This window comes from Lynx canadensis, chromosome A2, assembly GCF_007474595.2.
Source record: "Lynx canadensis isolate LIC74 chromosome A2, mLynCan4.pri.v2, whole genome shotgun sequence".
In the NCBI taxonomy this organism is placed as follows: domain Eukaryota; kingdom Metazoa; phylum Chordata; class Mammalia; order Carnivora; family Felidae; genus Lynx; species Lynx canadensis.
In genome coordinates, this window is record NC_044304.2 from 117,128,311 (window position 1) to 117,200,399 (window position 72,089).

Below are 72,089 nucleotides of genomic sequence, written 5' to 3' on the forward strand. Positions count from 1 at the left end.
GCGTCTGCAAGCCAAACTCTCTCCCAGCTGCGGTCTTTGTTGCTGTGACCGGCTGCATCCCCCTCCATGTAGTCAGCAAAGCCAGAAACCTAGAAATCATCCTCGTTGCCTTCCCGTGCCTTCTTCCCCATATCCAGGCTGCCCTGTTGATTCGCTGTCCTAGATGTCATTCATTCCACCCACCTCTTTCCATCCTCACCACCAGTGCCTCGGGCTGTCCTTCCATGATCTGTCACCCAGGTTACGCTAAGAGTCCTAACAGTCTCTCTGCTCCCAGCCCCTTTCAACTCCAATCCACCCCCAACCTTACTCCAGGAAACATCTTTCCAAACCATAAATCATGTCACTCTACTTAAAATCCTAACAGCAAGCCATTGCCTCTAGCACGGAACATGAAATGCAAAGCCCCTCGAGGACCTAGCCCCGACCTACTTCTCCAAGCTGAGCTAGTACTCCCCATGCATCTGTACCTTGCATTTCCCTCAACGCACCACACTCGCTCAAGCCTCTGAGCCTTCTCACATGCTGTTCCTCTGCCTACAACACTATTTCCAGCCTCTTCGGTTGCCTGATTCCAACTTTCCTTAAAGACTCAGTTGAAGCATCACTTCCTCTAGAAAAGACTTCTCGAATTCTCCCCAGAGGGCTGCACTCAGGGCTTTCCCGTCCACTTCCACTGCCCTTTGTGCACATTCTTCTCATCCCATCTTCTAATCCTGGGTTCTTTTATCTGATTCTTCCACTAGACCATCAGCTCCTTGAGATCAGCTGCTGTAACCATTTCTACTTACCAGCACCCGCTACACTGCCTTGCACATAGTAGATGGTCAGTAAATGTTAATAGGATAAAGAACTATTGGGACTATGATCAAAATACGATTGATCAATTAATTGAATGAATGAATCGATGTGGATGTCCTCACTATGCTAAGGTATCTGCTTTCCTCCTTCCTTGGTTCATTTATCAAGCAACTACTATGTGCCAATCACTATACAAGTCTCTGGGAATTTGGAGATAAATAAGACTTAGTTTTTTCCTTGCAAAGCTTGTGGTCTGGCTGAGGACACAGATCCACTAATTAATCCCCACCTGTCCCCCACCCTCAATAAACAGCCCCACACTTCACCTTGTTGCTCTAATTAAAAACATGGAATTCTTTCTTCATTCATCTCTTCACTTGCCCATCTCATCCAACCCAACAGAAAGTCCCACTGAGTTTATGCCTAAACCATATCCTCCATCTTTTATCCTTCATCTTGATCCCCATTGCTACCAGTATAATCCAAGCCAGCATCTTTCTCCTTGACTCATTGGTCTCCCTCCTTCCACCCTTGCCCTTTATAATCCATTCTTCCTGTTAAATGAAAGAATGTCACTCCTATTCTTTTTTGTATTTTATTTTTAGAGAGAGGGGGTGGGTAGAGGGGCAGAGAGGGAAAGAATCTCAAGCAGACTCCACGCTCAGCATGGAGCCCAATGTGAGACTTGATCCCATGAACCCAGAGTCGTGACCTGAGCCAAAATCAAGAGTCAGACGCTCAACTGGCTGAACCTCCAGGTGCCCTGTGCCACCCATATTCTTAAAACCAGTTTCTTCTCGTCACATTCACTATGATGACCAGGATCCTTGCTCTCAGTACTCACTCTTTCCCTTAATAGAATTTTGTAGCCATACCCTTGCCATGGCATCTTGGTGGGAAGAATGTATTTCCCCACCTTTTAGCCTTGAAAGTGGTCGTGTAACTCCTTCGGCCAATGGGATTTTAGTAGACACTGTGCAAGCGGAGGCTCCAAACACGTTGTGCAGTTTGGCATGCCCCTGTCTTCCCACAGCCCACGGGAGACACCATGCCCCACGAGTGCCTCGTCCAAGGAAAATGTGTATGGAGACATGTGGAGCCGACACGAACCCAGTCTGAAGCCGGGACCACAGTCCTACCTACCCACACCCCTGCAAACAGAGCTGGTTCCACGGGAGCTACATTACTACTGTAGCCAATTGGCAGTTTCCGTGTTTTCACAAATCCTTTTTCTACTGTGAAAATATTTCTTCCAGGTTTGATTTCTGTATCAGGATAACCCTGAAAATACACATTTTTCTGCTTGAATATTTGTGGCTTCCTGCGGAAATCCATGTATTTATAAATGGAATTTCAAGTATTTTTAAAATTTTTTTTAATGTTTATTTATTTCTGAGAGACAGAACGTAAGTGGGGGAGGGACAGAGAGAGAGAGGGAGACACAGAATCCAAAGCAGGCTCCAGGCTCTGAGCTGTCAGCACAGAGCCCGATGCAGGGCTCGAACTCACAAGCCGTGAGATCATGACCTGAGCCTAAGTCTGACGCTTAACCGACTGAGCCACCCAGGGACCTCAGAATTTCAAGTATTCTTATAGCTTTGCCTTAAATACCTGGAGTAAGAAAACCTCTGCTTGCATACTGATTTACTTAATACTAAGCATGGTAATGGTTATGAACTTGAATATTATCAAACCTGACTGAATTCAAATCTATTAATAAATTGTTACAATAGCTTGTTTAGTCATATACAGGGCTCCTTGTGAAAAGGGCCCCATGCTTTGTCTAATTCCCCTCTCCTGTTACTATTTTGAAATTATTTTTAATTTTTTTTCAAAAGGGCTCCACGTTTTCATTTTGTACCAGGGCCCCAAATTATGTAGCTGGTACTCCCCCCAAATGAATGCTTGTTATTGTAAACTACTGAGTTTTGCATGGTTTCACTTATAATTTCTTCCTAGTAGCTATCAACTTCTGAAATTATGTGGCTCACCTGTTTTCTTGTTCCCACTGTCTCCTTCAAACAGTATAAATTTCACAGCAGAAAGCACCTTGTTTGTCTTGTGTGTCTCCGTAGGTCCAGGGCCTGGTGCATCATGGGCTTTCAATAAACACTTGGTGAATAAACGAGCAAACAACCTCTATAGCTTCTGGAATCAGGCAAAGATCTGTGAGAGCTTCGTGGACAAAAACTTCTCCCAAAGGAAGAAGGTTTACAGCAGAAGCAGTGTTCACGCTTGTTCATTTCCCATCTTTTGCCTATTCAGAATGCCCGGCACCTCTGTGAACTCTACTAGAAGTCATCTTATAGAAATCTACTTGAAGGGAAAGATGAGAAAGGCTTCTTTTCGGGGGCCATTCCAAGGACAATTTCATTGGCTCAAGGCGTGATGGAGCAGAGACTGTTCACTGTCCCTCTGATTCTTTTTTTCTTTTTCTTTTAATAATGCCCAGAATTTCAGCTGGGTGCTGGCCACTCAGCTTGGGTCTCCCCTGCAGCTGTTGGTGCCATGTGACTCATTCCAGTCAGTAAGATAGAAGCAGAAAGGAACTGTGAAGTGACATCCACTTCACAGTCGCTCTAAGAATGCAATGAGCTGGCGTTGCACGGAGAGGACTTAGAACAGTGTCTGACTCAGTGAGCACTCAGTGTCAGTCACAGTCATTATGACTATCGGAATTTCCAATTTTGTACTCAGTCCGGGATTAATTATGAACCTTCCACTGTTCTTATAACCATGTATTGTCACGAGTTTCTTGTTATCATTTCAGAGGTTGTTTCTTTATCATTGTTCAGCAGAGTTCGTTACCTTTGAGGAGACATCGCAATGGGCTGAATAGCTCAACAGGTGTGTCCCCTACCACATTCCAGTTCCCATTGGCAAAGGTATCCTTGGGGCCTTGGGAAAAAGCATCCAGCTCAGATCTTATGTTAATGCCCAACGTGAGGTTTTACTGAGCACAGGCATTTCCCAGAGCATTTAGAGGCTTATTAGAAGTTGTCTGAAGCACGCACTACTTTTTAGTAATAACTAGATCCCTATTTTTAATATTTCCAAAACACTCTGCTGTAGTGAGGGAAAAGAGAGAGAGACTGAACAAAATCAACTATTTCCCCTTGAAAGCAACTGATGTGAGGGTTGTGTTGTGTCCTCACGACCCTTTCTTGCATCTTTTATGCATGACCAAATGGTACAGAATTAGTAGTGGGAGCACATGACTTTGAAGGTAGACAAGCTGGATGTAAGTCCCTGCTCGGTCTCTCCAACTTGGTGACCTTGGGCAAGTCATAGCGTCGCCAAGTGTTTAAGCATGGAATAGTAATGCCCACCTCATGCAATTGTGGTTGACTTAAGTAGTAAATGAGATGATGAATGCGGAGTATTTACAGCAGCGTCTGGAACACAGTGAGCTGCCACGGTCATTACTGCAGCATAGTCCAGAACTAATTGGGCCCAAGTCATTCCTGCCACATAACTTTCAACAGAGCTTCCTGATGACAGATCTGGTTTCACAAGTCACCCACAATCAGCAGACCCAGTGGGCAAACAAGTCCCATTCTCCCAGAGGGACTTCAATTTCCTATCGTCCTGCTCAATTAAAGAATTCATAACTGCCTCCCTCCTGTAGCGTTCAGCATTTTAAACCATGCTCCATAAATAGAACACATTCCATCTTCTTATAGATGAGCCCCTCCCAGCCAAGGCCATCTTTCATAAAACGTTCCCATCCATTTCATTGCATTTTCCAATTTAGAGTCTGGTTCAGAGCCTTGGGAATCACATCCTCCATTGGTTTCTCACCATAGGTGACTCTCTGGGAACAGGCCTCACAGAGGGGCTCTGACTTATACCTCCTGGGCTGAGATGAGGGGGGATCAGCACACTTGAAACAGGGAGGAGTTCCTTTTGAGCTGCACAGCCAATGGCAAAGGTTCATGAGAAAGTGCCTGAATATGGGCACACTCGGGATTGCTCAACTCAGGAGGGGCAGGAGCAGAGCTCGTGAGAATGTGGGGTAAGTTCAAGGCTCAGGCCCTGCCACGCTTTCAGACATTCACACCCTTCCCTGCATTTTCTCCCAGAGAGCAGCAAAGAGCCGCATGAACCACAACATGCATCAATCCCAGGCTGGACCAAGAAAAGCAAACAAAACAACTCTCTCATGGCCCCATGCTACAGAGCTCACCGCTTGGCCAGCATAAAATATCTGTAATAATAGAATTCGGGAATAAGTCATCTCGTTGTCTACTGGTCTTTACTATTGAATCAATAAAAGTTTTCCATTTCAAATATATACACCACTTTCCTGAAAATAATGCTTAGGGTGTTTTAAAAATAACTTAAGAATGTTCCTCGTCGCACATAACCCGCCATGCAAAGAAAGGGAGAAGAATCGGGCTATCGCTTGGACAGAATGTCGTTGCTAAGACAGGGGTCTCGGTGGGTCTCAGTGTTCTTCGAGAGCAATAATGAAGGCATTAAATTACCAGGTCAGAGGCCCCAATTCACAAAGAAATAATATCAGTTTATTATTTCTAATCTTATTAAGTTAGAAAATAGTCTTGAGATGTAATGTCATCCCAGAATGGCTAAAGTATTGATTATGTGAAGCTGCATTCATGGATAATTCAAGGAGCCTGATTTCATTTAATTTCAGTAATTTTTAAACCATTCCAATGAATTTTCTATAAAGCAAATAATCCTAAATTATTCCCATAAATAATGTAGATATATGGTCAGATTTGCTTAGTAGTTACCAGTTACACACTTTGCATTATGAGTTAGAAAAAAAAAGATTATTTTTAATCCTGTTTTCCCAATCCCCAGTGTCTTCCTCAAGGCAAATGGGCCTTAGGGGGGGAAAAAAAAAACATATTGCAGTTTTAAAAGATAAATATGGACATTATCAACATAGGACTTATGACAATCCACTGATGCTTGTCATTTTCTTGTCATTCTATTATGTCTAAAGCTGAAGCCTCAATACTCTGTGATTTGAGATTATGGCAGCAAAGAGAAGCATACAGCCATGCCCTGTGGCAGCCGGACTTGCAGAGAGCACTTGACTCCCAGAGTCTCATTCTTCCCTGCCCGGTGGCAAAGCTCTCACTAGAGGTGGGACCAAAAAGAAGCTTATCTCCTCAGCCGCACACCACATTGTTCCCACATTGTCCCCACATGCCCCAGGAAAGTGGCCCCAGGGTCCCAGTCTCCTCTGGGTAGGAAAGCCCAGCTACTGGTGCCTATAGCTTAAGCTAGCATTTAACGAACACCTACTATGTGCCAAGACCCAGGCTAGGCTCTGAGGGATAAAGATTAGCCAAGATCCTATTTCCTTGTTGAAGAAGTTTCCAATGTGATGTATGTGTGGGTAAGAGAGGCTCAGGAAAGCGATGTCTAGGGTGGGCTAAGGGTCTCTTCTCCCTGAGCGGAGATTATCAGGGAGAGAGAGTACCACCCTCCACCATCAGCACCACACAGAGGCATTGTTTCCAGCGTCCTTTTTCTCCTGATTATAGGCATTTATTTTTTCATTCGCCCAGCAGCTAGTTAACACCTGCTATGCCCCAGGTGCTGCCCTAGGTGTTAGCAGTACAGCCATCAGTGACATCCAGATTGGGCTCTTGGGGGGGCTTACAGTCTGGAAGAGAACACAGATAAGGCAAAGAGAATGGTTCTACATGATACTCTGTGTAGGAGGAAATACTTGCAGAAGACCATCTGGGGAAGACGACATTTGAGTCTCCAAACATGACAATACCACGTAAAAGGGGAGGCAAAGTGGGGCAGGGCGTTCTAGAGAGAGAGGAAAAGCACATGCAGAGGTCCAGAGGTGAGAGGGGGCAGCATGATGGAACTTCTCGTGTCAGGAATACATGATGCAGAGAGGAAAGAGAACACGGTCCAGCTCCTAAAGGCCTCACATCTTGGATGCTGTGCTATGAGACCCACATCCCAGGTGACTTGCCTGGGGTCAGCCTCAGCTCTGTCCCCTCCACCAGTATCCCCTTCTTGGCCTGTGTCCCACAGGTCAAAGAATCCAGTGGACGGTTTCCCCTTTGTCTCTCATTCACATCCCTCCAGGCTGATAATTAGACTTTTCCTATCTCTCTTCCCAAGATCCTGTGAGCAATAGGCAGAGGGCCTTCATGCAATTAACGAGCCCGGAGTTACCGATCCAAACCTGAGACTCACGTCCTCAAGAATGTTTCCTCTCAGGATATTTATTAGCTCAGAAGACATGTGTGGGCAGAGCATGTTATTTAGTGACCTGTAATGCCTGAATAATGATCACAATAAATCAGACCTCATTATTATGTGCGGGAGAGCCGGACGGCCCAACTGGCTAGGTAATGAGGTCTAATTTAATGCCCTTGTATTATTCTCCACATGTTTGCTGGGAAGTCAGGGGTGGGGGCTAGTCCTCATGGGTCCAGATGCCCTGGATGTGCGGCAGTTACACAGGGAGACTTGTGGCCCCAGCATATGTTAGGAGTCAGGAAAAGAGTGATCAACAACGATCTGTCCCTCTGAGTGGGTTACAACCAAGGTCTGGTCCCCTCACACCCACTTAAACAGGAAGAGCTAATGGCCAGAGCTAATTATAACAAACAGCAGCACCCTGGGATCTATTTCTTAGGAGTGAAAGGCAAGGTACATGGTCAGGAAATGCCAGCACAGAGAAATCAGAATCTCCGTGAAAAGAAATATAACTGTCAGAGGGCTAACTTCATGAGCCAGGCTTCTAAGACTGGTCTATAATAGACTCTGCTCAGAGCGTCAGAGAGGGGAGGAGGTGGCTTTGGGTCCAGCCTTCTTTGAACGTGACCAGCCCTCACTTATTTTTGCTGTGAGGGGCCTTTTGCAACAGCAATCCATTATTGCGCTTTTTAATTCTTCATGCACAGCCTTTTCTCATTGATTACCTAACATCATTAGTTTGGGCTCAGCCCATACAAAAGTCAATGGAGTGATCAATTTTAACCATATGATGTACAAAAATTTGTGCTTAAAGCATCCAGACACCAAAATCGTTTATCTCTTGCCCACCAAACTGTAAATCTTTTCCTGCTATTGGCTTCTTGTTGGGCAGCAGACATAAAGAAGGAGCCAGCCAGAGACTTCTGTGTAGGTGGCCTTCTCGAGATCCCCGAGGAGCTGTCATCTGCGAGGGCCCCGACATCCGATGGCGGTTACCAAGTGTAATCTCTGTGTGCGGCCACGGGTGCCAGACAGCCTGTCGGGCTCAATGCTTCGTGTGCTGGAGCTCTGTGCCTGCTGTCTTCGTCCCTTTCTTGTCCTCTCGTTTTTAGAGGTGGAACCTCATCAAACGCAGCAAAGCAGCCTGCACCCCCCACGTCTGGAGATCAGGGCGGTTGGCGTGGCACCCACATAAAAAGCAATGTTTAGTCACGCCCTCCTTGTCCTCCAGGGCAGCAAAATAACTGCATTCTCTCTGAGCCACAGCCTGAGCACTTATCTCTACGAGGCCCAGAGGAAAGGTGTTCTCCGTGTCACCTTTGCACTTGAATAGAATTCTTAGATCCGCCTTTATCCTGGGATCTCCCGGCTCATAAGCCTACTGGAAGCCTTTTGATAATACAAACTCGGATCCAGGATGATCATCTGAGTATAGGAGAGCAATTGCTGAGGGAGACTTCTTTATGTTTTAGGTACCTAGAATAATTGGTTTTTGATTTCAACATTTATTCATTTTTTGAGAGACAGAGAAGGACAGAGCACGAGCAGGGGAGGGGCAGAGAGAGGGGGACACAGAATCCAAAGCAGGTTCCAGGCTCCGAGCTGTCAGCACAGAGCCCGATGCGGGGCTCGACCCCACAGACCGTGAGATCATGACCTGAGCCATAGTCGGATGCTTAACCGACTGAGCCACCTGGGAGCCCCTAGAATAATGTGAAAAGAATATTTATCCCTTTCAAATTCTGCTGTGTTACAGGTCATCAAGCCGAATATGGCAGGTACGTGGAACATTAAATAAATCTCCGGAAAGGGGCTAAGTGTGCGCTGGGCTAGCAAGGCAGAGTCTTGCTTGATTAGAAGGCAAAACAATGAGATGGAGGGTGGGGTTTAGTAGAAGAGGGCCTACCTGGGCTTCATGGTCACAACGAGGTGAAAAGTGACCATAATAAAATTACCCCTGAATCACTCAGCATGGTGCCCGCTGGAGATCCCAAACTGCCTCTCGGGGAAGTTAACCCAGCTAGATTTTCTCTGGCATTAAAATAGATGACTGCGTCTTCACTCGAGCTTGTTTCTGGGACTAGTTGGCATGAAAAATGTGTTTCCATAAACACTTAGAATGCCACAGAGTATAAAAAGAGGCTGATGCCAAGAGAAGACAGGAAGACTGAGGTCATCCGCAAAGACTGCAAAGTCACACTTCCCGCTCTAGTGCACTGTGGCATGGCAGTTCTCAAACTTTAGCCGTCATCAGAATGGCCAGAGGCTGGTCAGAAGAGAGACTGACTGATGGGCCTGCTTCCAGAGTTTCTGATTCAGGAGGTCTGAGGTGGGCCTGAGAAATTGGCAAGTCCTAGTGACGCTGCTGCTGATTCAGCAAACACGCTTGGAGGACCATCGCTTCAGGGTGGACCTTGTTTTATGCACTGGTGGGGAGAACCTTCCGGACCAACCACCTCCGTGTGCAGCCACAATGCATTCCTGGTACAATTACAACTACACGTTTTCTCCAATTCCAAAGCAGTCGACTGTCTCTGGCCAGAGTCTCTGCAAGCTCCACTTCATTCTGTTCTTGATCCATTTTCAGGGGGTGAGGATGAATGTATGATGTCCTTCCCAATGTCAAAAGACCTCAGTGTTTAATTCCTTGCTGACATTAGCTTGTAGTTTTCTTTAGCATTTCACCAACAGTGCCTAGATTTGCCAGAACACTCAATATTTTCATATGTAGGGCAATAGTCTTCCTTTGTTTCTCTGATCTGAGTCAGGTATGCTCACATGCACGCATTGCGTTGGCCATTACCAGTTAAAAGCTACCCCCAGAGGGGCGCCTGGGTGGCTCGGGGTCTGTTAAGCCTCCAACTTCGGCTCAGGTCATGACCTTGCAGTTGGGGAGTTTGAGCCCTGTGTCAGGCTCTGTGCTGACAGCTCAGAGCCTGGTGCCTGCTTCGGATTCTGTGTCTCCCTCTCTCTCTGCTCCTCCCCTGCTCACTGTCTCTCAAGAAATAAATAAACATTAAAAAAAATTTAAAACTACCCCCAGAAAAAGAAGCCACACCGGAGTAAATAATACATGTAGCAGAATGTACTCAAGACAGAGAGAGCATTTTTAATATGGCACCCTAGCTATGCACTGACTTATGGCAGGATTCAGAACATGCAGGAGACGTGCATATTAATCCTGTGTGTGTGTGTGAGTGTGTGTGTGTATTTCAGAGACAAATAGTGTTAAAGCACATCAGTCCTTGACAGGTTAGACTTCAATTCACACTAAGTACACAGTTGAAATCACATAAATTGTGTTCCACTGAATCTGTTTTTACTGTCAATAAGGGAAATAGAGATCACCCGGTTTACAGAAAGAAGAAAGGCAGCTGTCCACCTCGCGTCTATTCCCTGGCTTCAGAAAGTGACATAGATAAAGTTCTCTCCCAGGTGACATGCGCCAATTTACACCGTGGAAAGAAAAAGAGACTGAACACACTTCCCTAACCTATGGCCTCATTGGCACCAGAAGATCCTTTTTCCCGGAGTCCAGAACTTCCAACTAGGAAAAATTCAGAGTCGATTTTCATCTTTTACCCAGAATCATTTTGGCTGAGAATAGTTTTGTGCTTAGCTGTTCAAATTTTTTAAATTATATATATATATATATATATATATATATATACATATATATGTATACACACACACATACGCTTCTTATATATCTCTAATCTTATTGAATTTAACCAACATTTATAGTGTTTTTTAAATGAAAGATTGTTTTCTTGCTATTACCATGTAGAAATATTGTGTGTATGTCTTTGAGTTTTCCGGGTCTACAGATCTACGGCCGGGAAGAGTGAAGGGTTCAGGCCATCCCAAACAGATGCCACCACATGTATAGCAAGTCCTTCACAGAAACTGTCTCCCAGGAACAGCGTAACCTCTGGAAAAGCATTCTTGTTAACTCAATCCCATCTTCGAGTTGCAAAGTGATACACCTACTAGACTCTCCAATTATTCAAGAAGGATTTGGAGAATGTTCTACACCAATAATGTCAGAGTAACTCAAGCGATCACCTCTTCCATACTCGTAGCCACCTCCCTTTGAATTCAGGAAACGGGTGAAGGCATTGTGAAAGCAGAACTTCCTTTCTACTTCTCTAAGAATATGGTAGCTGATGTTCTGCAACATCTCTTTTCTCTGTGTATTTGTCTCCCTCCTACTCTGTAATAAAAAATGTCCAGCACATAAATACTTTCTGTCGTTTCCAGTTTTGCATGGGTAAAGGTTGTAATGCCGGGATAGACCTAATTACTTAGTCCATGAAGCACTCCGTGCCAGTTATAAGCTTTTCCATGAATTTCATTGTCTTAAGTTCTGATATTTCCCAAGGGCCCATCCACAAGCATGGTTGGCTCCCGATTGCCTGGAGAGATGTCAATATCTCCAAGTGGCAAGGATTTCACGTTTGGGGGATATGAGATGGACTCTGATTGACCCACACTAGATATTATTCTGCTCCTCTTGTGTTGATCTACACTAATGATAAGCACCATTCTCGACTTCCTACAGACTTCTCCTAGGCCTTATTTCCTTATCAGCTTCATTCAGAAGAATTCCGAATGTCTGTTTTTGTTTTTTTTTTTTTAAAGTAATGCTAACTGGTACGTTAGAAGAACCCAGAAATCTCAATGGTGCGACAAATATATTTCTCACTCATGTCACAGCCCAATGAAATTGTTCCTCACCAGAAGTGTCCCCTCCATAAGAGGATTCAGGGACTCGGACTCTTTCCATCGTGGGGCTCAGCATCGTCGTTAGGGAACTGCCAACATTGTCCTAAAAGTAATTTCCGCCCCAAAGGGCCGAAGGGGCAGTGAGCATGGGTAACCTCCCATGAGAGGTTTCATAGGCTCAGCCTGGAGGTGGAACAAATCACTGCCACTCACGTTATTCTGGCCTGAGCCCGGGTACGCAGCTACCCATTTGCAAAGGAGGCTAGAAATGCAGTTGTCCGTGTAAGTCCAGGAGGAAGAGGAAGGAGGGTTGGCGGATTCCCCAGCCGCCCCTGCCACCCTGGCTTTTACAGCCTGTGGACATTCTCTCACGGATGGAAGATGGAGATAGGAAGGAGTCATGGCTGACCTGCTGTCTGTAGCCTCTCTCATTCCTGATTTTCAGATATCTTCATAAGGAGAATCCTGGGCCTGCCCTTGGGGAGAGTCTTCTAAGAGAGGAAAGGAAAGAGATCACACGGCTCCTTTGTTACTATTGATACGTGTGCATAAATTTGAAACAATTAAGCAGACATGACAGGAAGTTAGGTGTTGGCTGTGAGAAGCTCAGAGAAGTAACTGGTAGCCCACAATGTTTTATCACCTCCTTCGTACACAGCTGGGGCTGGCCTTTTGCTACGAACCTACGAAATCACTTGCTCATTATTCTTTCTTTCCCTGGTCTCCAGTGTCAAAGGGAGGCTTATCTGAGGAGCTTGATTTTGCTGTGCTAGACAAAGCAATTTTTTGTGTCATCTCATTTGTCAGCAACTGCGAGATGTCAGCAGCATTTATACGGTGGGTCCAGGTGGCACCTTCCCGGATGCACAGGGAGCACAGACAACAAAACTTCTGAAGAACTGTAAGAAAGACTCTTTAGTAGCAATGGCTCTGTGCGATGCAAGGAGCCCGGGAGTTAATAGTCACTGAGGTCCTGGGAGTCATTTGATTTTTATGGTAAATGCTGGAAGGGCTTTTTCTCTACTGTTCCTATTTTTAGTGTAACTTTATCTTGTTTGCTTTTATGGACACTAAAGGCTGGAGACCTTTAACACTGAGAAAGATTTTTTAGATTTGATTTGGTCCTCATTCAACCAGATGTGCCAATACAAACCGGATTTGGGAACCCCATGGAGGGAAGGAATCTGGAGGCTGGGAGAACGCACAGATGCAATCACCTCTTCCTCCCAAATTACACAGCAAAGACCAAGGGAATGGAGGTGGGTCAAGGAAAGAGCTGTGTTTTCCCCCCTTAGACCCAGTTTCCATTCTTCACTCCTGAGAAGGACCACCTTATGTGGGTTCCCTCCTTATCCCTAAACATAAGCTGGATCCCAGAAGAGACTAGAGATCTGAGGGTCCACAGCCTTCAGCCTACCTCAGAAATATTTCATTGCTTTGGTGAGAGACCTCACTAGAGGCCTACAGTCCCCTTGGGAACAAAGCATTCGCACCATTTTCTGTGGCCTGTGGATTACAACGCCCAGTGCTACTCAAGCCCTTGGAAAGACTCTTTAGGACATTATTACAGCACTCTGTGCACTTCAACTGCTCAAGATCCATTTGAGGATTTGTTCATCTTCTTGATTTGCCCCGTTCTTTTGCCTCCTGGCCTCCCATCTCATGTTCCTTCAGGGATTATTATCTTCAAGGTCAATGAGAAGATACAGGAAATAAAAGAAGCTGTCTCCTTCTTTCAGGGACTAAAGAGAGGCCTCCTCCAGACCTTCCTTAATTTTCTCTCCTGACAGACATCTTATTCCAAGTTGATCATGAAGGTCTTAGTTTATAGTAAATACCCAAATGCCTGTAAAGCAGCGTTAAGGAGAGTTTTGTCATCAGTGATGACAAAGAGGGCAATTAGGGAATTTAAAGAAGCTCTACAATATGGTAGAGGTCACACCCGAAAGTTGGGGGGGGTGGGAGGTGAGGGTTTCAACAAAGTAATAAAGAGTGAAACTGACTGTGTGGACCCGGGGCAAAACAAAGAGCACCTGCTTTATCTGAAGGGGTCACCACCCCCTGGTTCCTGTTGATGGCTGCCAGGCCCAACGTGTGCCCATGTTGCCAGACCTACCAAGTTGTAAGAAAAACTGGGAATAAATATTTCTATATGAATTATCCTAATTCTGCAATGATGAAAAACAATTTATACTTTTAAAAACGCTTAGCTGGCTTAACCAAACACACCCGATGGTGGATGCCCATGGAGCCTCAGGTTTGCAACCTCTACAAGTTTACCCTTCCACAAGCAATGGAGAGCCAGCTATTGTTAATATTCTCCTCTTGTCCTCTGGTACAATTTCAGGTCGTAGGATGTCTATGTGCAAAATAAAACAATCCACATTCAGAATTTACCATTAGATTTGGTAGAGTATTTGACTGTAAAACTTATCACAGGAAATACAGATAAGCAAAATAAATTCATTCTACAGTAAGTAGTGGGAGTACAGGCCTTTTTGTGTTTCACCTCCTCTAAAAACAAAATATGATCTTTTCTCAGCATTTTAAATCACTCAACATTACTAGATATCATTTTCACTGAAAAGAGAAGATCGTAACAAGCCATGAGGCAACATGAATGTAGTTAATGCCACTGACCTATACACTTAAAAATGATTAAAATGGTAATTTTATGTTACGTGCATTTTACCACAGTTTAAAATAAAAAGTGTGGGGGAGGGGAGTGGATTACATCCAAGATTTTGGTCTGGGGAAGCCAGGCCACAAATAGTACTAATTAGCAGCCTTGGGCAGGGGTGGAATATTCCACTCAATTAGACCTCAAAAAAGATCTGCTGATTGATTGGAAAAGGGAGAATTGCTTAAATACTACCTCCGCAGGGAAGGGAGAGAGGATTTGAATAAAGGTGCTGAAAACCTGAAACAAAGCCAAAGTCCTGTAAACAGTCTCGAGAATGGAGCAGACAGGGCTGTCTGGTTTATGAAGGAACAGAACCTATCCGTGACCAGTTCCCATGAAAGAGGTATAAGACTTTCACCAGTAAAAATCGGTAGACAAGCGAGTAGCTATACGCCAATTTGGCTGGAGCTCTGGGCCAGACCAGTGTATGAAGTCTGGACTTTGGGGATTGATTATTTCAAACATAGAAGCATAAGCTACTAGACACGTCTTCTTTGGAAATGGACTATACCCCCATCCTACCAACACCCTCCTAGGTCAGGAACCATTAATATAAGTAGTTGACCTGAATTCACAGTCACTGCACAAAGTCATTGGACATCAGCTGATTTCATTATCACGTATTTTTTATCCACAAAATTACAGATTTTTTTTTTTTTAAATATAGTTTATTGTCAAGTTAGCTAACATACAGTGTATACAGGGTGCTCTTGGCTTCAGGAGTAGATTCCTATGCTTCATCGCTTACATACAACACCCAGGGCTCTTCCCAACAAATGCCCTCCTCAATGCCCATCCCCCATTTTCTCCTCCCCCCCCCCATTAACCCTCAGTTTGTTCTCTGTATTTAAGAGTCTCTTATGGTTTGCCTCAATGAATCCAGTTTTTAATAGGCCACATTTCTTACTAAAGAAATGGAACGAGAGAGGGGCCCCTGGGTGGCTCAGTCGGTGAAGCATCCGAGAGGGCATGATCTCACAGTTTGTGGGTTCGAGCCTCACATCAGGCCCTGTGCTGACAGCTCAGAGCCTGGAGCCTGCTTCGGATTCTGTGCCTCCCTTTCTCTGCCCCTCTCCTGTTCGTGCTCTGTCTCTCTCTGTCTCTCAAAAATAAATAAACGGTAAAAAAATAAAAAATAAAGGAAATGGAACTAGAGAAAAATTTTAAATACTACCAGAGAAATTGATGATGTTTAATTATCATAAATTCAAGATACTCAGTTGATTGTCTTATGTCTCTTAGGGAAATGTGAAATCAGGCACACACAAAATAATCCAATTCTCCCCGCCCTCATGAAACCTGCCTCTGAGTATTCATTTTTATTTAATTCTCAATGGAAAAAACGTTCTCCCTGAAGGCTTGTTTGCAGTTCCTTCTAATCACGGTGGAGCTTGAGAGTCTGGGAAAGTTGGCATTCCTGGTTCTGTGAATTTGAGATCCTTTATCCTCTAAAGGTCAGGGAGAATTCTGCTCTTACTTTTGTTCTTTTTGCTTGAGGTCACTATGAAAGTGCTTGTCTCTAGTTTAACGCCCCCCCCCACCCCCACCATGTAGGCTTTCCAAATTTGTAATTAGTAATAACAATAACAGATTTTTTTTTAAGTTTACAACAGGATAGAAAACACAGAATCATTACACCCATGTAAAAAAACCAACCTCCCCTTAAAAAAATAAACGCATAGAAAAAAATACAAGAAAGACACTAAAATATTTATAGCAATTTTCCCTAGTCATGGAAGATTTTACAAGTTTCTTTCTACAGCAAATCAAAATGAAATGCCATTTAACTTCATAGAGACCTTTTTCCCCCTATTATTATGAAACCAAAGAATGGAAATTAACTAAGAGCAGTTAGTTTATTGGGTTCTACTTTTCTATGCCGAGCATCAATTTTTTGTAATAAAATGTATTTTATAATTTACATAAATTAAATTCATGAAGTAGGGCACGTTTGTCCCCTGGCCTCAATCATCTATAGGGGAGAAGGGAGGTAGGATGTTATGAACTGACTGTCCCCATGGTCACTGGTGCTGAGGGCAGTGGGACACGGGTGCTAGGTGCCAGTGTGGTGTCAGTGCTGAGCTGCGTGGTCTCTGAGGGGAATGAGTGATAAGAATATTTCCCTCCACCATTTTTAAAAGCCAAGTTCCTGATTTACACAGAGAATGAGGGGTTGTGGCGGGGGAGGGGGGTGGTGGTGGTGAATTTACCATATCACATTTTCACATTTTCATCTATCATAATTTTAGATCTTTACGTTTCTGGAGTTGGTGATGGATAGCCTCCAAACACATAAACACTCCCCACCTGTACAAAATGCACCAGGGACTTTGCTGTCATAAAGGCAAGATCAAGGTAGGAGTGAATCAAATTCTAAAACCCCCTCCTTAGGAGAAATAAGACCCAAGATCGGCTGTGGCCACGGAAGGTGACAGTTTCTGGATGCTGTTAGTTTGCAGCAAATTGACGTTCTGTAGTCTTATCTATTACCAGAAAAGCCCTCTTAAAAAAACAACAACAAAAAAACCCCAACAACAACAACAAAAAATGTAGCCAGTGGGGGAGAAAGCAGGAGCCCCATCGTCTCATTTTTAACTAGGACCAGCTGAAAAATGAAGGCAAGCCCCACACAAACCATCTTATGTCTGCCAATTCATTTCCTGGCCCCAAAAGGAAAAAAAAAAAAATCCAAACCCTCGTGTTTCCTCTCAAGCAGGCCAAACATGGCAAAGCACCAGGGGAATTCTGAATGGAATCAATTGCACTTGTTACTAACTGAGTTTTCTTTTATTCTTATATTACCAAGGGCTGGATACTCAGCTGCAAGCAATTATAATGAAGAGTTACTGAGTAATGGTTTCCAGATTGCTCCATGATGGGGCATTAATTGAAAGGGACAATTTAAGAGCTTAGGCCATGTAAATGCATTTCTTATTCTGTCAGATTGAGAAATTTCTGGATGCAAAAGGCTGAAATGCTCAGAACTGATAAAGACTTAATAACGCCCATTTAAACCAGCATTTTCAAAATGAGTTTCATGTTTTTAAGAGAACAAATATAAAACGGTGAACCTGTGGGCTTGTTCATTCAATCAGGAAAATATTCTAAATAGCATATTTGCATGCTGCACTCAGAGGCATATACATTATATAAAATGATACTTGATTAGTCTATTGCTGCATTGCAAAGCCAGTTCAGTTTTCAAACTTATTTTTCAGGTTGCATGCTATTATAATGCATGTTAAGCTCTGTGTGTGTGTATATACTTTAAAATTTTAAACAGCATTTAAAAACACATAAGTGAGTTTTATGAGTTTTATGTGCACATGATTTAAAATTTGAAACAACATTTAGACAGATTTGCATGCATATGAAAATGGACCTCCACAGAAATTACTTACCAAGTCCATATCAGCTTCATTTTATCTTTTTTAAAGTAGATTTTTATTTCCCTGAACCCCATTAAACAGAAGAATTTTCAAAGAGGTTCTCTGACATGTGGCAATAAGGACAAATATCAGAAGAGAATAGGAAAGTTAAAGCCAGACAAGTTAGAAAAAACTCCACCCCTTGAAAATAAGAGTAGTGATAGCTTTTAAGGTCTAATTTCAGACTTCTGCATTAGTACCAGTTTTATTTTTGAAAAGGAAAAAAGGAGAAAGGGAGAGAAATGAAGGAATAGATAGAAAAATAGGAAATAGCTGATAGATGATAGATAGATGATTGATAAATGACAGGTGATAGATTTGTTAGAGAGAGAGAGAAAGAGATAAATGATAGATAGATAGGTGGATGGATGATCAGTGATCCAGAGACAGATTGATAGAAACAGAAGCAGATACATTTCAGGACTTAAATTCAAAGTTGAAGGTGAAAGAAACAACATGGCCACCACTTTCTCATTCTGTTGTCTACAGCCGAACTGCCATCTGAAAGTTGAACTTTCACCCTTCCTTCTACCTTAAGCCTCTCTCTTTCCCGTGTCTGGCTTTGTGCAGGGTATCTGTGGTGCTGATGGTGAGCTTCCCCTGGAGCCTTGATGCAAACCATGACATGGAAGGCAAAATAGGCAGAAGAGAGTAGTTGTCACCATGGGTAAATTAATGGCGTCCTAACAAAAAATGAGAGGAAAGGACCTCATTATTATTATTATTGTTACATTACCCATTTTCACTCATTCATTCAACAAGCTATGATGTGACTTTCCCTCCCATCTACCACGTCAAATGCTAGCTAAGCCAAAAACCAAGATGAAAGCATCTAACCCATTCACAGGCACACTGTGGATTATTGGTCCATTGATAGATTACTGCTTGGTTCAAAATCTTCTTTCTTACTGGATTAGTCATTCACAGGATGAAAGCCCTGGATTAATATCTGACTCTTCACTTCCCTTGGCTGTTTGGTGACAGTAGTGAAAAATCTGGTCTTTTCTGCAGCTCTAAAGTCAAGGCCAAACCCCAGTAGAATGCCCCCAGACAGCAGTCCTCGAGCTAAGACGCCTGAAGTCAAAAACAAAACTACTTGAATGGCCGATGGTCGGTCTGGTTCAGGGGTTGAGAACCTTCATAAGTATTAATCTAAATTGATTATTCACATGGAACTGTCAAGGATCCAAGATGAGACAGAGGAAAGTGTATTTTTTTGGCCACAAAATAAAACAGGGTGCCGCGCATTTACATGGCTACTGTTACCAAATAGCATAGCCTAAAATGGTTTCCTTTTATCAAAAAAAAACAAAAACAAAAACCTACACTATGTATCTGCCCTTTATTTTGCTATCCTTTCTTCTTCTTAAGTTTTTTCAGTCACTGAAAAATCTGAAATTTTAATTGTAAGGTTCAAAACCCCATTATTGTCTCTAAGATTTGAGGAGAAAAGTTCTCTTTTTAAACATCCTGAGTTTAAGAATAAACAAACTCAATAGGAAGATGTAGACAGTTCTTCTCAGCTGCTCTTGTGATTTCTCATGTGGATTGTACTGATAAATTGTCCTAAATCACATCGTAATTTCGCCTAAGAAATGTAAGCCTCGTGGAATATGGTTAAAATATAAAAGGGACAATTCATGCAGCCACTGACCGGGCTGTGGCAATTCCTAGCAGCAGCCAAACACCTGAACAAACCCAGTGAATTCCGGGTCAGATGGTTCAGATAACAGCAGATGTGGGCGAGATTGATTTGGTGAAATAATTCACTTACCATGCAGTTTAATACGTGTCTTTATTCTCAGTACTCCACATAACCGGCGGAAAGACAGGACACATTCTCTCTTGATAACGTAGTTTATTCTGAAAAAAAAGTGTCGGAACCAGCACATGCAAGTACCCCCCACTTTTCGAAAGTTTACATTACACTACGTTACTTTAACAAAAGACCTACATTAGTACCTGTCGTCACTAACTGAAAAAATCCAAAGAGGATTTTCACTTTTATTTTTTAAAAAAGGCGGGAGGGGAGCAAAAATAGCATTCAGTGCTGGTTTTGCAGGGAGCTAGAAACAGAGGCGGCGTGCACCCCCAGCAGCGAGAACGGTCCCACCAAACTCCTTCCTGAGAAGCACACTCAGCATCTCAGCAGCAAGCCGCCACAGCTTTGAACTGTGTCTGTGAGCATCTGTGCTTTCTCTTGATTTATTTTGTGTATAGTTAGCAAGATGTGTCCCAAGGTATCAGAAAAGCCTAAGAGAGGTTATATTTTGGGTCTGGGAATGCTCAAAAAATTTTTCATATAAATTAATGGTAATTGCTTATTCGCTTTATGCCATTTCAGCTTATAAAGGGTTTCATAGGAACGTGCTACTTTCAGGTAGCGGGGCGGGGCGGGGTGGGGGTGGCGGTGGGGAACCTATAAATGCAGAATTGAACCACGTATGCACATGACTATTACCCAGAAGGGCTATCACCATAACCTTGGATCCAGGGCACATTCTGATTTCAACAGCTTACAGAAAAAAAAAAAAAAACTCATCTTGAATTTGTAGGTGTGAGTGAAAGGCTTGGAAGTTGATTTAGAGGGGTTGATTTTTTTTTTTTTTAACTGCTTCAAAGTTGCTAAAATGTAGATAGTGTGCTGCTGAATACACCTGATTTCCCGCGTGACCAAGAATCCAGAGTGGACAAGTTCATCCTTACGCTAAGCAGCTTTGCTTGAATCAGTACCTGGAAAAACTAGGAGAATTCCTGTGTTTACATACTCCTTTCAAGCAGGGCAGGAGCAACATTCGAGAAGGATTAGCAATCAAAAATAGAAAACCTACCATCACTACACGAGCCTGCCTTTTCATTTTGGACAGATCATAAAACACATAACATGGGCCAGACCCTAGTCCAGCAAACGCTCGAATCCTAATTTTCAAAAATAGCTTTTATATGCAATTGCTCTCTTTTCAATAAAACAAAGATTTGTTTATAGCTACAATTTAATTAAGAACCTTTTGGAAGAGGAAGATCTGGAAACCAGGGATCTCATTTTTTTTCCTTTTTTTTTTTTTCCACCAGAGTTGTTTGTTTATTGGTTTAATTTTCCCTGAAGTAAAAATACACTTTGAAATGTAACATGTCATTATGTAATTTGTAGTAACAAAGTGCAGGCCCTTGCACACGACAGCAAACAGGACCACTCCGGCTCACAGACAGTCCCCACATCCACTCCTCCCTCCCCATCTGATTAACAGCCTGTGTAAACATTCAGCCAACCAGAACACTGGCCAGTGCAAAATTTGGTCAGCCATAAAACTGCCAGCCAAACACACACATGAGGGGTTTATACAGAAATCTTAATTTGGGGGAAATGATCAAAACTAAGACGACATGGCCCCAAAGGAGATAGGGAAGGGCTGACCTTTATTTTCATTAATCCCTCCCTCCCCCTGATACAGAGAGGGATGATATCACCACCAAGGTGAAATGCAGAAGAAAATGGGCCCGAAATGCAGGGTTGTAGAGGGAATAATCAGAAGCTCAACCCCCTTAAGGAAAATCTAGGAGGAAAAAAAAAAAAAGCTTCTGTTTTAAGGAGAAATTTTACCTTGTCTGAGTTGTTTGACAAAGTCCTGTTTTGTCATATCCAGAATGGATTCCCCCCACCAGCGTGTTTTCTATTGGTGCAGGGAAAACTAATACGTATTCTAATTGTATAGAAATTAATGGAATTGATAGACAAAGGGGTGTTTTGTGAGCTTTTTTTTCCTACCCACAAATCTCATTGCTCTTGGCAAAAGACTTTAGACCCTTCACATAATGGAAAATTCAAAATGTCCAATGTAAAAATAAATAAATAAGAAGAAACTGACTTATTTAATTTTATTTTTATTTATTTTTTTTTTTTGAGAATACCCATAGGGAGGGGCACCTGGGTGGCTCAGTCAGTTGAGCGTCCGACTTTGGCTCAGGTCATGATCTCACGGTTCATGGGTTCGAGCCCCGCATCAGGCTCTGTGCTGACTGCTTGCTCAGAGCCTGGAGCCTGCTTCGGATTCTGTGTCTCCTTCTCTCTCTGCCCCTCCCCCACTTGTGCTCTGTCTCTCAAAAATAAATAAATGTAAAAAAAAAAAATTTTTTTTAAAAGAATACCCATGGGGCACCTGGGTGACTCAGTCAGTTAGGTTTCCGACTTCGGCTCAGGTCATGATCTCACGGTTCGTGAGTTCGAGCCCTGTGCCAGGCTCTGTGTTGACAGCTCACAGCCTGGAGCCTGCTTCAGATTTTGTGTCTCCCTCTCTCTCTGCTCCTCCCCTGCTCACACACTGTCTCTCTCTCAAAAATAAATAAAGATTAAAAAAAATTTTTTTTTTTTAATTTAAGGAATACCCTTGCAAGATGGCTAACATTTTTTCTGGCTTAGGGCAGTATTTCATAGCTCACTTTGGAGGCTACACTACACCTAATTTTTAACAAAATTGAGTCTTTTTTTTAAATTCGCCTTTTTAGAAACTACACGGGTGGTAATGGCACTGATGGAATTACCTATAACAAAAGCATTAGTCTGGTTCCTTCTCCTTAATGGCTCTTGGGTTACTGGTTATTACGGGGAACTGGCCTTCCCTGTAATTCCTTATAATTTTCACCTTTGTTCTAGCCTTGCTCCTTAATTTTGAATTTCTATTTTGCTTGGAAAACAAGTATGGCCAGCCATTTTATGATGCTCTCTAGGATTTTCTGCTGCTTCTTTGGTATATCTAATCGCTCTCACAAGCGTTGACTTTTGCCTTTCATAAGAATCTCCATGTTTCACTGTGGGTGGTTTCATGATAAAGAAATTAATAACTATACGTAATGTAAGCTCCAAATAGAATCAGAAACTATATAGACTTGGTGAGCATTTTTTTTTCCAGACACTGGGTGAAGCATTTTCCATTTCATTTAATTACTCACAAAACCCTATGAGTTGGGCAGGAGTATTACTCCCTTTTTATACAGATTGGGTCTAACTGCGATATAAAGAGTTTCAGTAATTTGCCCCAAGTCAGGCAGCCAGAGAACAGCTGAGCTGGAATAGTGGCCCCGAACAGCCTAACGGAAGTCCCTGTCTACCTCCTACTTCCTACTTCCTACTTCCTCTCCCCGGTGTGACAGTATTGCCTTGGTCATGAGGCAGCTCTGTCTCACCCCTGAGAGTCACTGCAAAGAGGCAGATGGGGTGCCCTCCACGATGCTTTCTCGTAGGCAGTAGGCGAGGCAGCCTGGTGCATTGAAGGAGCACCTTCAAATAATCTGTGCCTGAGCTTGTAAAGGAATCACGGCTTTCAAACTTTACAAGCTCAGGCACAGACTAATTGTACCTTGGAAAGGTTTGCTCTCACATCTCTCAGTGTCTGTTTCCTCATCTGTGAAAAGGAGAGAAGCTTTTGTGAGATTTAAACAAAATAACATTTTTGTGATGCTGAACAGGTTATCAGCTCTTCCTTTCTCCCTCCCACTCTCATCTGCTTACATCATCTTGTGAGAGGCTTTTGTCATCATAACTCTACTAAACAATTTACAAAATTCCATTCCTGGATTGTCGCTGGATGGAGTTTCCTATCTTAAGGAAAAAAGTTTCAACAGAAATGTTTTGTTACATTTTTGTTAAACTCATTGCTTCACTGAACTGCATGCGCTCTAACTCTGAAAAGCAAGTTTGGTTTTCTATTCCAAGTGAGTTATCAGGAGGCAGTCCTGCCTTTACTCCAAAAACCAGCAAGATAACTTCTAACATTCAACATTCAGGAATGTTCGTTTCAAAAGCATATGGTCCCTGCATGCGGGCAACTGTTTTGTCAACAGGTGACAGAAGATCAGAGATGTTAAAGAAGCCTCCTCTCTGACGGAACATTCACCAGCTCGTGGTTATTGGACCTTCTCCGTTACAATCTGCCTTCAGCCAGTTTTTTCAGTGTTGGAATAAAGGCAAGTGAGGATAAATTATGACGCAAAAGACTTCAGATAGTGACCCCAAACACTCTTCCAATTCTGTGAGCTATTTAACCTTAATCTACCTTGAAAACCACAATAGATTTCCATCTTCTTGGGATGACAGAAGCCAAGAGGACAGTCTAAATGACCTTTTGAGGCTTACTTGTCTCTTTCAAAACATTTCAGTTTTCCCCACTTCATCCCGCCCTCCACCACCAGCCACCCGATGAGCACTTGCATAGAGTAAAACCTTACGTGCTTCCAATGATAAATTAGTTGTCAATACACAGAGAAGTCACTTTTTCCAAAGTCGCCCGGTGTAGAGGCACATCCTACTTCCTCTCAAAGGCCCCAGAGCTACCTGCGCATTGGCATATGCACAGAAAAACACGTTTGGTCACATATTTGAGCTGCGTTAATCTGTTGAAGGGAGGATAGATTCTTAAATGGAGCTTTAAATAACCCTCCCCTTTGAGATCACCAACGCTCCCAGCTGGGTCTTTGCGCGAGATGAAATGATTTACAGAATCGGGCCTGGAAAAATTGGAGGGCAACTCCGAAAGGCAAGAGCACGTTGTGGTAGATCATTCATGCTGCCAGGGAAACTTTTGTAGTCTCCAAGCTACTACGAGACATGCTCTCGATCCAGGGCAGAGGACTCATCAAAAAGGCAGGAGGTATGCTGGCTGCACAGAGGGCCGGGGGGCGGGGGGGTGGTTGTTGGCAGGGCGTTTCCACCCCAAATGCAGACAGAGTCCTGGAAGGACACTCACATAAACAGAGAGACAGCTTCAGCTCTGCAGCGAGGCTCCCCCTTTCCCAGATCAAAGCCCGAGCCAGGGAGACAGCTCCGCGGAACACAGTGTCCTTTCTGGAACATCCAACTCCGGGGGAGAGACTTGAACTGGAGCCACCACCTTGCCACCTGTAGCCAATGCCACTCTCCCGGGGTGGGGGGCCTGCCACTGCTCAAGCAGCAGAAAATCAATGGAAAGATAAGACGACACGGGGAGAGGAGGTTCTACCTCAAGCTATCGAAAGCTCAGATCAGCTAGTTTGAGAAAAAATTGCATCCAGCCAACCCTAACAGTCCATGGAGTGTAAAAAGGGGATGAAAATCAGGACAGGGTCATGGTTAAGAACACAAATTCCAAAACCAAGTTGTTTGCTTTGGCGCTCCATTCTGCCACTTGTTAGATGTGCAAGCTTGACCACTGGACTCCTCTATGCCTTAGTTTCCTCACCTGCAAAATGGACCTAACAGCACCTACACGTAGGATTTAATGAGTGATGGGCCCCTAAGAAAGCTCTAAAATGGTCGCAATTATTATTTGAAGTCACACAGTCCTGGGTTTGAACAGGTTCTGCTGCTTAGTAGTTTTGTGAACTTGGGGAAACAACACACATCGGGGACAACTTACCCATCTGTAAAATGGATTTTAATACCACCCTGGCCGTGTTGCCATGGGATTTGATTTTACATGGCACACAGTAAGCATTCAGAAAATGTCACCTCTGATTATTGTAATCTGTCCTGTTTTCCAGCCGAGGCAGCCCACAGGATTCCTTAGACTGGAAGGATCACAGCCGGTAAACCTTAGAATCCTCTTGAACTCCCAAAGCTTTATCCATATGCAAAAGAGATACATCCCTGGGGATGACTGGGTCCTGGATGTTTAAGATACACAACTAATTTTATTTTAAGAGAGAAAAAGGAACCTGGAAGTGTTCCCAAATTTAACATCTGCAAGCAGAGGGGATGACGAAATGCATTAGTACTGAAGAATAACGTTCTCCCATCTTCTCGGAAAACATCTGGGGTATCACCCTCCCCTCCACTCATCCCCCCACCTCCCACCACAAAGCTGGTTCTTGGCTGACAGTTTATCAGAGATAAATGGAAACACCTGGGATCCAGATAAGGCCAACTGAGTGTGATCAGCTGAGGAGCCCTTGGGGACATATGCCACTCAGTATTTCTTTTTCCACCCCAGGCAGGTTGGGGACGTGATCTAGCCTGTGACTGAAGGCGAGGCTCCCTTTCACATTCATTCTTTCCTTCATTCATTCCAAACAACCTCCAGAGGTCAGAGGTCAGCCAGTTCAGCTTCCTGCCTGAGGTAGGTCAACCCTGAAACCACCAGGTAAGTTAGATGCTTACTGATCCTGCTTTGAACCATTTCCGCAAAAAGACACTGAGGGGCTAACTCTCCATTTTGTTCCAATCCGATCACCTTTTCCTTTGTTAAACCAAGCCCTCTCTTGCTACAGAGATGTACGGCCTAATGTAATCTTTAATGCCCTCTGGTCATTCAAACAAATTTTTTTTTTAATTTTTTTTTCAACGTTTTTATTTATTTTTGGGACAGAGAGAGACAGAGCATGAACGGGGGAGGGGCAGAGAGAGAGGGAGACACAGAATCGGAAACAGGCTCCAGGCTCCGAGCCATCAGCCCAGAGCCTGACGCGGGGCTCGAACTCACGGACCGCGAGATCGTGACCTGGCTGAAGTCGGACGCTTAACCGACTGCGCCACCCAGGCGCCCCCAAACAAATATTTTTGTTGCCATCTCTACCTCCTGAACTTAAAAAACTTTAAATCTGCCTTGTTTCCCCTGTCTCTACGTCGGGCTAGACTAAACAGTCCTGTCTCCTTTAACCTTTCTTCAGAGGTCCTACTTGCCTTCCCTTTAATTAGCTTATTCCTTTTCTCTCAACTCATTCCAGCTTCTACACATCATTTAGAGGCTGAAACCTGACACAGACCTCTAATACTTGACAACAGACCCAGCCGCTGTTAAAGTGAGAGGGTTTCAGTGTGTGCTTTAGCACAGCCACTATCTGGAAGTATGATCCCTAAGCAAGTTGCATAATGTGTCTGGGCCTCTGTTACTTTAATTGTGAGGTTGTTCCAATCATAAAGAACAGGGATTGTGAACATGGCACTGGGGAGACAAACCAGCAGCCAATAGAGACTTTCTAAAAGAGCTGAATTCAGAAAGACACATAGGGGTATACTGGGTAAAAAAGGAAAAGAGAAGAAAGCAATCCTACCAGAGACAACTACCTGTGCAAAAGTCCTGGGGCCCAAACTCCTATGAACCAGTATGACTGGATCCTAGAGAACAGGGAAGGGGGTCGTGAAATGAGGAAATTAAGGTGAAGGAGGCAGACACCAGGGCCTTGTTAGCCACGATAAGGATTTTAGTCTATCCTAAAGGCACCGGGGAGATGATACACTTATAAACGGCACATTTGGTACAATTTTGAAAAACAGTGGCTATGGAACGGATTGAACACAGAGAAGACATGGTGTGAATAGAAGACTTTGGAAGTAATCTAGGACTGGAAGTGTGAGAAATTGGACCATGGTGGCAACGTGAGGATGAAGAGGCATGGACAGATTTGGAAATGAGAATCAACAACCCTTACTGACGCAGTGGATACGGCAATGAGGGAGAAAGAGGTGTCAGGGATGGCTGCCAATGTCTGCTTGCTCATCTTTGGTTGGCGGTGCTGTTTATTGAGAGCAGGAATGCTGGGGGAGGTGAGGGTTTGAGGGAAAAGGTATGAGTTCAGTTTTTGGCCACGTGGAGTTTGAAGTGCTGTGAGATGGCCAAGTCAAGATGTTGAATAGGCAAATGGATTTATGGCTGGGAGCTCTGGGGAGAGCCTAGGCTGGATATATAGATTTCAGCGTCATCAGCATATAGATAATAATTAAAACCATAAGCATGGACAAGCTCACAGACGGAGGCTGTAGGATGGGAAGAACAGGACACTGGAGCAAGCCTTGAACTTTTCCAATATTTAACAGTCAGTAAAATGGAAGATGAGCCAGGAAAAAGACGGAGGAGAATCCCCAGAGGTAGGAGAAAATTAGGAGAGTGTTAGCTCATGGAACCCAAAAGAAGAGGGTGTTTTGAGAAGAAGGGAATGTCGACAGCAAGGCTGTTACATTTCCTTGTCTTTAATGACCTAATCCAGGTGACATTCTCATCAAACTTTCATGTATGTGTGCAGTGCTGGGTTTTTCCAACTTGGAATTTTGCCATTTTTCCTATGCACACTGTGGCTTGTTGTTGGGTGCTGTGATCACGCTTTCTATCCCATGGGACTAGTATAGAACACTGGTTACATCTCATTTATCCCAAAGCTTCTGCTATCCAGAATTAAGGAGGAAAAAAACACCTGAAAAACTTAATGATTATTACTCAACTCTATCCACTAATATTTGTGCATTTACAAATAGGAGCCCTTACTTAGCTTTCACTTAGAACTTTTATTTTATAAATTCTGAAGAAGTTGATATTTGGTTTCTCGGACCGCAGTGAAACGGAAAGAACCTCGTGGAGAGGAGCTAGGGTGGAGGAAGACAGGAAGATCACAGAGGCAGGCAAAAGTCATTACGGTACAGTCAGCCCTCCTTAGGAAGTGGATTAAAATGTACAAAGGCAAGCAAAAGAACAAAACATTACAGCAATCTGAGTTCCTGTCGTGAGGCATAAATACACCCTACTCCTCAGTAATCCTTGGAGAAACATCACACTATAATGCCTGATAATTACAGAGTAATTACATAAATTTTAAATAAATGTTTGCTACATCAAAATAGAAATTAAAAAAAAAAACCCTATCGTGTGCTGTTCCATATTTTTCTGTCCCTTGTATTTGCTACAAACTGGTAGAGCTGAAGGATCAATGGGATTCCAGTTGAAATTTTTGGTAAGCATTCATCACAGGAGGTGATGGGAACCTCAGGTTATTGTGAGATGTTAGGATTGGTCTGTTAGGATTGGTCTGATGTCAACCTGGACATCCATTTCGAAGTTCCTGCTGGCCTCTCACCTGATGGTTTTACAACCATTGATTCTCATGGCCTGGATTTGTTATTTCATTAGGAGTCGAAAAATCCAGAATGCGGCAAGCTCTACAGCACCAATCACCTAGTGTCTTCAACAAATTGCAAAGAGGAAAGGGGTGAGGGGGAGCCACAGATTAAAAGAGACACAACAACCAAATGTGGTGTAAAGGCTTTGTCCTGCTTATTAGTAAATAAATGTTTATGAGTCAACTGGGGACATTTTAACACTGACCGGAAATGTGATCCTATTAAGGGATTGTTACTTTCAGGCATGGAAACGACGTTGTAATGACATATTTTAAAAAGCTGCTGTTAATCGAGATAGGACTGGAGTATCTATGGATGCAATGATACGATGTCTGGTATTTGCTTCAGAATAATCCAGGGGACGGGGCAAGGGGCCATGGATGTGCACGCAGCGGGCCTGTGGAGGGATGAACCCATCAGCCCTCGCGGCGGAAGCTGGATGATGGGAGCCTGCGGGCTCATGTGCCCTGCTCTCTACTTTCTATCAATGCTTGAAACGTTCCTTTTAAAAAACTTAAACGTAGGGGGAGAAAAGTCATTTCTTTTACACCTTGTTATTTTGGAAGAAACTATTTCTAAAAAGCCTTCTCCTGCAGGGCAGAGGAAACAGATAATTTGGCGCGTCTGAAGAGGCGTGCCTGGCGTAATGGAGGTGTGACTACTGTTATCTCCTTACTGAAACACCAAAGTGAAGCCAGCAGCAGGGAAGAAATCACTCCACACCCCACACCATGGCAGCTTAGAAAGCTTCACTGTTTCAGTCAGACACTATTTCTTTTTGTTTTTTTTAATGATTTATTTTGAGAGAGAGAGAGGGGCAGAGCAAGAGGGAGAGAGAGAATCCCAAGCAAGTTCCGTGCTGTCAGCACACAGCCCAACCTGGGGCTCAATCCCAGGAACCATGAGACAGTCACCTGAGCTGAAATCAAGAGTCGGTCACTCAGCCCACTAAGCCCCCGGGCACCCCCAGAAACGATTCCTACTTGGAGACACTTCCAGACTTCAGTTCAGGCTGCAAAACTCTGTGACCCTCAGCAGGCTGACTCAGTACTGTGGCTAAAGGGGGGTGCTCTGAGCCTCTGTGTCCCATGTTTCAAGTCCGATTCTCTTACCTTTCTCCCTCCTCTGCTCCCTGTTCGTCTGCCCAGAGAAGTCACCATTTGTTGGCTAACTCGGTGGTGGCAATGAGTAGCGGGGGAAGCTGGTGGCTGGGGGGTGACGGGTTCAGAGACTACCCAGGATCCATGTAAGTGTTTTACACCCCCTTACGTGGATTTTCACCTATCCTGTTCCCTGAGTTCAAGAAGCCCACCACCCACTGAAATCCTACTCATCTTTTAAGAACCATTTTATTTTTTTTTTAATTTTTTTTTCAACGTTTTTTATTTATTTTTGGGACAGAGAGAGACAGAGCATGAACGGGGGAGGGGCAGAGAGAGAGGGAGACACAGAATCGGAAACAGGCTCCAGGCTCCGAGCCATCAGCCCAGAGCCCGACGCGGGGCTCGAACCCACGAACCGCGAGATCGTGACCTGGCTGAAGTCGGACGCTTAACCGACTGCGCCACCCAGGCGCCCCAAGAACCATTTTAAACGTCATCAGACTCACAGATCTTTTTCCAGCGTGCTCATCAAAGCTAAGGGACCCTTCCTCTAATCCCCCCGGCTTTTTGCTTGTAGGCCTTATACATTATGTTTAGATATCTAGAGCTCTGACCACGTGGTTAACCTCTGACGGCTGGAATGTGTCTCCTCCACTTGTATATCCGTCCCTAAGTCACGCCCTGTCCCCAGCCGTTGTCTCCCATGCAGTGGCCCCAGCACAGATGAGCTCACCCGTGGCCTCGCAAGCCTCCTCCACCACCTATCTCTAATTTTCCATCCCCTCTGCCTCCATCCCGCTACCCCTCCTTTTCCTTACTGCCCCTTCCTACACTGCCTCTCTCTTCCCCCAGGTTGAGAAGCGAAAGCATCAGAGAAGAGGAGGATCGATTTCACACCAGGGCCTCAGGCTGTATGGGTGGATTCCCTGCACCAGACCGTTTGTCTGGCAACTGCAGAACTGGAGAAGAAATCTCGGCCCTACCCAGGAGTCTCGGAGCTCCCACCGCCTCATGCACCCATCACAGCTTTCTGGATCGACAGCCCCCTCTTTCAGTCAATAGGAGCTTTGTGAGCTAAACAACAGATGCCACAGGGCCTAGAAGGCAAATAAATATGGTTATTCAACGTTCTATCACACTGTGTATAATTCAGGAAATTCAATTATGGTTTCCCCGGCAACGGTAACACAACTTCAGGCCGGGTGCACAGGCCTTGTTTTCTGGTGCACAAGGGGTTGACCCTGACCCCTTCACACGTCGGAGACAATGCAATCTGGCAGACTTACAATTGCTATTGGAAACCTAACTGGGTCCTCCTAATGCCAGCGCTTACAAATTTAAAGCTGTTTTTCAGCAGTTGGTTATAAAGACTTAAAAAAAAAAAAAAAGCACTAACATAATCTCAGACACATTTAAGTGTGGAACGATTAAGCAACAGGGGCACAACTCCAGAATCTGGATAGATCTGAGGCATGAAAAGGCAGAGCAAGACTTTCTTAGAATGAGAATTGTCAGGATCGGACCTGCCTACTGTCCAGAGCACGGGTTATAGCCTGAGATCTACGGTGTCCCTAAAGAGAGACCAGTGCCATTGTGGTTGGGAGCGGGATTCTGGTGCCAACTTGGTTGACCAGTCTTCTGAGTAGCTTTATGACCTTAGGCAAGGTATTTACCTTTTCTGTGCCTCAGTTTCCCCATCCATGCAGTGGGGATGATGACATTGGTGACTATAGGGTTATTCAGTTAGTTTGGCTTTGGAGCAGAGAGTATTATTGGACCTCTTGGCAGGATTTACTAATGACAGCACTTAGCTATTTTTCACGACCCCACTTGTAATTCTGTGCCTGAGCCAAGATCAGAATTGGGACATGTTACATATGTACTACCTTGAGTTGGTTCTTTTTTATTTTCCTAGCAAACCGTATTTCTTTTTCCACTCCTCACTCCTCCATGAACTTTAATTAAGCCCTCTCCCATCTAGAGAGCAAGACAAGGGTTCAGTTTTGTTTTTGAAAAGACTCACAAGCTTGTATGGCAGCAGGTTTTTCCACAGTTTGACAGTTTCAGTTCAGCTCGGTGCCGCTGATTTATAAGACACTGAGCTCATTGGCTTTATCCTCTGTTCTCCCCCAGCCATTTCTCAATCGAGCCGCACTGGCTGGAAACATCTGAGAAAGAAATTTACTGAGAGATGCACAAACAGCCTATTCACATTTCATAATTTTCAGGAGCCTTCCCCAGAGGACTCAGTGGTAGCCTGTTAACACATGTGCAACCCCTGGCCAGTGTCCTTGCACCCCGTCACCCCACTCACTGGTGCAGACAGTCCCCGGGTCCCCTCCAAACTCAGCTTTGACTCTAATGCTAAGTGTTGGAGCTAACACAGCACATGCTGTTCTCAAATCTTGCCCAGCCTTGCCTGTGACAGCAGGATTAGACAGGGAAATATGGACGGAAGGCACCCAATGGATTTAGTGATTTAATTGTCTGAGCACTTAAAAATTCAGGATTAATGCCCCTTTAAGTGTGGCTGCTTCTTTCTCATTAACAGGAAGCTGTTTAAAATAATTCACTTGAATAAAGACCTAATGGGGGCTCAGAAGAATGTCTTTGCATGACTCATCTACCTCCTTTCTTCTCTCTAGCCAGCCCCTCTCCCCTGACCAATTTGGTCTTCTCACAGAGAACCTCTAATCTGAAATTGGTGTTTCCCACTAAGCTCTCCATTTGTGCTTGAAGTAATTTGCAGTGGCCACGTTCTGCATCTTGTTCTCAGACGTGTCTTGGTCAATTAGTGCAATGTCACAGCCATGTGTAGTTATTCTAACTCCAGCTGTGAGCTGTTAATAATAAACTTACCCACAGGACAATCATGCCATATGGTTGATGGTCAATCAAGACTAAAATATGCATTAGGAAAAAAAAATGCTCCTGTCAACAGTGAGGGGGTGTAGGTCATTGGTTAAGGATGCTGGCTTGCAAGAACCAAGTTTGGGTTAATAGTGTATCACCGGCACCCTTACTTTGCTCCTACTCTATGATATTTGTCCTGAGACACAAAGGCATGGTGACTAAAATGACACAGCTGGAATCAGAAGACAAGTAGACAAAACATAGTGAGATGTACAATATAGGTTGGGGAATAGGGATTTGTTGAAAAGAAACATAGCTCAGATTCTTTACTAGGAAAAGGAGACAGATCTGCATTTCGGTCATGGGAAATGATTTGTATGCTACAAGACAAATTCTATTTAATGGGGGTTTGGAGGCAAATAAAAACAAACTGATTTGTGGCAAACGAGTGAAGGAGGAACAATAACCCACTTGGGTGATTCCAATTAACTTCCTGCACAGGACTGAAGGGCTTTAGGTTATTTGGGTTTGGTTTTGAATTTGGGGTTTGGGGCAGAGTGTGGGGAGGGGAGATGTTGGAGGCTCTTGGCAAATAGCTTAACCTTGACCTGTGCTCCTAGTCATAGCTACCCCAGTAGAAAAGCAAATGGCAATGCCAGTAAAGTATCTACTTGTTTTAATGGCAAAACCAATACTTAGGCATCTCTATGTCAGTTTCACCAGAAACGACGAAGGACCAGGGTAGAATGGTGTCCCATAAGCAAAAAGCCATGCCAATTGCTTTATTCAATTGAGCTGAGTTTTAGTCTGTGGGCTTGTTTGCATAACCAGTTCTTAATACAACATCTACCATGAATATCTTAATAATACACCAGGGGCCAGACCCAATCTCTACACCATAGCAGTTTTGAGTTAACATGTTTAAACTGGAAACCCAGGTTAAATCAGGTCAAAGTGTCCTTTGAATTTAAACACTCCCCCACCACCTCCTAAGAAAGAGTCTCCTCCCCCCAACCTTACTTTCTTTTTTTTTTTTTTTTTTTTTTTACTCCTGGTCAAGAAGTGAAATAATTCCATTCCTGTGAGGCTCCTTTTCTATAAAAAGGAGGAAGTATTTTTCCACACTAAGAAGACCTTCCAATTGTCATTCAAGGGGTAGTCCTCCAAAGGGATCCTTAGCCTTGAGTAATGGAGGGAAGAGAATAAAAGAACGCTAGCTGCAAACTCTCATATACTCCCCATCCAAGATGGTTGTCCCCTTAGTCTTTCAAAAATAGTTTGGATGCCCAAGAAGAGTGCCTTCATGCAGCCCCAGCAAAAATGGTGTTTAGAGATTAGCCGGACCAGGATTCCACAAACACAGGGGTTGTTGTTATGTAACCTCACCAATTTAATATCAAAAGGAATGCAGTTTGAAAACCCTGCCCCTGGCCCCTGTTCGTGTCAAAGGGGTTGAGTACCACACCGCCCCCGCCCCCCCACACACACACACATTCTAGTTTAGAGACATGACATGGACACACACAGCAAAGAATCCAGAGGAGAAATCAGTTCTGCATTTGGAGGTGATGAGAACAATGATAAGGAAGAGGAGGAAACGGAGAGCATCATCATTTACTGAGGTGTCAGGAAGTATTCTGGGCACTTTACATAGATCTGCGCAGCAATCTGCAATGTTGATAGACCCATTTTACAGATGCGAAAACTGAACTCCACGAAGTAACTCGCTTAAGTAAGTCAGTGGAGCTAGGATTCAAACCACATCCCCCTGACTGTTCTTTTCTGTGTTGAGGGGATGCTTCATTGAAGAGGCAGGATGTGATGGAGACTAGAAGGGTGAGTAAGGTTCAGATTGGCAGACCTGAGGGTCTAACCTTTTCTAAATAGGATAAAGAGGTGGGAATAAAGGAACAAATGCTGGAATGGGTATGTCATAGTAGAGATGTTCAGAGTTGAAACAGAGGGGCTTTGGAGGTTTACAGGGTTTACACAGGGCAGGAACTGCTGGAAAGTGATTGGACCCAAACATTGCCAAACGCAATCACTTTTAGGAATACATCTTGCAAAGGCTTGACATGTGAGGTCGAATCCATGTGAAAGGAGTGTACCACAGTAAAAATGTTACTGTTATGGCAGCTTTATTCAGAGTAGCCAAAACTTGCAAGCAACCGAGGTAAATGGGTAAACTGGGGTACATCCAGACAATGGAATATCATCCAACACTAAAGAGAAATGAGCTCTTTTTTTTTTTTTTACATTTATTTATTTTTGAGAGACAGAGAGAGAGAGAGAGAGAGAGAGAGAGACAGCACAAGTGGGGGAAGGCCGGAGAGAGAGGGAGACACAGAATCCGAAGCAGGCTCCAGGCTCTGAGCTGTCAGCACAGAGCCCGACGTGGGGCTTGAACTCACGAACCACAAGATCATGACCTGAGCCGAAGTCGGATGCTTAACCGACTGAGCCACCCAGGTGCCCCAAGAGAGATGAGCTCTTAAGCCACCAGAGGATATGGAGAACCGTTAAATGCATATTGCTGAGTGAAAGAAGCCAATCTGAAAGGCTACATGTGGTATGATTCAAACTGTATGAATGTTGGAAAAGGCAAAATCATGGACAGAGTTTAGTGGTTGCCAGGGTTTGAGGAAGGGGGTGGGGAGGATGAATAGGTGGTGCACAAGGCATCTTTAGGGTAGTGAAACCCTTCTATATGATATCGTAATGGTAGATACAGGTGACTATACTTCTATCAAAATCCATAGAATGTATAACATAAAGAGTGAACCCTAATATAAACTACGGACTTGAGTTAACAATAACATATCAATACTGACTCACCATCGTAACAAATGTTCCACACTAATGCAAGATGGTTTTTTTCCCCCAAGATTAACTTTTATTTATTTTTTCAGAATTAAAAAAAAAATTTTTTAATATGAAATTTATTGTCGAATTGGTTTCCATACAACACCCAGTTCTCCTCCCACCAGGTGCCCTCTTCAATGCCCATCACCCACTTTCCCCTCGCTCTCACCCCCCATCAACCCTCAGTTTAGTCTCAGTTTTTAAGAGTCTCTTATGGTTTGGCTCCCTCCCTCTCTAACTTTTGTTTTTCCTTCCCCTCCCCCATGGTCTTCTGTTAAGTTTCTCAGGATCCACATAAGAGTGAAAACATATGGTATCTGTCTTTCTCTGTATGACTTATTTCACTTAGCATAACCCTCTCCAGTTCCATCCACATTGCTACAAAAGGCCAGATTTCATTCTTTCTCATTGCCAAGTAGTACTCCATTGTGTATATAAACCACAATTTCTTTATCCATTCATCAGTCGATGGACATGTAGGCTCTTTCCATAATTTGGCTGTTGTTGGAAGTGCTGCTATGAACATTGGGGTACAAGTGCCCCTATGCATCAGCACTCCTGTATCCCTAGGGTAAATTCCCAGCAGTGCTGTTGCTGGGTCACAGGGTAGGTCTATTTTTAATTTTTTGAGGAACCTCCACACTGTTACAAGATGGTATTTTAAAAATCGGGGAAATTGGGAGTAGGTGGAAGAGAGGGCTTATGGGAACCCTCTGTAGTTTTTCCTCAGTCTTTTTTCCTGAGATAAAACTACCGGAAAACCAAAAACAAAACACAAGATTACCAGACTAGGCCCAGATCCTATACCTGACCCTGTTACTAACCAGCTCTTAGAGCAGATCGTCGCCTCTCTGGGTCTTCCAGGTCAATAGCTTACAACATGGCCCACCTTCACGAGACATTCCACGACTCTGAGAAAATGCACACTGGCCCAAATTTCTCCCTTTGTTGAGGAGTGAGAGACCCAATGTGCTTGGGCCTCAGGGCCATGAATGTCAGCCCCGCGAGGGTTTGGACGGTTGCAGCCAGAGCTCAAGATCCATGACGTCACTTCGCTCTTGTGCATGAGGTCGTTTGCACCTGAGGGCCCCAAGCATCCATGTGCTTGTGGTTGTGGCTGCTGCTCATTTAGAAAGGTTACTAATTCTCAACTTCTGCGAGCATTAAAAAAGTGTGCTTTTTCAGCACGAGGTATTTTTGCAGCATGATAGAAACTGGAACCCACAAACTGTGTTGACTTTAAAGGAGTAGATGTGAGAATTAAAACGTCCTCCTTCTACACCCAGTTTCTGAGTTTATGTGCTGAGCTTCCTGACAGAAAGTTGGCCTCTACGTGCCCCCCAGCTGCCATGTAGATGACAGGGTGCCTGGCCGAACAGATGTGCTGATGTTTGCAGGCAGAGCCGGCCTGCATGTCATTGAAACCCCGCTCACCTCATTCGACGGTCGCTTCCCTGCCCGCTTCACAGAGCTGCCGCAGGGGAACACCTGAGCTTACATCCCAGGTCGGCTCTTACCTGAATCCCTTGGGTCCCAGCAGGTACAGTGTAAACACAATCCAATGCGAATATTGCTCATGACAAAGGGGAATGTAAGTCACGTAAATGCCAAGTACGATGGGTAATTTCATTTTATATAAAAACACGCGGTGGAAATACACATCATTTTTAGATTGCACTCTATTTTTTGACACACAAATGCACTTTTGTTTTAACAGGGTGAGAAAGAAAAAATAGTATCACCAACTTTTACTTGTGTGCAAACTTCGTACACACAGGATTTAAACAGATGTGTGTGTGTTTATAACCTTAAAGATGCACATATATAACACATTCCACAGTGTATTTATTTGCACAGTTGATTTGACTGAAAGACCCTGTATTTACATCTTTTAATTGTGTTACGTGAGACAGTGCTACACGCGTTGTTTATGTAGCTGACATTTATGATTGAAAACCAAGTGGCTCGTGGAACTTAGTTCTCCATAGGTTTTGGAAGTATTCCAGACCAAAAAATTAATTGCTGCCAAGAAAGGCATGGGTGGGGGTGGGGTACGGAATGTCAGTTGATTTCCAAATACTTAATTTGGGACGATCCAAAGTAAAAATCAAAAAAATAAAGCGCCCCGCTCGATACAAAGCACAAAACTTAAGGCTAACTTCTCCCATTCAGGGAAAGAAAGAAGCTTTCTGTTGCTGTTCATGTGTGAGATTTGAAAGGGGCTGCAGCACAGTGTAAGGATGGGGAGGTGGGCAGACCTCTCCGGAGCCCACATCCAACACTTCTCAACGAGGATTCCAGAAGGCCCAGCCTGTAAATGCCTATATTGTCTTCCTTCCCGAAGCCACGGCCAGCTGAACATTCTGCTTGGTCTGTCCACAAAAGTTTTCTTCCTGCATCCAAGAGTTCAGGTTTTAAAACGCACTCTTGTTGGGAAAAATTCTAAAATCAGAAAGGATGTGGTCTGAAGTGTTGAAGTGTTTGGCCACGTATGGAATACACTACTCAGAGAAATGAAGTGGCACATTTATCAAGTCTCAGTGTGAGCTTTTCAGGCTGGGGATCCAGTATAGATTTGTTCGAGCTGCCCTGGCCAGAGCTTACTGAATGTCTTCCTCCGCTGGACGTGTGTGCCTTTTGTATTGCCCTCCTGAAGTACGTAGGTGCTGCTACCCTTTGGCACAGATTATTAATGCCACTGACAATTCTGCTATTTCCCCCTTCTCTTTGTCAATAACTCAGGCTTATGAATCCAATACATATCTGCCTAGACTTCAATTATGCATGAGTGGATTCTCTCACTCTTCCCTCTTAGTTTTCTGCAGCACTGGGGACAAGTTCTCATATACCACGTGAGATGGGCTTGCACACAGAATAGTGCCTCTAGGGGAGTGCTGGGAGCATCGCTTAGGTCATACCAAGTCCTGCTAGAAATACACACCGTGCTGCTAATCTTCAAATATGGAAAGGAGAGGCTCTCTCAGAAACTACCTTCGCTCTCTATTTTAAATTCCAATGGATATGGAGACAAACAAGGGTAAGGAATTTTCGGTTCCGCTCTGCTGAGCTGCACAAAGTGACTGGTTAGCTTGATGGGCAGAGGGAAGGGAGAATTAGCAGTACTTTGTCTCCACCCCTAACTCGATCTTTGAGCATATTTGTTCCAGTAAAATCAGGTTAAAATAAATGAAAGGCAGCTTGAAGGAGGCTTAAGATAACGGGGAGATTGTGCATGCACATGAACTTCAAGCCTCCCCTACCTAGCACCTGCCAGCAGACCCGCCATTTGATCCTCAATCACAGCCCAGAACGTGCACCCCAGCCCCAGCCTGGACCATGGACGAGGCTCCACTGGGGAGCACTGGCTGTGTGCTCTCAACATCTAAAAAAGCCAGTAGCCGAGCTCTGATTTCTGTTGTGAAGTCAAAATACAGAAGGAACCCCATAAATGGAGAGGGAGAAGGGGCATCCAGAAGGTTGTATCAAATGAGCGAATTTCAGTAATTGTGGAAAGATAGAGCCAGAAGTGACAGAGCAGGGGGGCGGTGAAGGGGTAGGGATATATGTTGCAAGAGAAAAACGATATTTTCTCACCCTCCTTTTCTTGTCCCTCCTTCTCTGTCTCTCCACCCCTCAAAGATGGGGTTTGCAAAGACATAGACTTGTCTCCACATAGCAGATAATGTGGAGAAACCCACATAGAGAAGAGGGGACACGGGGAAGGCCACTCCCACTTCCCCATCGCATATGAACACCACCACCACCGACTCCTCCTCTGGAAGTTTATTTTCCCTACACCTTTTAGGAAAAGGGGGACGTTTTCCCTAAAATAAAAGTTTTAAATCTGAGGGAAAGAAAATTCTCCATATTTTTGGAGGGCTAAAGCTCGGCTTGTAAGCAGCGTCTGTGAAGAGCCCTTTATCCAGAATAGCTAAAAGGCGTGTGGAAGGACATGTCTAATGTCACTCTGGCTTTCTCAAGCTATCCTTGTCTCATGGTCGGCCTGCAGGTTACACATGGAGGGCCCCCTCTCCTACTGCTTTGAATGCACTGCTGATCTTCGTTTGGGTCATAACAATCAGGTCCTCTCTCTCTGCCATCCTGGGAGGAGGATCAATCAGAATTCTTGTCACACCTGTCCTACTTGAGAGTTTCCACTTTAATCCCCATGCCTTTGCTGTCTCATCCAGATTGCAAATCACTTCTTCCTTTTTCAACTTGAACTTCGGCATCTTTCGCTCCCTTTGCTGCCCCTCCCCCAATCTCCTCATGTAGCACCAGTCTGCTGTGACTCACATTGCCAGAGACAGCACCAGGAGATTCACCTGCAGAGTCTCTTGTCCTGTGCGTCTCTGAGTCCACGGGTGGGCACCCCAGGATCCTGGAGATGCACTGTTGGTGGAGGGGGAGAGGACACCACAGGCCCGATCCTACCCTTGGAGTTCCACAATATGCTATCGTCCACACTAAAGATCCTGAGACTTCTCACCGTAAAGAGGCCCACTTCATGTCTATAAAGTGACACTGCACAAAATTATTTCAGAACCCCAACTTTTGAGTCAGGCCTTCTACCATTTTGCAGAAGTGCTGTTGTGAGGGGCATGTGTCAGGAGATGTCGCTGGTCCACATGGTGGGTCTATCCCATGGTGGGATCCAAGTGCTTGTATACATGGGCATGGGCCTCAGGAAACGAGCTGCCTCTCCAACTCGCCCCCACCTTGTCTTCACCCCACAAGCGTACAGCAGTTCCTGGTAATGCCCGAGTTACAGATCTGGAGTGACCAGCCCTGGAAGCCCAACCCTAACGACTCACAGAACTTCAAGACCTTCCTCTTGTCTGCCCTCAAGTGGCAAAGACTGATGGCTATACTACAAAATAAATCCTTTCTCCCCTTGTTCTTTGACAAGAAGAACTTTTTTTTTTTTAATTTTTTTTTAACATTTATTTATTTTTGAGACAGGGAGAGACAGCATGAACGGGGGAAGGTCAGAGAGAGAGGGAGACAAAGAATTTGAAACAGGCTCCAGGCTCTGAGCTGTCAGCACAGAGCCTGATGCAGGGCTTGAACTCACAGACTGCGAGATCATGACCTGAGCCGAAGTCAGATGCTTAACTGACTGAGCCACCCAGGCGCCCCGACAAGAAGAACTTCTAATTTGGGGGCTGGACATGTCAGGATTCTGAGTAATCCTGGATAGGTGTGCAACTGCAGGGAGGGCTGTGGGCACCATCTAGAGCTGTGTTTAATGGGAGGGGGCATGCCCTTCTTTCCCTTCTCCCCTTCTCTGCTTCTGGAAAGATGTGATGGCAGGGGCTTGAGCAACCACCTTGTGTCCCATGGTAGAAGCCACATGCTCAACAAGGTAGAAGGAGACCGGGTGCCTGACATCGTAGAACAAGATATCAGCTCCAGATTGACACATCTCTTCATCTTTTATATGAATAATAATAGAGTTTTTATTAGGCCACTGTTATGGTGAGGTTTCTGCCACTTCAGCAGAATCTAATCTTAATGCATTTGGCTCCTCTCTTCAGCTAAGCCCTCAGATCTCTCCAAGGTAAACTAAACGCCCAAATTATTTCCTCGAACAACCTCTCGGAAAGTCATCTCAACTGGGAACAAGTTAGCTTCAGGGTGACCCCACTGGAGTGTCTCTACTGATGACCTTCTGCCTCCTGTATCTGGACCCTCTCTCACCCAAGATCTTTCGCAAGGAGAGCAGGAGGTGGGAGTTGACTGGACAATCATCCACACCACCGTGACGAGCAGCACCTTGGCTGGCCCCCCTGGGTGGTCTAGTCCGAGTACCCATCTGTTTTCTCACTCTTGGCCCCGGATAACTGTTCCTTGCATTGCCAAACTTTCGGTGTTATATGTTCATTTGGCTGTATTCCCATTTACGATCATGTCTTCCCCACATGAAGCATCCAATGTGCTCGTCAGTATATACACACCATCTATTCTGACGGGCTCAGTGTCATGTGGTTCAGCTTCAACATCACACAGCATCTAAATTAACAGACACTCCAATACACGACTCTGACCCTGCCAGTCCATTTCATGTTTAAAGCCATAGTGCCAAGGCTAGTAATTCAAAGGAAGGCAAGGAGCGCCTGGGTGGCTCATTCAGTTAAGCGTTCCACTTCAGCTCAGGTCATGAGCTCGCGGTTGTCAAGTTCAAGCCCCCCATTGGGCTCTGTGCTGACAGCTCGGAGCCTGGAGCCTGCTTCGGATTCTGTGTCTCCCTCTCTTTCTGCCCCTCCCCTGCTCACGCCCTCTCTTTCTCTCTCTCAACAATAAACAAACATTAAAAAATATTTAACAAATAAACTAAATGGATAAAAACCCTAACGTTAGAATATCGAGCACTCGGACACGCGAAAAGAAGATTTTTGCACAAGAAAGTGGTGTTATAACCACTATTTCTGGGCTGTGGAGTCACCTACTTTCTTAGGGTTTGTTGCCAATGAAAAGGTTTTCAGAAAAAAATAATGTATTTGTACAAAGGCTTAGAAAAACCAGAAGCACACCTACATATGCTTTTGACTGCATCTACCTGAGGAGAGGAAAGAAGACAAGGAAGCAGGAAGGGAAGAAGAGAGGCAATGAGATCCGATCCATAATCTTTTTTTTACATGGCATCTAGCATGGAACCTGGTGGCTAAAAACAGATATTTCTCTATGCCCAAGGGGGTGCAGAACAAGGAACATAGATATCAGTTTCATTGCCACTACCACTGTTATCCTAAATTTTGAAATATTTGAGCATACAAAAAGCATCATATTGGATGTTCTTTATTGGATGCATAGATCTATGTTTATAGAAAGTTTTAATGGTTGCAAAGACAAATTGCGAAAATGATTCATTTTTTTTAGAGATCTTGATATATCATCCCGCATGCTAATAAAGTTTTCAATACTGGGCTGCAGTATAGATTATAATACTAATGTTTCCCCTGGGCTCCAGTGATTAGAACTCCTTTGGTAAATGTCTTAAAGTTAAGGTTAATGCACCAAAAAGCTGTAATTCACTGACGTTTAATACTGGCTCGTGCAACATGAAAACTTTGGTAGCAGATGCAGGCTGTTGAGAAACTTTTCTTCAAGCTTTGGAGTCCAGACGGTTCACAGAATGTTTTCTCCCCATGCCCTCAGAGCCGTGTGGTTCCAACACCTTCCTCACGGGTGCACAATGATTCTGGAAAGACAACAACAAAGTCGGGGAAATAATGGCATTATTGTTGAAGGGAGCCTTCAGGAGGTAATACTCTAACAAGAATTGAAACTTGAACTCTTTGAACTGAATTTTTCAGGAAAGCACTTCCAAACTCTTGAAAGGAAAACATCAAAGTTTTGAAGGGCAGATATGAAAAAGACTTCCCCTCTTACACCAAAGTGACGCAAATTCAACCTGACACACATTTATGGTGAGTTTTGTGCGCCAGTGGAGATGAAACGGAAAAAGGCACGTGCTCGTCCTCAAGGAACGTATGACAGTGATCTTTCAGCTGGTTGAGACCTCGGTTTCTGAATTATTTTTCCCTTCTGTCCTCTGCCTACTCAGAAAGGGCTGGGTGGTACGTGATTTTTGTAGGTGCTCTCTTAAGGTGCAAAATCTCTTTCAGGATAGTAGGAAACAAACTGTAACTATTACGAGAAAACATTTTTTTCACGGGTCAGTTTGGCAAGACCAAGAAGCTTGAAAATAGAATGTGTTGATACGAGCGTGAGATAATGGAAACTCTCATACATTTCTGGTGCGAGTGGAGAGAGGGGTGGCCTCTACAGAAAACAACTGGGTAATATTTACCTAAAGTTTAAGTGAATATACTGGTTGATCCAGCAATTCTGCTTCGAGAAAGGTATCGCCCTTTACAAGTACTTTGCTCATCTGTGAAATGATGTATGTTAGAAATAACTTATGGCACCACTGTGAAAACAGCAAGAGATTAAAAGCAACCCAAATATCTGTCAGTAGGGGATAGGTCAATAGGTGGGTAATAAAGTGGATGATAAAAAGTCGTAATGACTGAGGAAGCGCAGCATGAGCTCAGATGGAATCAGCGGCAGATATGCCCAGGAGGACCAAACAGGTCACGATGAGACCATACGGTATGTGGTGCTGTGGCAGGTCTGGCACAGGTGTACCAGGACAACTGTCCTGCATCGCTGTCCCTTACCCTCCCCAGGAACCCAGTGGACTCAGCTGCCAACAGTCTTGTCACAGAGCTCGTCCCTCTGAGAACCCCAGCTCTGTCTTGATACCGTGAAAACCCAGCCTGTCTCTGGGGGGTTGTGAAAATGAAAACGTTCCTGGCTGATGCCTCAGATCTACATGCGGTTCTGGGCCACCCTTTGGCCCACCAGAGAGCCCCTAACACCCAGGGAGCAGCTGCCGTCGGTGCCCCTGGCACCTGCTCCGCTGTCCCAGCCAGCTTTAAGCTTACACAACCAAGTCAGGGCACAAGCAAACCTTGTAAGGGCTGGCGTGCGTTGTGGCAGGACTCGGGCTCTGCGATTCAGGGTCCGGCCGCATCTGCAAATCTTGCGGACCAGAGGGTTCGCGTGTTTGTTATCAGGAAGTAAACAGCCTGGAAGGAGGAAGGTCTGTGCTCTTAGCTCCAGCCAGAGACACCAAAGACCCCGAGGGGAAACCGTGGACCACCTCTCCCCATTTCTCCCTGACCACAAAGTGGCTGTAAGAGTGAGAGCTGAAGGAGGCCTGGTAGCTTCTGAAATCTTCAGAAACTCCAATAATCGGTGTCCAGGAATCAGCATTCTCCAGTGCCTTTGTAGGAAACAGGCACCAAAAGGGGCTCTGAGAGCTGTGTGTGAACCCATGGGAAATAGACCTATACATAAGATCAGGAGGCTTGGACAGGAGGGCACAGGTGCCCCTGCCATGCGGCCGGAAACAGTCAGGTTCAAGAGCAGGAGAAACCGAAGGAATTTTGGATTACAAAAGCAAACAGACTGCCTGCCTCAACTTGTAGGAGTCAGGGATACAGAAAACTGGACCAAAAGTCATCTATCCTTCAAGAGGACGGCTCCTAAGATGTCACGTATGTCGAGCACGTTCTTCTTCATGCTTTCCTTCCAGTCCTGCCAAAGCAAGGCAGTCCAGTCCTGCCAAAGCAGTGGTTTGCAGGGACCGGTGAAATGCCAGTCCTCCCCTGTGTCAGTTGCTCCTAAAAACAACATTTTTCTTGTCCTGGCTACAGACACCTATCAGGATGTACCCAGAGCCTCTGTCTACTATGTCAACAGAGTAGAATGCTTGACAAGAGGAAATAAATCTGATTACCTAAAGCAGAAGCCAAAACCAGAAGGACGGTTGCAGCTTCCAGTGGTGAATAAGTCCAAGGCTGTTTTTGGTTTTTTTGTTTTGTTTGTTTGTTTTTTGCAACGGACATCCTAGATGTTTAAGAGAAAGTGAGAAGTTACCACTTCTCTATAGGCTCCAGACTGGTCTCTCTGTCCATCTTTTCTCTGCCCCAGCCAGTCCCATCTCTGCAGTAGGGTTACTTTTCCCCAGAGTCCACTTTGATTGTTAATAAAATAAAGAGGTTCTCCAGGCATCACATAGGTTCCAAAACTCTCAGCTTGGCTTTTAGGATTGTCTGAGTTGAAGCAGTATTTCCGGGACTATCTCCAACTAAACTCAAGGCCAGCAGGTTGACTCATCTGTTCTCCAACTCTCATCTCATCTGTTCCATCTCTGTGCTTGTCACTTGGCACCTACCCCACACCCACCGTCATTTACTGACATCTTGCTATCTTTCAAAATCCAACTCGATGCCACCTCCTCCAGGAAGCCATCCTAATTCTCCCAGCCTTAAGTGCTCTCTCGTTCTTCTGAACTTCTGCAGGCCCTTGTTCCTCATATGGCTTTGTACTACAGTTGCTTTCCAAATGGGCTATGTTCTCCTTAGGAGTTAGATCTTTTATGGATTTTCTGTACCAAGAATTTTCTGGTATCTCTCAGTACTTAGCATTACATTCCACATGTAATGTTGACTCCCAGCCTTTCGATTAGAAGAGGCCTGCTATGGACTGAATTGCATTCCCACCACCCCCCCACCCCGCCACCCACCAAAATTCATTATGTTGAAACTCCTAACCCCCAGCGTGATGGTATCTGGAGGTGAGGCTTCGGGGGGAAAATTATGTTCACTTGAGACGGTGAAGACGGGCCTCTCATGATTGTATGAGTGCCCTTACCAGAAAAGAGCCATTTTCTGTTTATTTGTCTGTTATCCATTTGGCCAAGTTTTGTCTTTTGTTTGGAAAGTCTAATCCTTTTGCTTTTAAAGTAATTAGTATAAGGAAGAACTTCTGCCATATTGTTATTTGTTTTCTTTATGTTTTCTACCTTTTGCTGTCTCTCGTTTTCTCCATTACTGCTTTTTCGGGAATGAAGTTGATTTTCTACAGTGAACCCGATTCCCTTCTCATTTCTTGTTGTGTGTATCTGTTAAATGCTTTCTTTAGAGTTACCATGGGGATTACATTTAGCGTCCTAAATTTGTAACAATCTGGTTTGAGCTCATACCAACTTAACTTCAGTAGGGTACAAAGTCACCACCCCCCAACTCTTCCCCCCACTCTGCCCCGGAAAGCTCTGTTCTCCCTTTCTGTTACTGATGTCCCAAATTAATTCTCTCTATATTGTGTGCCCTGTAACATGGATAGTTATTATTTTGCATGCCTTTGTCTCTTAACTCGTGTAAGAAATAAAAAGTGGGGTTACAAAACAAAACAAAAACAAAACTCTTTTTTCAAACTGCTCTCTCTCTCTCTCTCTCTCTCTCTCTCTGCTGTGTGTGGATGCAGAGAAGCCAACCGTCTGGGAACCTGGAAGAGAACTCTGACCAGAACCCAGCCACGCTGGCACCCTGGTGTCACACGTCCAGCTTCCAGAACTATAAGAAAAGAAATTCCCATTGTTTAAGCCACACAGTCTATGGTATTTTGTTAGGGCAGCCTGGGCTGGCTGAGACAGGGCCTTAAGAGGTCCTCTGAGCCGGCCTTCTTATTTTACACAGCGATCCAAAGGGACACAGAGCAGAGCAGGGGTCAAAACCCAGCTGCCCCACCCCACCGAAAACCCCGCAGCCCACAGCTCTAGCAAGTATAACAAGGTTGTCAGGTATCACAGAGTGAATGAAAAGGCCCAGAGCAATAAGTATATTTTTCTTAAACATGTCTATACCTTTAAACTCTTTTTATCATAGCTTTGAAATAACAAACCGAAGGCCCACGGGGACCTCCAGCAAGGTCTGAAATTGAGAATTGGGCTTAAGAAGCTGCCAGGGATGAGGAGAGGAAGGGGGAGGACTGCCTGTTTGGTTATAACAATATTATAATTACAGAGTTGTGAGTTATGCAAAGGAGAACACACGGCAGGATTCACCACCACCTCGCGAGATTTCTTGTACCCGTGCACACACTAAAGCATTTCAGGGCTTGGCTTTCTGTTACTGTCACTACATTACGCTCATCCACGTTTTACAGCTCACAGAGGGCTTCCACATACATGGTCTCATGGAATCCACGCCACAGCCCATGCAGGAACGAGCATCTCTGCGGAGACAATCACCTCCTAGAGCCGAAGTTTCCATAAGTGAGCTGAGTATGGTCACACAGCTGCTGAGGGTTGGACCTGAGACTGGAATGCTGTGTGTGTGTGTGTGTGTGTGTGTGTGTGTGTGTATGTGTGTGTGTGACAGAGAGAGAGAGAGAGAGAGAGAGAGAGGGAGAGAGGAGTTGGGGTGGACTTGACCCCACTTCACTATACACTCCAGGACTACGTTCCAAGAAGTCCATGAACATTCTCCATTAGCTGGTAGCTGAAAGAAAACCGAACTTCTAATGAGGGACCTGAGTTTCAGTCACCAATTCACAACTGACCGAGCAAATTACTTAGTCTCTCTAGTTCCCAGTTTCTTTACCGTGAAAGAGGCGTGTTGGGTAGCTTTGTCTTTGATTCCCTTTCAATTCAGACAGTCTGTGATTTTCAGAGCTAAACAGGGTTAGATAAAAGAGCAGGCCAACTCACTTCCAAAAAATTCTGATCCCTGGACCAGGTCCCTAGGAGGAAGACATTATTCATAACGCATCCTCCCCACACTCTTCAAGTGGGGAGGGGAAGACAAGACCTGCATCTGGTCTGAATGCAACGGGAACTGAAGCCTGCCCTATCACTCTAGTTAAAAGACTCCGCTGTAGCCGTGAGCGCCAAAGTGGTCAACGTGGCTTTGGAGGTAAATCAAAACCAAGTATGCAGAAGATCAAAAGCTTTACTCCTCAGAGACCAGCAAAAGGCACATTTCCCAGACACTCTTCCCTATGGAATTTAAGATCTTCTGATATCTTGCCTAATTTAGACCCCAAACCCTAATAACTTCAGGCTGGAAATAGTCCTAGATCAATAAATACCCAAATCATAGTAAATCAGAAAACAATGTTCACAGCACTGAAAATCTCTTTATCATGGCAGCATCTATACGTATTAACTGTGTTTATTACTAATAACATATGAAGAGTGTGAGGGTTTAATGTGTCATTCCACGAGTTTTTAATCTCTAACACAGACTCTTTATAATCAAGTTCAAAAACTTTCCTCAGTGGTTCCATGTCTTTAGAGAAACAGAACATCTATCAAGAGAAAGACTTTAAAGCATGTTTTCAACAAGTAAGAAATAAAGCCATTGTGAAGAAAAGATGAGGTTTTAAAAAACATTTGTTAAGCTATACTAGCACTGGCTTTCAAACCCCATACTATGACATTCTTATATTCTGTATTAATTCATATTTGCACATGTTATAAAGATTTCGAGGAATCTCAGCCAATAGATTTCTTCTAATCAGCAGAGGTACAAAAGGAGGACAGCAAGAAAACTCATTCATCAGAAGTAATACTATTTGGGAATAAGACAAAATTTTTCAAATTTCCGCATTAGAGCGCCACCTTCGCAATTTTGTGCCTTTCCAAAGTACTCACTAGAATATTAATTACCTAACATTTAACGTTAAGCTCATACTGAACAATGAAATCTATGAAATGACAAGTTCCACATGAAAGGTATTTCTTCTCAAACCCATTAAACTCTATAATAACCATTAACAATATTCAGTTCAGAGCCCCTGAAAATTCCGCGTCATGCACTTGGACATACAGCTGACCTGTAACTTTCAAAGTTTGTTGGCCACCATCTGGCTTTCATCATCCATCCACTTACTAAGTATTCAGTTAATATAAATACAGAATAAATAGAGATGCAAAGTGAACATCGTACAGTTCCTGCCACGATAGCCATCATAGGGTGGGAAGAAAAACAAAGAATTAAAACCACGGTAGTGCACCTGCTGGCACAATCAAAACGTGTGTAAGACACCTGGAGAGCAGAAGAGAGAGCACTTAGTTCTGGGGAAGCTTCCTGAAAGAGGTGGCATCTGAGTTCGGGCATCTGCTAGCTGTAGGATGTTGAGAAATGACTCAGGCTCTCTGAACCATACAGAGTGATAAGCTTTCCATGACACAATGTATCTAGAACAACAGTGGCTCTCAAACATTCTGCCTTAAGGGCCCCTTTATACTCTGAAAAATTTACTGAGCATTGCAAAGAGCTAATTTTTATCTGTCGGTACTGATTGTATTAGAATTTAAAACTGGGAATTGTAAAGTATTTACCGTTCGTTAAAATAACAATAAGGGCGTGTTAACATAAATAGCATTTTTTAATCTCCCAAAACGAACAAAAATGCATACTAAGTGAAATAAGCCGGTCATAAAAAAATAAATACTGTGATTCCACTTATATGAGGTACCCAGAGTAGTCAAATTTATAGAGACAAAAGGTAGAAGGGTGGTTGCCAGGGGCTGGGGAGGAGTGAGCAAACGGGGAATTGTTGTTTAATGGTAAGGTTTTACTGATGCAGGATGAAAAGAGTTGTACGGATTGATTGCACAATAATGTGAATGCACTGCATTCCTGAACTATACGCTTCAATATGGTGATGACTGTAAATTTTATGTTATATGTATTTTACCACAATTAAATTTTTTAAAAAATTTTATGTTTGTTTATCTTTGAGAGAGAGAGTGCAAGTGAGGGAGGGGCAGAGAGAGAGGGAGACACAGAATCTGAAGCAGGCTCCAGGCTCCGAGCTGTCAGCACAGAGCCCGACGTGGGTCAAATCCATGAACCGTGAGATCATGACCTGAGCCGAAGCCAGACGCTTAACCGACTGAGTCACCCGGGCGCCCCATAATTAATTTTTTAGTTAAGTTGAGTAATAGGAATGGCATGATTTTAGAGTTTTGCAGATCTAATTGTTCTTTTTGTCTAACTTAGCACAGCTGGATTCTCATATCTGCTGCTACTTTCATTCTGCTGCGATACATTGTTTTGATTGTCTACCGTCATGATTAAGTGGTTAAAAGGGAAAAAACATTTTGGTAATTTTATCAGATAATTGTGGATCTTCTTCTTTGATACTACACCAACATTCAACAAGTGGTAATTTCTTAAAGGTTAGTTATACTATAGAGTCTGAAACCATAAAAATTAACTTTTGATACTTCGTTACATTAAAATCCATTTTCTACTTTGCACCTTACGTGACTCTCTTACCCATGCATGATTTCTTCACATTGACTGTTGGTTGTTGGGGAAATGTTGGTTCACTCTTCCAAATGTTATCCCATTTAATATTACAGTATCTAAGGTATTGCATGCTTTACTATCACCTCTGATGTCATCAGAAAAGTCTTTAAATATTCTGAATTTATCAAGCCCATGGTGCTGAATACAAGTTTTCCAAAATTCCGATTTTCTCTTGAAAGCTTACATTCATTATTAGCCATACATACAATCAGTGACTTCTTTGACATAAAAAGCATATTTTGTTTATTCTCATAAAAAAGACCCACTACATCTGCCAAGTCTAAATATCCTCAGTGTGTGTGTTATTCTTGCGGGTAAAAGGGGGACTCCGTGGAGGAAGTGACTGTTCAGCTCCCGGCTCAGAGTATCTCACAAGACCTTTCCTCGAGACGACTGTACTTCAAGGTACAGGAGAAGCCTTAACGCTCATGTCCCATGTTGTCACAAAGAGCATTAAAAAGATGTACACTTAAGGGTCAGGTTTTAATACAATGAATAATTTTTACACCTTCATCAAGGGTGTTCCTAAGTAAAAGTGGCTTTTTTCGCTCTGTAAGTACATGGTGGTGAACACATGCTCACTAGTACAATTTGGTGCCTGGCCTTGATTTATGCTAAGGAGCCGGCAAGCTGACCCGCCATTGTTTTTGTACCTTCAGTGTAGACGCCAGGACAGTGAAACAGGCAAATAACATCTTACTATCAGTATGAGAACACTTTGATCTTGTGGATTCCCAGGAAACAGTCCATGGACCATGCCTTGAAAGCCTCTGATCTAGAGGCCTTTTTATTTAAATCTTCATTTTTAAGTATTCTAACAGAAATGTTCCAATTCCTAAGTATACATGAAGATTGCAAAAGTAGATGAAGACCACATGAAGTATTGTAATGCTCGAACACAATTATTCTGAAAGGGATTCTAGACTGAAGATGCCTTAGGTACCTTCGATACTAAGGAGAAAATTAAAGCAAGTGTCATAACAGGCATAGAGCAATAAAACAAAAACTATCCAAGCTGGTTACTCTGAGAGACGTCTCTAAGAGAGGTTTATAGTTTCTAAATGTTTCTTTTCTTTAAAAAGAAAATGATGTTTTTCTTCCCCCCAAAAAAGTTTAACCTAATGAAAGGAAACCCCCCCATTGTTATTCATATTATTCATATTTTTTCTTAATTTAGGCAGCAGTCATGGCTTTCACAAGCAATGACAACAGAAACTTTTCTTAAAATAGCACAGGCTTTCCAACCTCAAAACCTATAAGGACTGCTGGATTTCAAGGAATAAAATCATTGGAAGGTTACCACATTTGTCGTATTTCAAACTGAGTGTGTAAATAATAAAGGTCTAACTCAAAAAACAAGGCCGATAATTCCGTGGTGACCAGCCAGACTCCTATTCCCATCATTTATTCGTATGTTGATAGACTTCCCCAGGAAGCCTGGGAAAATAACAGAAGTAACTCAACTTTCCCCAAGAGAGAAGGCTTCATTTTTCCTTGGCAGATTCATTCCTAATCACATAGCAGGGAACCATTATTAACATCTGGATATTCAAAAAGAGCCACTGAATTATTATAAAAATGTTTCAAATCATCAGCCTAAAACCCAAATGATCTACAGTGTGTATGATGCTTTTTTCTCCCTTTAGTCAAGAAGATAAATGGAGAAATTCTTTATATTTCAACTTCCATTACACATTTGTTTTTAATCTGGGAAAATTCATGTCTGCCTACTGTACCTCCATATCAAAGACTGATATGTCAGCGTTAGCTTCTGCTCCTCTCACCATGAGTTTCTTTTAAGAACACAATTTTTTTAGCAGTGAGATTACTGCAAAAATCAATTGGTCCCAAACAGTTATAAGTCAGATACTGAGTTCAGTTCTCTTTTAGTGTAGCTGTGTGCTGTTAGACTGAACAGCAATTAGGCAGATCAAATGTCTTCATGTTTCACTAATCCCTTCTCCCTTTTTTTTAAATTTATTTATTTTTTAATTTACCTCCAAGTTAGTTAGCATATAGTGCAACAATGATTTTGGGGGTAGATTCCTTAATACTCCTTACCCATTTAGCTCATCCCCCCTCCCACAACCCCTCCAATAACCCTCTGTTACCCATATTTAAGAGTCTCTTATGGTCTGTCCCCCTCCCTGTTTTTATATTATTTTTGCTTCCCTTCCCTTATGTTCATCTGTTTTGTCTCTTAAAGTCCTCGTATGAGTGAAGTCATATGATATTTGTCTTTCTCCGACTAATTTCACTTAGCATAATACCCTCCAGTTCCATCCACGTAGTTGCAAATGGCAAGTTCATTCTTTTTGATTGCCAAATAATACTCCATTGTATATCTATACCACATCTTCTTTATCCATTCATCCATCGATGGACATTCCAGCTCTTTCCACACTTTGGCTATTGTCGATAGGGCAGCTATAAACATTGGTAACCCCTTCCCCTTTTAAACAGTTTCTAAAAATTAATAGTCATGACTTGTCATAAACACACCACACACACACACACACACACACACACACACACATTATAATATTCTTTGCAAAGCCTTTAAGTCTCAACATTGGGAGCTACTAATTCTGTTGGGTCAAGATGACAGTTTTGTTGGTGGCACTTGATAAACTTGATAAGACACCCTTCTATTTAAAACCCTCTGATGTCTTCCCATTGTTCTCAGATCACTAGTGAAGACTTACCATGGCCCACAAAGTTCTGCTTGCAGCCCCATCAAGAGGATATTCAGCCCAGGTGACACACAAAAAAATGTTTTTGGAACCCCCCAGGATGAACAGGTTCAAATCTTTGCAAGCAACTTTGATTTTGGCAAGGCCCATTCCAAACCTTTGTACTACATACTGACTTCCCACCACTCTACTTTCCCTACGTGTATGACCAGCCTGTTTATCACCCACCCCACCACCTGTCCCAGCCTCCTCCCCCACCAGCTGCCCATTCCCAGCCTCCCTGAACTACAGCTCTGCCCCAAATAGTCTTCATGTCTGTTTTTCCCAGTCAAATCCTACTCAACTGTCAAGTCTTGGCAGAAAGAGTCAATAAAGAAATCTTGCCAGGTTCTGCCTCATGCACCCTCACAGACTCTGTAACCTTCCTCGGCAGACCTCCTCACACTGACCACATGGTAGATAAGTGGCTGTTGAGTTAATCTGGTTTTAAATGTCTGCCTCCCCACTAAGCCTCATAAAAGCAGAGACTGGATCTGTTTGGCTAGTATAACCTCCCCAAAGCCTAGAAGAGAAACTATACATGGGCCCTCAGAAAGCATTCCTTCCTTGTGGGACAAAGTTCTTAATAAGGAGAAACTTCTCCTAAACTAAACTTTACATTGGAGTGGAAGCCCCTGAAGCAAATTCAGGGAGGGCTTTGGAGGGGGAAAATCTTTATTCTCTGCTGGATGTAAGGGAGAGAAAAGGAAGAGGCTGAGGATCTTTAGGATGGTCCCTCCCCTTAGAGTTGTGAGGCCTGGCTCAACAGGACAGATGGAGGCCCCAAAACCAGCTATCTAAATATTTATAAGCTTGGGGAACCTGGGTGGCTCAGCTAGTTAAGTATCCGGCTCTTGGTTTCAGCTAAGGTCATGATCTCAATGTTCGTGAGTTCGAGCCCTGCATCAGGCTCTACATTGGCAGCATAGAGCCTGATTGGGATTCTCTCTCTCCTTCTCTCCCTGTCTCTTCCTTGCTCATGCTCACTCACTCTCTCTCTCTCTCTCAAAATAAATTTAAAAACTTAAAAAATAAATATTTATTAGCTTAAAATCAAGCTAATGAACAATCAAATGAAACACCTTCTATCCTCTTATTCTGAAAAATATGCCTTCAAAGTAAACCGGAAGTCTGAGTAATCAAACATAATGAAATATAGAGACTTCAATCAAGTTGGGGGTTTTTTGCACCCAAATTATCCACATTTAATTTTTTTTAATGTTTATTTATATTTGAGACAGAGAGAGAGAGATAGAGTGTGAGTGGGGGAGGGGCAGGTTAGGGATGGGGGAGACAGAATCCGAAGCAGGCTCCAGGCTCTGAGCTGTCAGACAGAGCCCGATGTGGGGCTCGAACTCATGAGCTGTAAGATCATAACCTGAGCTGAAGTCGGACACTCAACCGACTCAACCACCCGGGCACCCCAAATTATCCACATTGTAAAACGCTTTAATAGGAAATAATTATTTTCTTCATTGTCTAAATACGCACAACACACACAGAGTTCATAGATCTCCATTAGGAATGAATGGTGCCCATCGTTTTAAAAAACAAAGACAAAAAACAAACCTGATTTCCAGGACGCTCAGAATCCAGTTCTATTGAACTGTGAAACCAACATGTGTGCAAATTGAAATTCCTGCCTGTAAAGAAATTGCTCTTCTCACAATTGTTTTTCCCCTTTCTCCCCAAAAAAGTCCTGCTCTGCTTTCCCCCTTGGACATTTTTCAACTCTGTATCCCGTCCTTGGTGACTCCCAAGAGTGAAGGGTCTTCAAATCTCAGACATCTATTCACCATGTCCTTCCAAGGACCACAATGAGTGCTTTGCAGGTTATCTTGGGATGAGGGCTCTAAGAAATGGGGACATTTACAACATGTAACACAGGTATGCCTCACTCTACGAAGGGAGAGTGATCTGGAAGCCCTGAGTTCCCAGTAGCTCTCGTTCCCCTCTGTCTTCCCTTGTCCGTGAAGAGAATGCTCACCTTCATTTAGGGTGGTCACTTCATCAAAGGCCTTTAATTTCACCCTTTCTCCTTCTTCCTGTCAAGTATTCACCGCAACACTCATTCAAAAACTCCATGAAGAACTCTAATAGATAGGTTATAACTAACTCGAAAACGATCCATGAATCCCACTGAAAAGTGAGACAATCTGTTGCAACACAAATACCAATCTTGCACAGCACTTGTGTCGTCCAATTCTGACCATCCGGCCGGGAATACAAGCACGGCCCAGAGAAACGCTTGCCCGTGCTTCTTTTTGCTGACTTGGTACTGCACTTACTACCTTTTTGTGTGTGAAGACGAAAAACACACCCCAAAAATGAACTTGAAAGAATCAGAAATTTCCAAGTGTTGGACTGATAGCAATGCTCGGGAATTGCTTTGAATGCCATTTACCTCTGCGGGGGCTACTGGTCATTACAGGACACCTGTTGCCTCTTTTCCTTTATAATTTCCCTCCTCCTTAAATTTGTCTGAAGTGCCTTCCCAGGCTGGAACCTGCTACATCACCAGTAAGGGAGGGAAGAAGGATAAAAATTCCAAGGTGAGATGTATTAAACACAGACGTATTTTTCACCTTCTTCTTTTGGCTCCGCCTCCAGAGGGACTAATGCCTAATGATTCCAGGAAGCGAAAGCAATTAAATTTCACTTGGTGTAAAGTTGAAGAAATTGTCCCATGTGAAAAGAATGTTTCTTTGCCACATTCCATCAGCGGCAATAAACAGGCAGATTTCACTGGTTTTGATATAGTAGTGTGAGCTTTCACAAGGCTCAGGTTGATTTCATTTTAAAAAGTGGAATTTATGGGACAGAGGGCTGAAAGGTTTGTACTGACATGTTTAAAACCCTCTTTTAAAAGAGCGGCATATTGCATCGTTCCATTTAAGTGTTCACACCGCAGACTGAAACATAATCTGTTTACTGAAAAAACAACTTTTTATTGCCCTGTGAATAATTTCCCATTGAAAAAGAAAACAATGTACAGTATTTTAGTGCTTTGCGAAACATCTGGAAATTTTTCTTCAGTTGCTAAAGCTATTAGGAATTTGCATCCACATTCAAACTACTGATTTTTTAATTTAGTGCAGAACAACTTCAAACATACTATTGAACAAATCTAAAAGCGACAGCTTCCAGAGTCCCGCCGAGGGCATTCAGAGACAAAGCAACGAACCCAGCACAAGGCAAGTCTGGTCTCTCAGTGAGCCCGTCAGGGATGCTTTTGCTTCTTTGTCGTCACTTTCCTGAACACGGTGGAGGGTGGATTGTATTAGTTAGGGTGACACCAGCTGCTCTAACAAATAACCCTAGTCTCGGTGGCTTGACATGGTGGAAATTTTCTTCTTGCTCACCGAACAGCCCAACATGGCGTGCAAAGCAAGCTGGATGCTTTCACATGGAAATGCAAAGACCCTAACCGTTTCCATCTCTGACTGCATCTTCCACAGGGCACTTTGCAGCAAAGAGACAGAGCCCGAAGGCAGAGGTGGTGGCCACAAGGCCTGCTCCCATTCCATGGGCTAGAACTCAGTCGCCTGACCAAACGAACCACAAGTGAGGTGAGGACCGCACATCCAATCCCGAGAAGGAAAAGAAAAGGGTTTGGCCAACAGCTTGCCAGTCTGTAGATCCCAGCCAACATATTATAAGATTGAGGTTTCCCTCAAACTCTACCACGTTCGGTGCTCAGCATTTGCTTATCCAACCCCTACGGTGGGCTCTACATAAATCATTCTACTAAAGGTCCTGGCAGTTTCCGGAGGAGACTAATGGTGCTGCAAAGCCATTGGACTTCAGAGGCTTTTTCCTGATCTCAGCTCCAAAGCCTGTACCTTTATTTGTGAAAGCTGTAAAATGGGACAAATGATGAAGACAGCTCTCCACGTGGAGACAGCATATTGGCCAATTCAAGCTCTGGAACTATGTACAAGCTTTACTGTCAGAAATCCTCTTTGCATTTTACTCTATTTTACTTTTCTCCTGAGGCTTTTATTTCTCCACCAGGGAACTTCCTGCAAACTTGAGACTTAACACGTTATTTTGGAAAAAAAAAATCTTTCCACACTGTTTCATTGCCTATGTGTAGGCATCATACTCCGACCTACAGGGGATACAGCAGTATGAGCCAGGTTCCCTCAAGAACATGTCCACCCAGAAAAGATAAGTTAAAATATAAATGACTGAAGGTTGTGTGTGTGGGTTCTTCCTCCCCCACTCTGGGCCTGCTTCTCCTACAGTCTACGTGAGCAGCCCATCTCTGTACTACCATCGGATACGATCTTACTTGATCATCTTATTATAATTGACTATTGACCTGTCAGCTTCCTCCATTACACTATAAACTGCATGAAGAAAAGAATCTTCTTTTTTTAAGTTTATTTATTTGTTTTGAGAGAGAGAGAGAGAGAGAGAGAGCAAGGAAGGGGCAGAGAAAGAGAGAGAGAGAAAGAGAGAATTCCAAGCAGGTTCCATGATGTCAGTGTGGAGTCCAACACAGGGCTCGAAATCTTGAACCAGGAGATCATGACCTGAACCAAAATTAAGAGTCAGTTGCTTAACTGACTGAGCCACCAGGTGCCCCGGAAAGGGATCTTCTGTATCTATCTTGCTTACCCCCAGCACATATCACAGTCTCTGGCTCCTAACAGGTACTTGCTAAGTGTATGTGGACTGGGATTGAGCTGAATGCAAGTCAGGAAAAGATAGGTTCCATAAGACAGTAAAAGAATCAAAGAGCTACTAGTGTTCAAAAGACAGAACCGTGCATCTGGCTCAAGGGGGGCAGGGAGAGGGGGGACGGTTTCCTGAAGCATTTGAAGTGAACTTTAAAGGAAGGATAGAGTTTCAACAAGCAGAATTTCAGTGGTGGATCGCCCGCAGAGGAGCGGCATCCGTAAACACTCAGAGGTGGAAAAGCAAAGATGAAATTGAGGAACAGCCAGCATTCTTGCTTATTGTGCACTTAAAGTGTGTGAAGGGAAGGATAAGAGAGAGGAATGGGAAGTGACTCTTCTAGAAAGGGCTGATCCTCAGGCTGGCAAGTTTCAATTTTATTCCGTGGGCCAGAGGGAGCTGGGGGAGGCCTGGGTACCAGGAGGAACAGTCTGCCAGGTGGGCGAGAGGTGGAGCGTGTGGGTGAGAGGCTGGAGGAGGAGACGCCTCTGGCCAGGCCTGAGAAAATGCAGGTGAACGGCCCCAGGGCCCTAGCTGAGGCAAGGGGCAGTGAGGAGGGACAGGGTAGGTGGGGCTGGAGGTACCAGCAGAGGAAGAGCCAACTGTTCTTGAAAACAGGTCAGAGTGTCAGGAACGATGACAAGGCCAAAGCACTAGGGGAATGACAATGCGGTGCTACCTCAAGAGGCACTGGAGACAAAAATACTGATTTGGTGACTGAGGACAGGATGAAAATGTGGGTTTGAGACACTTTGAGCTTAAAGTGCTCAGGAGAGGCCGGGCAGGGATGTGGGGAGGTAGGCCGTCCAAATGGAGCTAAGGGGAGCTGAGAAGGCAGGACAGCGAGGGCCAGGTGGGCCCGGCGGTAAGGGGGGGCCACTTGGCCCAGACCTTGGATCCGTGGAATTTTTCAAACTGAGACTTGCTGCCTTTAAAGGAGTTTATATGTACAGTCCCTGAGTTTGTGTGGGTGTTGAAAATTTGGTAAGTATAAACTTGCAAGATACATCGCAATTTTGCAGCCCTACCGGGATATTTATTCACTGTCCTCATATGCACGGAGACTTGAAAGAAAGAAAGAAAGAAAGAAAGAAAGAAAGAAAGAAAGAAAGGTCTTCTAATAGCTCTGGCTCGGTGTCCCCTCATAACCCACACTCACCTCCAACTGTAGCAATCTCTCCGCTGAACGATAATTGCCGTATCTTCCTCCATCTCCCCGCTGTCTGAGGGATGATGTAGGGTTAAAAGCACAGTGGCCAGCCTGGCCTCTGGCAGAGAGAAGGCAACGCAATAAATAAATATTCAGGGAGGGATGGTGAGGAAGAGAGAAGTCATTTACTTTGAATTAATAACTGCAGTTCTCAAAGTGGAGGAAGGCTATATAGAAGAAAGAAAAGTATCTTCCTTTCAAAAAGGACAACGAAACCATCCTTGTAGCATTAACAATCTAATCGAACATATGGTGAGCGCCATCTTCTGTGGGAAGCTTCCTGACAACGTCATGGAGGTTCTGTCCAATTCGGTATGAGGGTGTGGGGTGAAGAGATAAGAAGATCGGGGGTATTCCACTCCAGTTCTTTTTAACACCTTGAATTCCACTTCTGAGCACAGACAGACATGTCCTGAGAAACTCTCTGACCGCCTTTTCTATTCCTTGCTCCCTTTGGCCCAAGCAAGCATGGATGGAGAAAGAGAGAGGAGGTCAAGATGTGGAAGATTTAAGCAGATCCAAAGATGAACGATGGAAGATCCTGGCTTTTTTCCTTCCCTATTAAACCCTGGGCAGACTGCTTCAAGAAGAAAGAACAACACATTGCCCAATTATTATAAGAATATACTTCTGATACACCTGTTTTACTTCCCAACGCCGACTTTGATGACCTTAATTTTACCTGCGCTGTGGTATAAATTTTCCCTGAGATCTTTATCTCATCCTGACGCCAATTAGCACATGAGTTTCGGCAGAAGAATCCACGGCAATTTATACACACCTTCGAAGGAAAGGAAAGACTAATCGAAATGAAGACCGTCTCAAAACCAATTGAACAGGTGTGCATTTCCATAATGGCTGCACAATTCAGCCACGTATTGGTGTTTGTTCCTTTTGCTTGTGAACTGAATTAGTAATCTTCACATGCCCTGTCCCGGTGATTGAAATAAATTACTTTGTTAAATTGCGAAGCAAGTTGACCCATCTGTTGGCCCATGAATGTTCAGATTCTCAGAGGGTTTATTATTCCAAATAATGACTGCCATATGCAGCGGTAAACAGTTCCTTTAAAACTGACTAAAGGATTTGGTGCGACTTTTGAAGGCAATTTATAAAGCTATTCATGTTCCCCTACAGGATCTGCCCTTCAACTAACTTCCAGAAAAGTTGTCTTGATAGGTTAATCCTGACCAAGACACGTAGTTCTCTTTGGAGAGGACAGAGGCAGGGAAGAGCAGAAACATATGTTCTGTGAATACCTACTATGCGTCAGGCACCAGGACATATGTTAGTGCAGCTCCACGGGGCCTCACACACGGGCCCTGGGCTGTGGGTATAGATCCCAGAGACAACAGGAGGTCAGAGAGGTTAAGCGGCTCATCCAAAGACAAATGCTCAGTTGTGAACTGGGATGCCAACCCCATCCAGTTGGTTCCAACTTGTGCTATCAATTCAGACCCATTGGAGAAAAAAATCAGAGAATATTTATGCCACTGTTCCGATCCTGCAAACAGCCCCATTCTGACAATTCTTGCCTCCTTGTCTCTAGAACATGAGCCTTTCTTGTCTTCCTGATCTCCTTTAAGGGGAGAAGAAGAGGGCTTTGAACTCCCATTGGCAAGAATATAATAGGAATGTTTTGGGGCACCTGGGTGGCTCAGTCAGTTAAGTGTCTGACTTTGGCTCAGATCATGATCTCGTGAGTCCAATCCCCACATCAGGCTCTGCGCTGACAATGCAGAGCCTGCTTGGGATTCTCTCTCTCTCCCTCTCTTCTCTCTCCCTCTCTCTCTCTGTTCCTCCCCCACTCATTCTTTCTCTCTCCCTCTCAAAATAAATAAATAAACTTTTTAAAAAAGGGCATGTTTTAAAGACAAAACTCTATGGGTCCTCTCATATGTGGCTTTCCTTATAGGCCATCCTCATTTTCAGATCCCAGGAGAGAATGCGTGTTCTGCTCACACAAGGTCCATAAACTGCTCTGACCACGGACCAGCCATGATTTGTTCATGATGTTAGCAGTGACTCACTGTGGCTAGATTACAGATGTTAAATTGCTGATGGATGGCCCAAAGCCAGCACATGGTCGGCTCTTCTGGTATTCAACTGCAGTATTAATCATGTGTGGAAAGGTGCTTTTTTCCCTTTGTGAAAAATGAAATGGCTAATATACAGTATGGAATGAGTGCCCTGGAATAATTCCTTTCCTAACGGGAAAAGAATAAAGCTATTAAAAGAATAAACTCTTGTATGTGACATGATGACAGTGGGATTTTTCTGACGAGCTAAATGAGTAAGCTCCCTCTCCTTTGATTTATGCCCGTGCAAGGAGCCTCTCAAAGCTTCAAAAGGCAGAGAGTGCATTTGGAGATGTCGCTGGGTCTCTACTCCCTTTGTTTAAAGAGTAAGAGGCTAAGCCCAAACCCAAAGCAAGCGTTTGGCAGGCAAACCTGCAGAGGTGGGTACCTGAGTGCTCAGCAACTCAGAAGAGGAGTTTCCGTGTTGGAAAGGATGGAGACAGGGGGCACCTGGGTGGCTCAGTTGGTTGAGCGACCGACTTCAGCTCAGGTCATGATCTCACAGTTTGTGAGTTCGAGCCCGGCGTCAGGCTCTGTGCTGACAGCTCAGAGCCTGGAGCCAGCTTCAGATTCTGTGTCTCCCTCTCTCTCTCTCTCTCTGGCCCACCCCTGCTCATGCTCTGTCTCTCTTTGTCTCAGAAATAAATAAATATTAAAAAAAAATGTTTAATGAAAAAAATTTTTTTTTAATTTTAAAAAGGGAGGAGACAGAACCTTTGGCTGAAGAGCCTTGCTCTCATTTCAAAAAACCAGAGACATCTCTGCATGGGCCAAAGTGTGGCCCTGCCTCTGTGATTGGTCTCCCAGACCTGAGGGAAGCACACCTATTCCTTTGCTGTCAGTTTGAATCCTGAGGAGGGGGCTCGAAATGAGGATTGTTCTTCACCTCCTCCAAAGATGGAACCAGGAAAAAAAAAAAAAAAAAGCCCACATTAAGAGCCTCGGAAAAGGCTTCACAAATAAAAACTAATTCCCGGCAGAGGTGTATATTTGACATCAGAAAAGATTGCCCAGGTAATGTCCGTCAGAGAAAAAAACATTCTTGAATTATGTATTTGTATTTAAATCAAGAGCAATGTGATCAGAGAAGCAGCATATAACATCAGACAAAACCCAAACTGGGAAAAGCACAACTTCAGAAATAGTCTACAAAATAACCAGTCAGGACTCTTCAAAGGTTATGAAAGATTGAGAAAGTATCACAAATCAGAGGAGAGTAAGAAGAGACAGTAAGTAGCAAATGCAATGTGAGATTGTACATCGGATCCGGGACCAGATGAAGAACGTTAGTAGAACCACCAAGAAATTTAGAGATTAATTTATAGTAGCTAACAGTTAATCTGGAGATTAACATTTGGAGAAAGCAACATTATCAGATGTGTTTGTTGCTGAGGGGTGTCCCTGCTTTTAGTGGACAGAGCTAGGACACATATATATGTATTTATCTGTACATATTTACTTCAGTGTCTACTTGAAGGTATACATGTGAAGACAAATGTGCATTTATGTTGATTTCTCTGACTCCAGTCCAACACCGCTGGGTTCATTCTAGCATTACCCCTTTGCTTCTCTATAACCATCCACAGTGAACACCAACCTCTCATTATCTGCAATTGTTCATTGCTGGAATATAATTGACTCTATGTGTTGATCTTGTGTCGAACAAACTTGCTAAAGTCACTTTATAGTTCAAGGAGCATTTTTGTAGGTTCTTTAGGCTTTTCTACATAGACAATCACGTTGTCTAAAAATAGAGACAGATTTATTTCTTTTCTAGGATGTACACCTTCTTTACTTTGTTTCTTGATTACGTGAAATAAGATCAGTAAAAGGGCAGAACGTTGCCTGTTCCCAATCTTTGGTTGAAAGTTTCGAGTCTCTTACCACCAAGACTGATAACCATAGATTAATATTATTTTATTAGTTGTAGATTTTTCACATATGCCCTTTGTCAGGTTGAAGAATTCTTAATTTGTTGAGAGTTTTTATCTCAGGTGATCGTTGAATTTGTCAAATGCTTGCTCTCTATCGAAATGACCAAATAGCTTCTCTCCATCAGTCTGTTACTAGGGTAAACTATATTAGTTGATTTTGAATGTTGATTTTGAATGTTCAACCAGCCTTGCATTCCTGGAATGAAACTCACTTGGTCCTAATGTATTGTCCTTTTTATATTTTATTGCATGCAATTTGCTATTATTTTGCTGAGGATTTTTGTATCTATATCCATGAGAGATGGAAGTCTATGGTTTTCTTTTCTTGTAATGTCTCAGGTCTGGGTACCAATAAAGGTAGGATATAAAGATAGAAAAGCAGATAATGGAGAAATTGAATGTATGTCTCTATCTATACAAAACTGGTGTACAAACCAAATTCTGTCCTTTCCTGGAGAAGAACAGGCTTGGGGAAAGCGGACATTGACAAGTCTATAGACTTCTTCTCCCTGTTCTACAGTTAGAACAAATTTGGCCAAGATCCTGTTGGATCAGCGACTGCATAATGTTGACAGTAACATCAACTGCACTCTCCAGAGACTTACTAATTAAATTTCAAAGTTTAATCAAAAGAAAACTCACACGTTCCCTATTAATATGCTGACTTGTTTGGAAGTTGGATAAATTTTAGCCATACTTTCAGAATAAGTTTGGGATGAGTACAATAGATACATGATGAAATTGAGGACTAGGATCCTAGAAAAGTCAGAAAATCTGGCCTGAATATAGCATGTGTTAATAAATATTTGTTGGATGAATAGGTATCGTAAAGCTTGTTATATGCTTGGAATGTTTTTCAAGTCTCCTATTACTCAAATTTTCAACATTGTTCTGCTTAGAAAAACAAAATGTCAGTTTATCTTAAATAGTTTCATTTTCTTTGCCTTTCTACCCATTTGTGTCCTAGAGGAAAACGCAACCCAAGAGTTCCTGGTTCAGCATACTTACCCAACATGTTTGTCCTCTGTCCCAAGTGATACTTTAGTCACATTTGTCTCAAGAGACAGCATAGTGCCATTGGCCAAGAGCTAATGAGGTTACAGCCTGTATTGCTCAGCTTCAAATTTAGAACAAGCGGGTTTTCAGTCCATGGGTGTGGTTCTTTCCCAAGACCATCTAGCCACGACAATTTGGTCGGGGAACCTTATGCCATGGGTCTAAAATATCTGCATATGAATAACAGCCAGGGTTCTTATTTCCTTTGTGCCAGACGCCATGCTATACCCTCTGCCTATATTACCTCACTTCATCCGCACAACCAGCCGATGTGATTGCTATCAGCAGCCATCACTTTCCCTTCTTTCAATGAGAAAGCCGCATCTCGGGTCAGTAGGTGGTGGGCACCTGAAATAACATTTCCCCAAATGATGCCTCAAATCTAGCCTCAAGGGAGTTTTTATCATCATGAGCAGCCATGAACCCAAATCATAACTGCAATTTTGCTGGTGGTCCAAAGGGAAATACTTTGTGTGTGTGTGTGTGTGTGTGTGTGTGTTCAGTTGTACCCAGAGAAAGCTTACAAGAGCCTCTCATACCTTTTTAGAATTGTTTGTTGGAACCTCTAATCAAATTAGACATGGAAAAGTCTTTTCCAAGAGTTTTCTCCTGTAAAATTTATGAGCTCAAATGCTTTAATTTGTTCATGATTTGTCTCAAGTACCTAAAATAGTGCTTAACAGAGCAGGCACACAATAAGTATTTATCGGAGAAATAAGGGTTTTGAGGTACAATAATCCATTTAACTCACAAGTACCACGAGTGATATTGCAATAAATAGCTTCTCCCCTACGTATATGTCTTCTGTCAACCCTAAGGTCATAGTCGAAAGAGGGAAATGTTTCCCCAAACTTTGACAGAAGAAGAAGACACCTGACAATGAGTTTGCAGGATAATGTCTGGGATATAGTAGATGCTTAATAAAAACGTGTTGAAGTAATTATTGAAAAGGAAGAGCAACACTGACTCAAGCACACTCTTTGTCAGACATTCTTCCTGCTCTACCTCATAATGTCCGTGGCAGCTACTCTAACATTTCCCATTTTACAAAGGAAAAAAAGTAAAGTTTGGAGAGGTTAAGTAACATGGCTGAAATCATACAGTTGCAGGTGGCAGAGCTGAGATGGAACCCGGGCAGGCTGGTCTCAGAAGCCTCAGCCTGAACCGTCCCTTAACACCTGTGAACTTGCCAACCCATTCCTTCTGCAAGGACTTGGCTCTTCCCTCCCCCTGGATCTCTGTGTAGCTGCCTCCTTATTGTCTGAGCCTCCGCCCAGTATCACTTCCTCAGGAAGACCTTCCCTGACCATTTCCCACCAGCCATTCCCTCTCCCAGGATCCCATTAGATTGTCCTCAGGGCATGAACCACCCCCTGGTAATCTCCTGTTTATGATTCTGTGACTGCCAAGTGCCTCAACCAGAGCTTGAGTTTCATGAGAGCAGGGGCCTCTTTCTGTCCTGTTGGCCACAGTGACCCACAGGCTGGAGCTGAGCCTGGCACATGAAAGCACTCCCTAAATACTTACTGAATTCCCGAATGACTGCTGCAGGCCGGTGTTAAAGAAGATGGCACCTGCTAGGCCAGTCCTTAGAAAAGCGCCTGGTGCCCGACTGGTGTGTGTGTCTCCAGACCTATTAAGTTCAATCCCCATATTGGTGCCTCTTTGCCAGTTCAGGAAAGAAAATTGATTTCCACATGGGCCAGTTGGGCACATTTTTCCATGCAAAGAGGAAGGCTCAGTGACTTCATGTTTGTAGTGGGCTTTATAATATCTCCAACAAAGATTCTTTGCTGAATAAAAATAATTTCCATCCCTTTTAGATTGGAGCCATACACACTCAACTTCTACAAGACCAAAATGTCAGTTGTTTCTGGTTTAAAGAATGTGTCTCAACAGACAGCCCTAAGCTTTATATATCACACAGGATAAAATCCAAAGAAAAAAATTTATTACAGAAAACTCTCTCTGGCCTGGATCCAGCATTTGATGGAGAATATTAACAATATTGCTTGGACTTAAGTCTCTCAGTTTCCCCCGACACATGTCTGAATGAGCTTGATGTATGTGACATGCATCTTGTTTTTGACCCTTGTAAGTGAGCTTATTGTCAGCATAATTGTTTTACAGATCTCCAGCCAGACTCAGACCTCACACGATGCTGCCATGTTTGTTTCTTCAGAAAGTTTGGCGGTTCAGATGACATCACCCTCCTCTCCACCCTCCCCAGCTTTGCGTTTTCTGGACCAGTCCCTTGTAACTGCTCTGATTTCATTCACTTTCAGGTGCTATTCTCCCTGTCTAGAACCCTTCTCCTTCTGCCTGTGTCTTTCTCTGAATTCTTTTTAAAGACTTGGATCCATTGTCCCACCTCTCTTCGCTTGACATCATCTGTCAGATTTACTCATTTACTCATATTTTCCAGGTTAAGCCGGTGCCCCTCCTCTAAATTCTAAAAGAAACTTATGGAGACCTTTGGTCTGGTTATTTACTATTATCCACCGGCCAATGAGCTCCTGGCACATACACTTTATTCATTTTGTATCCCCAGCACATCGCTGTGTCCTGTACACGATAGCACCTAATAACAACTGCAACTGTGTTTACCCTGAATTTACGCTGGTTCACACATCCCCCTTCCATTTTGTGTGAAGTTGCCTCACAGGGGAAAAATCATCTTCCTCCACTCATTCCTTAAAAAGCTGATTTCACTCATAAAATGAGAAGGCCAGGTTTTCAGTTCCTGGTGTTACTCTCCCAAACCTGTCTCAAGATCTGCAGTCACCCAAACCGATGGTGAGTGGAGATAGTGGTCCTAGGAGCAAAGAACTCATTGGCATCAAGAACATGAAGGCATTCCTCAGACAGGAGCAACATGGCACATGGACCAAAACAGAACCAGGAGAGGCAAGGATCAAGGAAGGCCCAGCTTTCTCACCCCCGCCCAGCCTTCTTCTGATCAAAACCTTATACCTCCATGTACAAGTGTTCCCTTTAAAACATCATAACCATTTCTAAGATATAAAGGAAATAACAATCGTGCTCTTGGTATGGTGTAACTACACAGTAACAAAACCAGTTTTCATTTAGAGCTTGCAGAATAAAGTGCGCACATGGCCTCGTGCCAAATGCAGTCTATTATCTTGTGATATCATAGCCACAGGGAAAATTGATGTGCCTTCTCCTAGAAGTACTGCTACTCTTATAAGAAATAGTTCGAGAACTTGTCAATCTCTGGGCCCGTCTAGAGATTCTACAGTAAAGTTAACTTGGCCAGAGTTTCCATCTGGACAGTGGCTAACTTCTGCGTGGTCGAGAACAAATGTGACCCTGCACATCTGTTGTATGCATCATCACTTCCTAAACTCTCTAGACTACAGGGCTAGTCTGAAGGGCCAGGCATCTCCTACAACCTTCAAGGAATCCCCAGGGCGGGTTTTCTGTCCCAGACCTTCATTCTTCACTACAATATCTATGCGTATGGTATAGGCTAGAGGCAGTGTGCAACTTAGAACCCACAAATGGCTGCCCTAATCTAGTTTACCTGTTGATCCTCAGATCCTTCAACAGGGCTCAGTTGGTGAAGCATCTACAACCACCTGCCCCCAGTGCAGATTTCTGCTTCCAACTAGACAGCACCCTGGGCAACAGGACTTTCTTTCTGGGAATCTCAAAATGGACAGTGAGGTGGGATTAAAGAATTAAAGAAAAAGTGACGTCCTCCCTTGCCCCATGTTTTGATACTTAACTGGGCCAATATATTTTATTATAGTTAGTCTCAATGATGTGACCTCCCCATTAGGTGACATCAAGTCCCAAAATACAAATAATGTTCCAAAGCTATTGGCAGAGTTTCCTTAACTTGAAAAAAAATATGGCACCAATCGTTCAAGAAAAAAATTTAGTAGGAAACCACTTCTGTCACTCAAAAAGTAGAATATCGACTATAAGAAAGGAGAATGCCAAAAATAAAACTTGTGGGAAGTCTACTTAGCAGATCAGGGTAGAGATTGAAAAGCTAAGGACTTATAAGTTAGGTCCACTTTGGAGCCGACAGATCAGAACAAGCAGGTGGAGTAGGAAACCCCCTCCTCTTTTAAGTCTTACCAAGTGTTTCTCTACATGGGGCCTACTGCACTGGATTTTTAAAATTCTTAGTGTTCAAATAAGTAACATCTTAGCAATCAAAACATTATGGCAATCAACATAATTTAACTATTCAAGCTACTACAGGTCTATGGTCTTGAGGATCAACTAATGGGTAGCAGACAATAGGAGTGATTGTCTCCATGCTCTGGGCCACACATATGCTGATATATCTATCACTGGGTTATTTGAGGAATAAATAAAATAATGAAGAGAAACTGTAAAGCTGGAAAGCATTCTTCCAATATAAATGATTTGACTAGCAGTAGTCCTCAAGTTGTTATAACTGGTTACATGGGACATACTGTTATATCAAATGTGATGTAAAGGATTTACATTGGTTAGTCACTCAACAAATCTTGTCTTCTTTCACCCTGAGCTAAGTACTGTTCTAAGTGCTGGAGATGCAGTGGTGAGCAAGATGTAGGGAATCCCGGCTTTCATGGAGCCTCTGTTTCAGGGTCAGGGAAGGGAAAGACAAACACAAACAAGTCCATAAATGGATACCATGGTATTGCCTAGTGGCACGTGTTAGAGCAAAGACAAGATAGAATGATACAATAAAGAATGAATAGATGGAGAGTGACAAGCAAAGACAACTAGGATTAGAGTACCTGGCCAGAGAAAACTTCACTGAGGAGGTGACATTGTAAAGGAGACTTGCATGATGAAGAGCCAGTCATGAAAAGATTTAGTCATGAGACAGCTTTGTAGTCAGAGGGAATGGTGAGTGCAAAGGCAGAAGCATGTTATAGAAACAAAAAGAAAGTCAGTAGGCTGGAAAATAGTGACCAAAGGAGAGACTGTAGAGTCAGGTAGGGGCCAGATCACACAGGACCCTGTAGCATGTTTGGTGGGTCCTTCCTCCCTCCCTCCTTCCTCCTTCCATTCTTTCCTTTCTCAGTTGTCTACCCAGTGGCTGAACCCCTTTGTTATTTTTTAAGAACTTTTGGAATTTCTCAGCTTCTGAGTCTTAACAGGAGGCATACCAATCTTGTTATAAAACTTAAAAACATGAAGGACTTTCTCTTCCAGCCTCCCTTGCAGGTGGGTACTGGTGCATGGTCTAATTCAGCCAATCAGATGCACAAGCCCCAGTCTTTAAACCGGAAGCTAGTGATGCAAAGAAGCGTGAATCCTGGCAAATCCACCTGGAGTTCAGGTGATGTAGCATCACATCAGAATAGGTTTCCAGGGGCAACCAGGGCCACAGTTGCAGAGCAGAGCTCAGCATCTCACAGGAGTAGGAGTGGTCGTCACACAGTGGCCTGGAATGTTCAACCGTGGCAAGAGCAGTGTGCTCACTAAATGCTTCGTGGTGAGATATTGACTATGGTCCTGGCTCTACCTGTACTTCCTTGCTCTGACTGCTTTCTGAGCCTCTTCGGCAGCCTCCCTAGGGGTTCTATGCTTCCCACTCCCATCACTTTCTAATAACTTTCTTCGCTGCTAGAACCAACCACAGTTCACTTCCCTTTCTTGCACCTAAGAACTCTGACTGACCAACATGGTCAGAACTTTGAATTTTATTCTAAGGTCAGTAGGAAGCTGCTGGAGGGTTTTAAGAAGAAAAACAGCGCAGATGAAATGAGAATGTCTGGGAAGAATTCCTGTTTAATCTTAGGACTACATTGTAATTCTCCTAAACAATTGGTTTGTTTGAGGCTGTTGGACATCCTCATTTGGGTAATTGACTTTTTTTCTTTTTTATGTGTTCTCTGTTAGAAAATGTAGAGTTCAGGTCAGGGCCAGTCCATAATGGAAGTAGATAACTCTGGTATATATTTTGAACCTTTGTTCTTGGCTCCACATTGCCTCACTCTTGCTTTTCTTTTAAAGGTTGTACTATATGTCCTACCTGGCTTCAAATTCTTTCTGGAAAAAGCTTGTGTGTGTGTGTGTGTGTGTGCACACATGTGAATGTGTGTGTGTGTGTGTGTGTGTGTGTGTGTCTGGCTACCTGACACAGTAGCCGCCAGCCACATCTTGTGATTTTAATTTTAATTCATTAAAATTAAATTAGGCTACCCTATGATCCAGCAATCCTGCTCCATATTATTTGAAAATGTATGTCCACACAGAAGCCTGCACATGGATGTTTATAGCAGCTTTATTTATAATGGCTAAAATGTGGGAGCAACAAAGATGGCCTTCAGTAGGTACATGGATAAACTGTAGTACATCCAGACAACGGAATATTATTCAGTGTCAAAAAGAAATGAACTATCAGGCCATAGAAGAAACTGAAACTGATATTATGAAATGAAAGAAGCCAATCTGAAAATGCTACGTATTGTGTGATTCCAAATATGTGATATTCTAGAAAAGGCAAAACTATGGAGACAGTATAGAGATCAGTGGCTACCACAAGTTAGGGATGGGGGGTAGGACACAAGATGAATAGACAAAGCACAGAAGATTTTTAAGGCAGTGAAAATACTCTGGATGATACTATACTGATGGATACATTTGTCATTAAATATTTGTCCAAACCCATAGAATGTGCAACACCAAGAGTGAACCCCGGGGCACCTGACTGGCTTAGCCAGTACAGCATGTGACTCTTGATCTCCGGGTCGTAAGTTCAAGCCCCACATTGGGCATGGAGCCTACTTTAAAAAAAAAGAGTGAATCCTAATATAAACTATGGACTTTTTGTGATAATGATGTGTCAATCATTATTAGGTTCATCAATCATGAGAAATGTTCTCTGATGGAGGATGTTGATAAAGGAAGGAGGCTATGCATGAGACAGGGCATGGAGGGTGTATGAGAAATCTCTGTAACTTCCTCTCAATTTTTATGTGAAATAAAACTGCTCTAAAAAGAAGTAAGTTCTTAAAAATTTAATTTAATTAAAAAGTCCAGTTCCTCAGTCATACTAGCCACACTCCATGGGCTCAGTAACCATGTGTAGCTACCTATTCTAATAGGTATAGAACAGATATTAAACACTTCCATCATCATAGAAATTTCCATTGGATAGTGCTGCCATGTGCTATCATCCATATAGTATTCTATAATATTACTTAATATAATGAATATCTTTTTTGTTCTGTTGCCTCTGAGAATTTGTCAGTTGAACATTGATCTCCACTTAGGAACCAGTAATGGCAAGGGTTCTAGAATATGTTTGCATGATGATGTGCACAGAAAAGAAATATTCAAGATGCCGTCTCTGTAGAACCGATCCTAAGACAGTGATAGCCGTGTCCCAATCATGTCTGGGCATTGCACAGGCACTCAGAAAAATACAGAGGATGTCAGAGACTGTCCCTTTGGTCTAGCATGGAACAGTGTCTTTTCTGAAGACAAAACAAAGCAAAAATTCTAGTGACCTCTAACATAAGCCAGAGGCTCCAGTTGGATAACTGAGTAGAATCGGAGGTTATTGTTTCACAAGACCGTCTCTTGGGAAAAAAAGCGAAGGTTTCTATACCGAAATGGAAAAAACAAATACATTCTCTCCCAGTGGTTAATAATGTTTTCTTTATTAAGCAAAATGCACACACGGTGTTGTTTTCTCCATTGCTTCAAGGTCAGCAAGGCTGGGAACTGATTAGCAAGAGTCAGTGGTATCTCTCAGGCATAGGAGGACAGGCCAGACAGGAGGGGAACAGTTTTCAGAACAGCAGACTCTCTTCCACCAGCGAGCTTTGGGCAAGAGAAAGGAGCTCTCGGGACAATTATCAACACAGTAGCAGCCTGGTGGTTTTCTTCTCCTCCTCTGGGGAGCTATTTTCTTTGCAAAACTACTGTAATTTTAATGGGCTGCCATTCGCTCATTAAAGTCATCTGGGAATTTAGTCAGCATACGGACCACAAAATAGAACTCTGTATAATGTTTAGGATTTTGTCGTTTAATAAAACATTTTATAAGCTCAGTGTGTACCTATTAACTAATAACTGCCCTTCCCAGAGTTTATCCCAGGGCCCAGCCTCTTTCCCTGTGGTCTACAGTGCACTGACTGCTATAGGTGAGTTATGGAGAGATCTTTCCCAAGTTCCCATTCATCTTTATTATGATACTCAACTAGCAGATGATGAGTAATCAGTCACTGTTA